The sequence below is a fragment of the Meles meles genome, chromosome 9 (assembly GCF_922984935.1).
Source record: "Meles meles chromosome 9, mMelMel3.1 paternal haplotype, whole genome shotgun sequence".
Lineage (NCBI taxonomy): Eukaryota > Metazoa > Chordata > Mammalia > Carnivora > Mustelidae > Meles > Meles meles.
Window position 1 is genome coordinate 35893952 of NC_060074.1, and position 72089 is coordinate 35966040.

General features: G+C 38.0%; 1 long non-coding RNA gene across 1 annotated transcript; it reads right to left on the reverse strand.

The window, feature by feature from the left end:
- Positions 1-45619: 45619 nt before the first annotated feature.
- Positions 45620-52444, reverse strand: LOC123950951. Its single transcript, XR_006820319.1, has 3 exons — positions 52397-52444; positions 47308-47425; positions 45620-45787 (listed from the first exon to the last, which is right to left on the reverse strand). It is a non-coding gene; the product is annotated as an uncharacterized LOC123950951 (long non-coding RNA).
- Positions 52445-72089: the final 19645 nt, after the last annotated feature.

Here is a 72089-nt window from a genome sequence, read left to right on the forward strand (position 1 = left end):
CGACTGATGTGTCAAGGGAACATAATCCAAAAGAGTAGGTAAGAATGTAAGAGCTATCAATAAGTCTAATCAGTGATCATTTTGCATTGATGTAAATAATTTTTCTACAATTGTAACATTTCATCCATGCAGAATGAGTCAATAATATTTCTTGTTTTAAGATTTCATTATTTATTTATTTAGAGAGAGAGAGCGTGAGCCGGGAGAGGGGTAGGCAGAGGGGGAGAGAGAGAATCTTCAAGCAGACTTCCCACTGAGGGTGGAGCCCAAAGTAGGGCCCAATCTCAAGACCCTGAGATCGTGATCTGAGCTAAAACCAAGAGTCAGACACTCAAATGACTATACCACCCAGTTGCCCCAATATACTATTTCTTAAGTTGTTTCTTCTAGTAACATTGTGAAGGAGCATTGATCTCCCCATTTGTGAGATGATAAGAATGGAGGCATTGAGGTTGCAGAGGTTGAAAATAAAAGGAGGAAATGCCAGAATCAGGATTGAATCCAAAAATCCTTGTTTTTAATATTTTCTTTATAAGTACATATTTCTTTTTACACTATTAAAACTTGTTTGCTGACCATAATTTTTAGCATTGTCTTGAGGTAGTAATGCCCAAATATAAATCTGTACTCCCAAAGAATTTCTAGTTCTTCCAGAGTGGAACCCAACACCTATTTACAATTAACACAGCTTCCATAACTTGCCCAAATCAATCCTTCAGTCACTCTGGATAGAATTTCATTCATAGTAAGAAACTTCACACCCTTGCTCTAAAATCACTTTCCATTTTTGTCCCCACTGGCCACAATTGAGAGCTACCAGCAGGAGAAAGGCCATGAACCATGGATTGCTATTGTAAGCTGTTGTGACTTAAGGGAAAAATGTTTTGAGCAAAACTAGTCCTGAGCAGAACTGTGAAATACAGTGTTTCTTATCATCACCATCAACTCTGTCTCTCTTTTCTGGTTTGTTTTGTTGGGTTTGTTTGTTTTGTTGTTGTGGTTGGGTTAGGTTGATTTGTTGGTGTTCTTAAACCAAAACATTGTTAATACCAACTAGAAAACAAAACACCTGCCATTAGGATGAGCTTGCTCATGAAGCTGTTGCCACACGGAATTTTACTCCAGAGACTCCCATACATGACATTTTTCATCCTCTAGGCTTACTCCTGAAGTTTAACCATACCATTAAAGATATCCAGAAAGAATAAAAAATTCATACAGTCCCCAAAATGGGAGATTTTGATTGATTTCTGTTCTCTAAAGAAATGAGTGTCCAATCTAGATACACATCGCACTTTTAATTCTATGTTCAAGTTTTTAACTTACACATTAAGCACAAATTATGGTTGAAGCATATTTGAAACAACTTGTTAAGATAAAATGGTTCCTTCCATGATGTGAGATGACTGCTCACCTCATTCTCTACCCTTTCCAAGACATATAACTCCATTTACTTTCATTAAAACCCTAAGCAACACACATTTTTAAAATGTATATCTTTAATTTTTTTCCATAGATCATATAACAATTTCTAGGTATAAGCTAAAGTCTTCCTTCCACCACCCCCCCCTTTTTTCTTCATCACAACCACTCCCACTAACCAAGCAACTGCTATTAAAGATTCCTGTGATTCCTTTCAGAACTTCTAAGCCACACAAGCTTTATTTTATACAACTCTTAGCATACTAAACCGAGTACTCTGTATTTCTTTTGCTTAATCTGGGATCATTCTATGTACATACATGAAGCACTCAGTCATTCTCTTATAAGGGCTCAAGGTAACCCATTTTGAGAACTGACTCATGTCCTAACAAGAACCTGAAGGAAAACACTCTCACTTACCATGGTCCATCTTTCTGTTTCTACACTGGGTTCATAGAATTTCCCCCCAGGCACCAGCCAAAGTTGTAGCCCTACTTTTATCACCACCATCCCACCCATCTTACCTACCACCTTATATCTTGGCCATTGTCCATCTTGCTTTTGATGGTTGCTTAAGTATACAGCCCATGAGCCTTCTAATCTATGCCTGGAGTTGACCCTCATGAACTATGGTATTCTCTGAAATTACATGATTTGTTAGCAATCACTGAGTTTGTGTCCCTTCTCTGTCACAGGTTTTTCTTGTCTTCCTAGAATATTAACCTGGTCTATGAACTACATTTCATCACTTCTAATCTCAGTTGTTTATCCCACACCCATCTGCTGCTCCCTTCTGTGATTCTCGAGCAAATGGTAAGATACACAATGTCTTTTTCTTCATGAGCTTAACATCATCAGGTTGCTCCTTTCCTTCTTTTTAAAATACAATTGTTGGCTTTTAAGAGGGATCTCTTCTTCCCTGTAACATACTTAAATGATTCCCAGAGAAGGCTCTCTGCTCAACGATGAAAATGTTGCTCAGAGAGTAATTTCTATGACTGCTTTCTTTTGCAACTTTTTTTTTGACATAATCCTTCTAAAAGCTTTCAGCACCTCTTAGATGTTTTCTGAGATCTTCTGAGACACACACAGAAAAATGTGAAACAAGCAGCAATTTGTTCTAACACCTTGAGTCTACCTCCCTTCTGAAGAATTCTACCTACGTATTCTTTATTCTCTAGGAAAAGAAGGAAGGTGATTTTGATCCTTCCCTTTTTCTTCACTGTAGTATTACTTGTTAATTACAGTTCTGCTTAGTCTCAGAATATAAGCATATGTGTTTTGTTTAAAGGCTACTTAAAACTGGAAAAGAACAGAAGTCATTGTGGCCTCTTCATTGCTATCTCAGTTAATGGCAGCAGCACCATCATACCAATCAACAGGAGATAGGAAGCTGGTATGCAATTTCAATGCCTTTGCATCTCTCTCCTCAACATCAGCATCTTCGATGTCTTTTAACTCAAACCCAGCTCAAATTATCTCTGCTTCTAATGGTTCTCCTCTTTAAGTCACCTTCCAGGGAGATCTCTGAAAAGACAAACAGCTACTTTCCCCTGTGCCTTCTTTTTCTTCCCTGCAAGGAGAGGAATACTCATTTAATAAGTCAAATTTCAGGTATGTGCCTAGACCACATTTACTAATGAGCAAGGTCACTGTGAATTAATGATTGGACCCATGGGTATGGCTCTTTCTTTTGCTTTCTCCTTTTATGGACCTGGAATGGCAAAGTGGTCCAGGACTTCTCCCACATGGGGGAGAATGAGTCATCCAAATGTCCTGATCATCACTTCTCTTTCATATTCATTTCAGTCCACAAATCTCAAAAGTTTCTGTCCTTCCTTAAAGCCAAAAAGAGCACAGTGCCCAGGTTAGTGTCTAGACTTAGGGATAACAAAGAGGCTGCTTTAGCTTCTAGTCTACATAGCCCCTCTAAGCCCATCTTACTAGAGTTTTCACAAGTTGAGGACAAACAGCTCTTTGACCCCCACATGGATATTTCCCTTGGCAACCTTATGAGGGGATAACTGTAGTCCTGTTAATATTTGGATACCAGACCACCAGCCCTAACATTCCACTGAACCATAAAAGGCATGGCTCTATAGTCCATATCCAATCATGCCAGATCTTTTTGGAACTATCTGATGTTCTGCTTGCCTCCACTGTTACAACATAAAATTTAAATCTATAGAGTGTCATGTAATACTATCAAATATCTAGGACTAATCTTACCTTTATAATTTCTTTATTCATTTACTCTAATTCGTGAATTCACATACCATTAACTTCCTAAATGGATGCTTTCCATTCCTCCATTTATGGCTTATCCTGTTTGCCTTTTCAGAATGTTTTCCCAAACCCCTGACCCCTACCTGCCATCTCAGTCACTTCATACTTAACCACTGAGCACCTCTTATGTAGCAGGCACCAAGTCCTGTGGAAGCACAAGGCAAACAAGATGTTCAAGGTCCCTCCACTCCTAGAAATCTTATTATATCTTTCCAGCTGTTAAGAGTATCTCTTTCCTTTGGTGTTCTGATCTTACATTATTTATTGTGCCTTGGACAATAGAAATGTACATATATTCCATATCTCCTTAAAAAGAGGTATATTTATAGATAAATTTTATAAAATTAGTTAATTATTCTGCAGTTACATGGGAAAGTCAAGCTTGGAGTCTGGGGGTGATAGTAAATCTGTAATATTAACCAACATTGTCACTCCACTTATTATGTTCCAAGCAAAGACTGTTCTAAACACCTTGAATACATGAACTCAATTTTCCCTCACAACAGCCCTTTGAGGTATGTGTTTTATTATTTCTATTTATATAGATGAGGACACTGAGATATGTTAAAAAAAAAAAAAAAAACTTGCCACACAGTTGGTGAGTGGAAAAACCAGACGAACAATGCATACAGTGAATAGCTAAGTAGGAATGCCTGCATCAAGGGTACTTTCTGGAAAGCTCTGGCCTGAATATTTTCCTTGTAATTTCCTATAAGGGTGGATATCCAGGATCATTCCAAAGGAATAAGCCACATTGTTAGAAGATGGAACACTTAGGGGAGCGGGGGATGAGTGCATCAAAATTACTGAGCTGTAGTACAAAGAGTCCTTAAATAGCATCCAAAAGACCTGGTTTTCTCTGGCTTTGCCACTTACAAAGTAGGTGATTTTGCATAGGTTACCCTCCAATTCTTTTTCATTGGGAAATGGGTGTAATTATGCCTGTTTTGTAGGGTTGGTGAGAAGATTAAATGAGACACTAAACAAGAAAGCATTTGACATTAGAAGATTACAGAACAAACTGAAGGATGCATTGTTGTTTCAGTCTTTTTTTTTTTAAGATTTTATTTATTTATTTGACAGACAGAGATCACAAATAGGCAGAGAGAGAGGAGGAAACAGGCTCCCTGCTGAGCAGAGAGACCAATGTGGGCCTCCATCCCAGGACCCTGAGATCATGACCTGAGCCAAAGGCAGAGGCTTAACCTACTGAGCCACCCAGGCACCCTGTTGCTTCAGTCTTATGGCAGGACTACTCTGGTTGGCAGGGTAATGGACAAGGAGTCTACAGGGAGTCCCAGGGGCAGTTAGTGGGGAGCAGTTAGTATAAGACCTGTGGGGATTCAGTTTTTGCTGTTGAGATAGAGAAGGAGAGGGTGAACAAGGCCAATTTTAACTCCAAAAATTTTGATTGGAAATTTTGTCCTTATTTTCAGTATTGCTTGAGAACCTGTTCCAGTGAATAAAATGATTTTCATCTAAGTTTAAAATCCAAGTTGATATTTTATTCTTTTTTTAACTTGTAAGACTTGGAAATCACAGGCCAGAGCTGACAACATTCAGCATTCCAAGTAAGGATCTTCCTAGGGGATTCGAAAATCTCCCTAGCAACTTCTTCCAGTTCCTCATATTGAACCCATATCCCTCTAGCTGCAGCCTTGTTCCTCTGGCTTATTTTAGGAGGAAACAGCTGGTCTGCAATCTCCATATAATATCCATTCATGGATTTATTAAATCATAATGCATATTAGCTGTGTTGCGTATTCTGAAAGTAGCAGGCTCGTAGCATTACCAGCAGTCATTTTTCAGTCCTGTGCAAAATATACCCCTGGGAGCTTTTAGCAGATGTTTGGTAAAATTATTGAAAGAAACAAGAAACAAGACATTCCCTGCTTTTAAATCCACGATGAGTAAATCATTCAAAAACAGCCACCAGGCATCACAAAGTCTAAAAATTGGAAAGACACTCTTTTTGTCAATATTCTTATCCAAGCAAACATATCACAAGTTGAATCCCAAATGAAGATACCATCTCACACAGCAGAGAAGGTCCTATCATAGCAGTTATGGCTTATGCACATTAAAGTGCCATTTTTAAAACTCAGATTTTATATATTCTTACCTCTAAAGGAACAAGTAAGATCAAGCTTTATGTAAAAATTTAAATCAGGAAGAAAAAAAAAAGAGCAAGAGAGTAAGAATAAGAACAAGAAAAAAAGGGGGGAAGGGAGCAGGGAAGAGTCAGAGAGACAGGAAAGAAGGAAAGGGGGCAAGGTGGTGGGGGGGGGATCTCTTTTCAGTATGCCTAGAACACATTTGGCTATTTTATGGCATTTTATTTGTTTTCATTTCTTTTCTACATTGCAATGTGTAAAGCTTGTGCTGGGACAAATCTTGGAAGGAGTGGATCAAAATAAAAGGGATATATAGTATCAGATGAAGAAAACAATTTCCCTGGAGAAATACTAAACATTTTAACCTTGCATTGTACTCATCACTGAATGAGTTTCTGTTCACACCAACTCATAATTCCTTTTCTAATTTGGTAGACACATAAAGTAGGATCTTGCCATTCTTGTTTCTCTGGAAGTTGACATTTTCTCCTTCCACACAATGATGTTCAAATTCCTTTCTCATAAATACCTCCCACCCTGGGTATAAGTCAAAATTCATGTCTCAGCAGTTGACAAAGACTGTGGGTCACAAAATTCTCTGCTTTGCTTAGAGCTTACCATGTTTGCTGTTTCTAAGAAGAAAATGAAATTTCCAAATTTCCAAATGCATATTTATGAAAGAAGCATTTTTGTAAGTAAGCATCAAGGAATAACAAAAGAAATGAATTCCTATTGACACCCTACGAAGGAAGAGATTGAGATTTAAATGCTTTGCTCATAATACGTGAATGCTAAAGAAACCCAGGACTGAGATTCTGAGACTAGAACAGAGAATGGCGAGACACTGTACAAATAAACTTCAGATATGCCCATCATTGCATGGCGTTCTGTGCATACAGGATGCTTTCTTCCTCACCCCCTGAAAGGCACCAATGTTGTCACTAAAGACAAATACCGCTTGGATGAAAATACTTTTATTATTACTTCATAATTATAAGTAACACATAGCCAATGTGGACAATTTTCAATCTATAGAAATTATAAAGAAAAAATTAAAATTCCCCTTAACTCTGCTACTTCAAGAAAAACATTGATCACACTTTGATGTATTTTCTTACTGGAATTATTTTTTTCCTTAAACAATGGCAATGTATTATCTTACAGTTCTGGAGGCTAGAAGTCCAAGATCAAAGAGTTGGCATGGTTGATTCCTCCTGGAATTTTTTCACACCCAGAAAGGTTATTCCTTTCTTATAAAATTCTGATAATTCTATAAATACAGTAATTTTCATTTAATTTAATGTCATAAGTATTTTCTAGGTCATTAGATATTTTCAAAACATTGAATTGGTTCATTTTATTCAATAGTATAACCATGATATAATTTGTTTGACCATATTCTGTTATCAAATACTGGGTTCGTTCTAATTTTCCAACATCATAAATAAATATTTTATAGACATCTTTGTACATAAACTTTCTCTGTACAGAAATAATCTCTGATTATTTTCTTAGTATAAAATCCTGAATAGGAAATTACCAAATCAAACGGAAAACAAATATTTTGAGGGTTCTCCTGAAAGCAGGTTAAATTATAGTCCCACCTGTTGAGTGAAAAGTGTCCCTTTCCTGAAGCCATAGAAATTACTTTTAAATTTATCTTTGACAATTTAAGAGTTGTGACATGGCACATCACTGTTAGTTTTATGTGCATTTTCTTAACAATTAACATGATTGAACGTGGTGATTTCTATTGATCAAGTATTCCCTTTTAGTGATAAAGACAAAGTGTTATTAGCTCAGACCTCCTTGGCACTTTCCTTACTCATCTCAGGGACAAATGGAGGAAAAAGGTGTACTTGAATTCTGGATTTGGTTTGTTTCCTCTCCTTGGCAACCCTTTCATTCATAATACCAGCTTCATTGATGAAATCTCATTATCTAACCAGGAAGTGAGATATTTACTTACAATTGTTGACTACAGTGAATCATTGAAGTGTGTGAACATTATAAATAGATTCTGGTGGATACTAAGAAAGATGCTTGTAAGTTTCAAAATATAAAAGAAAGCCTAAGTCAGTCACCTATGAGAATAGGACAGTGAATTCCCATCTGTATGGCTCTTATGGTCAATGTTGAGTTTCAAGAATCTAAGTTCAATATTTATATTTCAAATTAAGCATTTTATTATCTTGTGTGTTGGTTATAGTTAAAATTTCAATAACAAAAAGAACAATTAACAGTCACACACAGAACAGTGTGTTAGATTCTAGATTTACTAAGAAAGAGAGATTGATGCTACCTTAACAAAATTGTGTAGGGCAGGTAGATATTCACTACAATAAAGTCCTAGATGTAGTGATATTATATTTTTTAAATATATGAGCTGACCTTAATAGATATTTAAAAATATTTACTTCTGTATCCTATCTTTTTTTTTTTTTTTTTTTTTTTTTTTTTCTCATTTTATTTATTTTTTCAGCGTAACAGTATTCATTCTTTTTGCACAACACCCAGTGCTCCATGCAAAACGTGCCCTCTCCATTACCCACCACCTGTTCCCCCAACCTCCCACCCCTGACCCTTCAAAACCCTCAGGTTGCCCCAACCTCCCACCCCTGACCCTTCAAAACCCTCAGGTTGTTTTTCAGAGTCCATAGTCTCTTATGGTTCGCTTCCCCTCCCCAATGTCCATAGCCCGCTCCCCCTCCCCCAATCCCACCTCCCCGCAGCAACCCCCAGTTTGTTTTGTGAGATTAAGAGTCATTTATGGTTTGTCTCCCTCCCAATCCCATCTTGTTTCATTTATTCTTCTCCTATCTCCTACCCCCCCATGTTGCTTCTCCATGTCCTCATATCAGGGAGATCATATGATAGTTGTCTTTCTCCGATTGACTTATTTCACTAAGCATGATACGCTCTAGTTCCATCCACATCGTCGCAAATGGCAAGATTTCATTTCTTTTGATGGCTGCATAGTATTCCATTGTGTATATATACCACATCTTCTTGATCCATTCATCTGTTGATGGACATCTAGGTTCTTTCCATAGTCTGGCTATTGTAGACATTGCTGCTATAAACATTCGGGTACACGTGGCCCTTCGGATCACTATGTTTGTATCTTTAGGGTAAATACCCAGTAGTGCAATTGCTGGGTCATAGGGTAGTTCTATTTTCAACATTTTGAGGAACCTCCATGCTGTTTTCCAGAGTGGTTGCACCAGCTTGCATTCCCACCAACAGTGGAGGAGGGTTCCCCTTTCTCCACATCCTCTCCAGCATCTGTCATTTCCTGACTTGTTCATTTTAGCCATTCTGACTGGTGTGAGGTGATATCTCATTGTGGTTTTGATTTGTATTTCCCTGATGGCGAGTGACGTGGAGCACTTTTTCATGTGTCTGTTGGCCATCTGGATGTCTTCTTTGCAGAAATGTCTGTTCATGTCCTCTGCCCATTTCTTGATTGGATTATTTGTTCTTTGGGTGTTGAGTTTGCTAAGTTCCTTATAGATTTTGGATACTAGCCCTTTATCTGATATGTCGTTTGCAAATATCTTCTCCCATTCTGTCAGTTGTCTTTTGGTTTTGTTAACTGTTTCCTTTGCTGTGCAAAAGCTTTTGATCTTGATGAAATCCCAACAGTTCATTTTTGCCCTTGCTTCCCTTGCCTTTGCCGTTGTTCCTAGGAAGATGTTGCTACGGCTGAGGTCGAAGAGGTTGCTGCCTGCATTCTCCTCAAGGATTTTGATGGATTCCTTTCTCACATTGAGGTCCTTCAACCATTTGGAGTCTATTTTTGTGTGTGGTGTAAGGAAGTGGTCCAATTTCATTTTTCTGCATGTGGCTGTCCAATTTTCCCAGCACCATTTATTGAAGAGGCTGTCTTTTTTCCATTGGACATTCTTTCCTGCTTTGTCGAAGATTAGTTGACCATAGAGTTGAGGGTCGATTTCTGGGCTCTCTATTCTGTTCCACTGATCTATGTGTCTGTTTTTGTGCCAGTACCATGCTGTCTTGATGATGACAGCTTTGTAATAGAGCTTGAAGTCCGGAATTGTAATGCCACCAACTTTGGCTTTGTTCTTCAATATTCCTTTGGCTATTCGAGGTCTTTTCTGGTTCCATATAAATTTTAGGATTATTTGTTCCATTTCTTTGAAAAAAATGGATGGTATTTTGATAGGGATTGCATTAAATGTGTAGATTGCTTTAGGTAGCATAGACATTTTCACAATATTTATTCTTCCAATCCAGGAGCATGGAACATTTTTCCATTTTTTTGTGTCTTCCTCAATTTCTTTCATGAGTACTTTATAATTTTCTGTGTATAGATTCTTAGTCTCTTTGGTTAGGTTTATTCCTAGGTATCTTATAGTTTTGGGTACAATTGTAAATGGGATTGACTCCTTAATTTCTCTTTCTTCAGTCTTGTTGTTGGTGTACAGAAATGCAACTGATTTCTGTGCATTGATTTTATATCCTGACACTTTACTGAATTCCTGAACAAGTTCTAGCAGTTTTGGAGTGGAGTCTTTTGGGTTTTCCACATATAGTATCATATCATCTGCGAAGAGTGATAGTTTGACTTCTTCTTTACCAATTTGGATGCCTTTAATTTCTTTTTGTTGTCTGATTGCTGAGGCTAGGACTTCTAGTACTATGTTGAATAGCAGTGGTGATAATGGACATCCCTGCCGTGTTCCTGACCTTAACGGAAAAGCTTTCAGTTTTTCTCCATTGAGAATGATATTTGCGGTGGGTTTTTCATAGATGGCTTTGATAATATTGAGGTATGTGCCCTCTATCCCTACACTTTGAAGAGTTTTGATCAGGAAGGGATGCTGTACTTTGTCAAATGCTTTTTCAGCATCTATTGAGAGTATCATATGGTTCTTGTTCTTTCTTTTATTAATGTGTTCTATCACATTGATTGATTTGCGGATGTTGAACCAACCCTGCAGCCCTGGAATAAATCCCACTTGATCATGGTGAATAATCCTTTTAATGTACTGTTGAATCCTATTGGCTAGTATTTTGGCCAGGAAATTAAAGAAGAATTGAAAAAATTCATGGAAACAAATGATAATGAAAACACAACAGTTCAAAATCTGTGGGACACAGCAAAGGCAGTCCTGAGAGGAAAATATATAGCGGTACAAGCCTTTCTCAAGAAACAAGAAAGGTCTCAAGTACACAACCTAACCCTACACGTAAAGGAGCTGGAGAAAGAACAAGAAAGAAACCCTAAACCCAGCAGGAGAAGAGAAATCATAAAGATCAGAGCAGAAATCAATGAAATAGAAACCAAAAAAACAATAGAAAAAATCAATGAAACTAGGAGCTGGTTCTTTGAAAGAATCAATAAGATTGATAAACCCCTGGCCAGACTCATCAAAAAGAAAAGAGAAAGGACCCAAATCAATAAAATCATGAATGAAAGAGGAGAGATCACAACTAACACCAAAGAAATACAGACAATTATAAGAACATACTATGAGCAACTTTACGCCAACAAATTGGACAATCTGGAAGAAATGGATGCATTCCTAGAGACATATAAACTACCACAACTGAACCAGGAAGAAATAGAAAACCTGAACAGGCCCATAACCAGTAAGGAGATTGAAACAGTCATCAAAAATCTCCAAACAAACAAAAGCCCAGGGCCAGACGGCTTCCCAGGGGAATTCTACCAAACATTTAAAGAAGAACTAATTCCTATTCTCCTGAAACTGTTCCAAAAAATAGAAATGGAAGGAAAACTTCCAAACTCATTTTATGAGGCCAGCATCACCTTGATCCCAAAACCAGACAAGGACCCCACCAAAAAAGAGAACTGTATCCTATCTTTTATTCTTTGTCCAATCCAACCACCTAAGCCTTCTTCATTTATTACCTCAAGGGAGGAGGTCATACAGCCAGACCAAAGCAAAGGTGCTAATGACCATTCACTCTCTTTTCTATTTCAAATGACTCTAAGGGAGTGGAAAGCTCCTGATTTTAATCATTCTGGGAATTTGAGAAGTGAGTTCTTCAACCAAAACCTGTCCCCCAGTAGTTGATATTTTCTCTCTGGATGAGAGAGAACGGGAAGAGAAAGGAAGTGGGAGAAGAGAGAAGTGATTTGATCCTAATCGTAGGGGCCAACTGGCCTCTGAAGAGAGCCCCCAATATTAGGAAACCCAAAAGTAGCACCCAGGGAGCAAAATCAGAGATAAAAAAGAATGAGAATGGATTCACAGTGTGGAGGCTCCTAGGTATACAAAACAAAAGAGTGTTTTATGGGTTGTCATGTTATGGCATGGCACAGAAAAAGCAAAATAATTCTCATGTGCTTTCATAGGACACCCCCAAATATAAGGGACTTGCAGGTGGGAATGAGGGCATATACATAGTCCTATAAAAAAGTGGTAACTAAGAACCAGACAGGATGATAGCTGCCTGTTGATAGATGACATGAAGGATTGAAGGCATTATACATCCTTCACTGCAAGTATTTTTGGCACAGCTAAGGTCAGATTCCTATCCAGCAAGTAGGTAAGAATAGCATCTCCAAATACGGTATAGGGTGGCAAGAGACAAAGTCTACCAAGTATTGTGTTTCTTTCTCGGTGACAGAAGATGCAAGATGCAATACTTCGTCCTTTTCTTTGCAAGGTATTTTACCACATACTCTAGACCATTGGAACCCTACAGTTTCACTGATGTGGCAAGCTCTTGAAATTTGGTATAATTTCTCTCATCCTCTGGAACATGTGCATGTTACAAAGAACTTCAAATATCTGCACTTTATTGCTTTATCAGTCCAATTAACATTATCTCATCAATACAATGGACTAGGTTCTGCAGATGTCCAAATGATTCAGTCACTTTGGACTATATTATAACAAAAGTGGGGAGGATTAAGTAACTCTGAGAAGGGGCGCCTGGGTGGCTCAGTGGGTTAAGCCGCGGCCTTCGGCTTAGGTCATGATCTCAGGGTCCTGGGATCGAGTCCCACATCGGGCTCTCTGCTCAGCAGCGAGCCTGCTTCCCTCTCTCTCTCTCTCTCTGCCTGCCTCTCTGTCTACTTGTGATCTCTCTCTGTCAAATAAATAAATAAAATCTTTAAAAAAAAAAAGTAACTCTGAGAAAAGTAACAAATTTATCCTATTTTTTGTCCCACATAAATGCAAATTGCAACTGAATCTCCTTCCTGATAAGGATGGAAAAAATATTTACCAAATTGATTACTTTATAACATGTACCGAGGCTATGTTAATCTACAGTAGCAAGTAATTGACCTGGCCCAGCAGCCACAATTGGGACTATCACTTGGTTAAGTTTGGAGTACTCCGCTCTTATCCACAGGACCTGTTTTCTGTTGGACCCAACTGATGATAGAATGCACACTTTAAGTCTTTAAAAATAACATTAATATCCTCCATTTCTCTTGGTATGTGACACTGCTTTTTGTTTACCTCTTTGCTTGGGTAGTGGTGTGGAGTAGAGACAGGGATGGTTTCCAAAATTTCTCTTTGGTCTTATATATTATGTACTAAGACAGTTCTATTCCCCACAGGCCAAGGAACAAATCTGAGGATTACAGATCCAGAAACTTGGTGAGGAATCATGACTTTCTTTGGTATAGTTGTCCTCAGCCTCCAGATCATCCACCCATAATTTCTTTTGATTACATAGATTAAGCAATATTGATCATCCATCTATCTCCCTCTAGGATACTATAGTCTATTAACAGCCTAGTTCTCTGCATTTCAGACTCTTCCACTACTACTCAACCCTGACCCTCTTACAAAAATTAAGCCCTCCTTCTTTCAGAGGTTAAGCTTTTTTACTTGGTCTTTATTATTTTGGAATCCTATAATCCCCTTGGCTATTAGGTAGCCAAGATGTGTAACATCTCCTTTCATTAGCCCCAGCATACAGAATACAGACACTGCAGAACTCCCAACAATGTGAATGCACCTCACCATCAAATTTCTTATCACTTTGGTAAATGAGGGGCAATCCAGATCATCCCACAAATGTAGTTAACCTGTGGGCTCTCCAGCCTGCCTTGGAATATCCAAGGTATACCAAGCGTACCTGCTCCTGTAAGCTTCTGATGGATTACTCCATTCCATGGAAATTCTATTATTTGTATTTCATTTTGCATAGGCCATTTCTCTTTCTCAAACTCATAAAAGCCGTCCTAGTAGTATATTAGTGCAATCTCCCAGGATTCTGGTCAGGTGATAAACTCTGTGTCCTGGAAAGTATTCCTATACTGATCAATTTCTCATTGTCCAATTTTATATCCAGTGCTCCCAGGATCATCCCTATATTTACTCTTATGGCTCCTGCAGGTACATATTGACTGGACCTTGTAGCAACATCAGCATAGAGCCTCTTTTCTTCTTTAGCAGGATAACATTTCCTCAGCTGGATTATATTAAAACTTGGTCTTAACTTGGTGACTAGGAAGGGAAATTGAAGTGAACATTATGACAGGTAAGATGCATGTTGTCTTATAAGCTAGAGGTTACTGAAATGTCTTCAAGCAAAAGAGAGCACTATCCTCTAACAGCAATGACAAGGTCAGTTTGGTAGGCACAAAGTTTTACAAGAATCTGAGTTTTAAGGTTCTTGAATGCATCAACTTAGATGACTTCATATCAAGTATCAATGTTTCATGCATTTCTAATCAGGGCCTTGACCTTGACATGGCACATTTGCCAAAGTTGGAAATTAGATCTTACCTAGAACTCTACTACACTTATAATAAAGACCTATACTCATCACCAAGTTTTTCTGACTTCTTCTGAATACAAGAAATGAAAGTCTTATTATATGGAGTCAAGGAGGCACTCTGAGCTTCACACTTCATCTGCAGTTGGTGATGAATCACTGAGGTTTCTGCAATGCATCCACAGCACCCAGCAGCAGCAATCTTCTCCCATGGTCCTTACAAGTAGAATTGTCCCCCTGTACCTCTCAAATGCCTGAGAAATAGTACTAGCCAATGAATGCCCTTCCACAGAGATCACATCTCCATTTCATCCCTAGTGAACATGTGAATACTAGCACAGCCATAGTATGCTAGTGACTGCTTGTGTTCCCATCAGTGACTGAGTCTTTGGTGCAAGGAGTCTAGCTCCCAAATTTCATTTTCAGAGTCTGCTTCCTAGGACAGTTCTTAATATCTACTGCCTTAGGTCAGGTCCTCTGAAAGAGAGAATTGTGTGCTGGAGGTTTGTTTGTTGGGAAATATATTTGGGAACACAGGTAAAAAAGTAAATGAAGCAGATTTGGACAGGGAAGTAGGTGAAGAGCGAGGCCGTGGTAACTGAGATCTTGGACAGTTCTTTAGAGAGCTCTAGGTGGGAAGGGACTCTCAGAATTGTCCTGTATTGCAGCTGGGGGGATGAACATTTGTACTCCCATTTCAATCATATTGGCATGTGTCTTGCCCTCAGGGAAGAGCTATTACCTGAGGTATCTGTTAGCAGCCAAGGTCAAGTCCCAGGGTGGAATGAAGCTGTAAATAGACAACACTCTTGGCAGCTGGGGGAATGGATACCTCCATGCTGAAAAGGGAATCTGGGCAGAGTACCCCAGTGTCCATTTCACTTGGTTAGGGCCTTCAGTTCGCCCCAAACATAGCTATAATGTATATGAAAAGCAGAGGAAAACCTAAATTGACTAATATTGTTTTTCAAATAATATATATAATTATTATTAATAATAATAATAACTATACTGATGTTACCTTAACCTCTTACATATGGCAAAATACAAAAATATTACAAGACTAATTTACATTTATAAATACCCTATTCCCTTATTCAACAATGTTACTGAATGCCTTACCTTCTGTGTCCAAGTTAAATATAGTTCAAAATATAGAGATGCATAACAAAGTCTGACTTCATGGACGTTAATCTTATAAGGGACATTTGGCAATGAGGGTAGAATGAGTACCCAGTGTCTAGTCGGAATTATCTTTTGTTTCTAATCTGAACCATGGCCAGTCTAAGGTTTACGTATGTGACAACTATGTCCAAACCACTTTTTGCCATGGTATGGCATAGTATGGACTCCATAGTATGGACTCCAGGAATTGAAATCTGAACTTCATCACTAAATACTTACAGTGAATTATTTAACATTTATTTAACAATTTATTTAATTTATTTAACAATTAGTTAACATTCCTGGGGTAATTTCTACATGGATCAAATGGCGATTATTACAGTAGACAAATCAGGGGGTTGTTGTGGGGATTAAAATTAGAAAAGTCACACAAAGTACTTAACACTGTGTCTGGCACATAATAATCACTACAGAAATATCAACTGTCATACATTATCTCACCCTTGTAGGATTAAAATCCGGTTCAACTTATTAAAACTCAAGGTACACACACCTTTCTATTATTATATGAAGCATATGAAATGAGGTGCACCTGGCATATACTTGGATTTGAGTGGGATCATGCAAAAATATGAGACAGGGTTAATTTTGATACCACTAACTTTGCCCTTGGTTACTAATTATTAATGTAACTTATAAATCAAATCCATAATTCTTAAGGTAGAACAGTTGCTCAGCTATTCACTGATCTAAATTTCATGTCACTTATAGTAGGTGGATTATCCAGAATTTAGTAATCATGCCTATGGGATGACTTCCCCAATATTTTTTTTTAACCCTAGAAGAACTAACTGCTAACCCATTCCATTATACACACACACACACACACACGCATACATAAACACACACACATTCACACACACACACCCCTGCATGGGCTTTACAAGTTTTTATATCCAGAATATCTATCACTATGTTTTTCCTACCATGAAATTCAACAGTTATATGAAAAAAGGAAACCTATACAAAGAAAAGGGAAATTGCTTTTGTTCATCATGGAAAAGAGAAACGATCCCTGCCATATCCTCCAGGACCTCTTGGCCACAAAGCAATAACGCACCACCCCAGCGGGGCTTCCAGCTTCTTTTGATACTACTGGGATTGGCTTAGCAGGGAAAACAAAGCGGAAGCAGAGCCATCAACTGTTCACATTAAAGTGATAGTCTTGCTACCTGCAAGACCGATGGGGGAGGCTTTGGTGTGAGCGCTGCAGTCAGCCTCCTGGCTTCCCAAACAATGCCATGATGCCTATCACACACCTACCGGGCACACGCAGCTTGCCGAGGCGCTAACTCACTGCAGCAGATGCTTAGCACCTGGCTGTGCTGTGAGCTGGCAGGGGCACTCACTATATTCGATGCTGCAAAATCACAGGAAACGCTGTTTATAAACCTGCGAAAGGAGGAAGCTTCTTTAAAAGGAAAAGGCTTTAGAGGAAATCCAGCTGCCTGGCACATAATCTATTTTCCCTGCCTTCATCTTCCCAGGAACCTTGAAGTAAGGAAGGCACAAATGACCATTATATTTTAGAAAACATCACGGAGAGTTCTTAGGACCTGAGGCAGTATAGGCCATTTACCAGAAGCTTCATCTGGGAGACAGTAGGTGCATTTCATCCTAAATTGCTGAATATCTAGATTTTACGTGAAAGTGATCAGATGAATATCTTTGACCCCATTTTGCCTGCAGTCCTTTGGGCACTCAGCAGGTATTTCGGTGCTTAATAAAACATGTCAATAAAGCAAAAGAAAGGACTGTGCTGAATTCTAAGAAGCTCAAAGTCAAACATTCCCTGCAAACTCAGATGGATAATACAGAGCTCAATCACAGTTCCAAATCACAGCCATCAGACACTTTGTTGATTTCATGCAATTTCCCAGAATGAAAAAGATCTGCCACGTTGCAGTGTAACTCCTCTGCATACAGAAAATCTAATGAAACCACTGGGGAAATTAGTTTTAATCATAGTGCCTAACTGTAAGTCTTTTTATGGCTGGTCACAATTTTAATCTTTGGCTAAGCTCTGGTTTTTGGCTTTTCCATTGTTTTTCCTCACAAAGCTTAGGGTGTATTTGAATCATTGCCAAAAATGATCATGGTTTAAAACATATCCTCTCTCTCTTGCTCTCTTTTGCTCTTTCTCTCTCTGTCACATATACACACATGCACACACACACACACACACACACAATTCATTAGAAGCAAACACCAACAATTAGATTTTACTCCAAGAAACCAAATAGAATGAAAAAGAGAGAAAGAGAGGCAGAGAGAAAGAGTACAAGAGTCCCTTATGACACTCTGTGTACAGATACATTTCTCTCCAGCTCCCTCCTTGTGAAAGTGTTAAGAATATTATTTTAGAATGCTTTTGCAGGACTCCAAAGATTATCACCACCGTATTTCAGAATCACACATAGAATTATAATTTCCATTTCCAGCCACGTGCCAGCCTGAGCCCCAGAAAATGCCTTGTTCTTGCCCCCTCCCACACTGAAGAAATTCCTAATGTGGAAGTCAACAGAAGTTTGAGAGGACCAAAAACAAAGCCACAGTGCTTTTCTCCTCCTAAATCCCTCCCTCAGAGTCACCTGTAGCCAGCTGGTTCTACCTACCTCAGCCTCCTCCAGGGATAGCTTGCTTAATCCCAACGTAGAATATTGAACATTCCTGACTCCCAGGTTCCACTGACCCTCTAATCCTTCAAATCACTTCCCCACTCTCCTTTTCTACATTCCTTGGATTTATCAAACTTTTGTAATTCAGGATTAGTTTGCTTATTTACTTTGGGTCGCTCTGGGATACACAAAACTATTTGAGGATTCAGTGATTTTGCTGAACCCCCAGGAACTTAAAGGTAGGTGACCTATAAATCCTTGTACTAAGACACTAACACGTTTTCTAAATGCTGAACTGAACATGTCAGATTTAGCAAATAAAAATGGAAGGTATCTGATTAAGTCTGAATTTCAGATAAACAATATCTTTTGTAAGAGTGTGTCCTTTGCAATAGTCAGAGCATACCTAAAACCAAAATGTATTTTTTGTTTAGCTGACCTTCAGGTTTGCTCAACATCCAGTGTTTTATCTGACAACCTTAGCTGAGTCTGGACATGGGGAGGAGGAAGTCAAAGCTCAATTAACAAATATTATCCCAGAAGCATATCTCAACAAAGTGACAGATGATCCATTCCCTGCCTCAGAGTCTAAGAGAGCCTGTAACAAGAAGGGCAAATCAAGGCATACAACTGATCTTCCATTGCCCAATGCCCATGGTCAATATCTTGATCCATCAAGATACCCCTTTCTGGTTTCAGTATGGCCTCTTGGGCATCTACTACAAATCAGATTTTACTTGTGAGATGCAACCTTTTAGTAATCCTTGGCCTTGACAAGACTAAGGAAGTGAAAATATGTAGAATCACTCATACTTCGTTTCCAGGCAAATCTCAGTGCATTTTCCCATATTCTCTGAAAAACAGGGGGAAAAAAACCAATTACCTTAAAAAGCTATAAAATTCTAGAGTTGTCATTAGATAGCTCAGCGGGGACCTTGATAATAAATGATTCTCTGGTAGTGGCTCTGGAAATATGGATTGTAATCTACATTAGGTCTCCTGATAACATACATTCTTTGGTTCTTACAACTAAATGGTGCATAATTCATATGCTGTCATTTTTATATACATTCAGTGGCCACATATTGGCCACCTATTAAATGAGTTAAATTTACTAAAATGAATTAAATTTACTAAATGAGTTAAAGTTACTAAAATAGTGTATCTGCAAAATTAAATTCTTGTTTGAGTAGAGCTTACTGATGACTCTAATCTAGGGTCCTAGATCAGCATGTAATGCTAGAAGATTACACAACTCTGAGTATGACTTGTAGAATTCCTGCAGATTGTAGGAAGCATACTTGGTTATTGATGTAGTCTTCACATGGCCATGGTTTCCACATGCCTTCTACTTATGAATTACTTTTGGCTTAGCTTCTTCATTCACATTGGACTTTGTTGTGGATTATTTGGTTAACCCCAGAGTGTATAGTGACATATGCTTCTATCAATGGTACTTGAGGACCATAATCTTGCAATCACTAAACTTTAAGTCATATATACATTATGATTCAAATACAAGTCATCTCTACCACTCTGGTAAGGCAAACCACAAAAATTTGCTTATACAGTGACACATTCCCTCTTATTACTTTATTCTTTTTCCTCTGTAGGGTGGGAATGGATAGAATAAGTGGGCTACCCTGCCCAATCACATGATGGTAAAAAATCATTTGAAAAATTCTTTTCTAGAATAGTGATTGTCAACTGTAATCAGGTGATAATAAATACTAATACAAAAACTATATCATTAGGTGAAATTCTTCATTCAAGAAAAATGTCACAACAAGAAATATTAATTTTATGATAATAAAATTTCAATCAAAATCACATCTCTATTTTTTAATTAGACTAAGCATGCTTGAGTCATTCCAGTTCTTTTCTCATGAATATTTATTTGATTCCTCTTCCTTTATTCTTTATTATATTTACTGACAGTTGATAACAATCAAGTAACAGCAAAAGCCATATCTTTTTTAAAAAGTGTTTAGGAAAAAAATCTCTTGGAATAGAAAACTGTTTTCCATTTAATTTACTTTATTTCTGAAACCTGGGAAAGTACTTCCTGTATTCTATTTCAGGGCTAGGCCACTTTCGTTCCTTTAGGAGCACAAAACAAATGTGTCACAAACTATTAGTGACTTACGAAATCAGTGTAGTAAGTGTTGACCAGCAATTTGTTTTGTTTTGTTTTGTTTTGTTAGAACAGGACAGAATAGGATAAAATAGAATAGCATAGACCACATATATTTCTCCTCCTGAAAATTTGTCTTCAGGTTCAAGTGCATGAGCATACATCTTCTAGAACACACACACAAAAATGAATGCCTTGCCACGTGGAAGGGTTTGGGTTTAAAAACTTTGAAAAACATTTTCTGAGACTAATGCCCCTCATTATTTAATGCATAAAAATTACCTGAGAATCCTGTTAAAATGTAGTTTCTGATTCGATCTATGGCAGGGTATTAAACTTTGCATTTCCAGAAAACTCTGAAGTCATTCTGATGTTGCTGACGCAGGGGATCACAATTTGAATCACAACACCCTAGAGGAAGAGCCACAAGTCCTATGCAGAGGAAGACTAGCCCTCTACAGGAATGGCAAAGGAAACCCTATATTCCCATGTTTCCCACTCCAGATATCGAAGTAGCATGAGGGACCTCCCACCATAGGAACTGACTAAAGTAGTTCTTTCTACCAGAGTCTAAGCCTGCTTTCTTCCCTTTTTCTCTTGTCTCCTCCTCTCCCCTAGCATGTGTCATCAAAAAGTGTGAAACAATTATTGGCCATAAGTCACTGACATGAAACAGTTCAGGAACGAGAGAGACACAGTTGATGAGAACTCTGAGCTAGAGTTACCCCAGTATCTGTCTTCCATCCTGTCATTTGAGTGATCTATCCAAAATACAGATCTGCTTGTCCCACTTTGGTGGTATCTCATTGTGTGTGGGTTAAGTCCCACCTCAACTTTTATGGACTTCAGGCAGGCTCTGGTCCCTCCAGCTTTATTTTTCTCCACTTTAGTTCCCAAAACCCAGCTGCCTTTTCCAATCATGTATGTGTTCTTACAGCATCTAGGGTGAATTCTCCATCTGTGTGACTCCTATTCATCCTTGAAAATTACCCTTTGAAAATTTTCCTAACTACTTCCTTTCTCTACACGTGTATGTGCACGCACATGGGGGCACACGCGCACGCGTGCACACACCACACACACACACACACACACACATATATATATACCTGGTTAGGTTAGAGCATTGGTTGCCAATCCTGGCTGCATATTGCAATGTCAATGTGACTTTTAAAAAATTGTATGCCTGGTCCTACACTTGGAGATTTAACTGGACCTAACCTCGGGGTGTGTGTGTGTGTGTGTGTGTGTGTGTGTGTGTCTGTGTGTGTGTGGGTGTGTGTGTATATGTCCCTGGTAAAAAAAGAATTCCAAGTTCCCACATTAATCATTAATGACCTTGACAGTGTTTACCACCTGTTCTGGTACTCTAAATACACTTGTTAGTCCAGGATTTTCAGTTGACATCAAGTTTCCATCAACTGTATTTCCACTATATTTTTTCCATCTTAGGACACATTTGTTCTTCAAAAAGTTTTCCAGCTAAACATCCCTGCCTCCTCAGTAAATTATTGATTTGCCTTGAGTAGAAGTATTATAAGTCCTCTTTAACTGCTGTTCTGAAAATGTTTGGACTCTGCATATAATGCTTTTGGTATTCCTAAAGTCATCCCCAAGCTCTTGGCTATTTCTGGGTCAAGTGCAAAGGCAGTCTAAAAATGGAACTATTCTTATAGATAGTATTCAGGATTAACTGAAGAATGATTATAAAGGCAACATGGTATGACCAGCATCAAAGCATATTTTCTTTAATAATATAGTCTACTCAAGCTTTCCAATTGTATTCTTATACCCTGTTTATCTGTTATTATTAGGAAATTATGTATTCTACATAAATAATCTTAAATTAAAACACCCTTATGTGTGTTTCATTAAGTAGATGTTCAAAACTTTTTTTGGAAAGGGTATGATATTTCAATCTTAATCATTTTACATTAAGTATTTCCAAACCATATGACACTCTTGTTTGCTTTATTAAATACAAAATTCTAAACTTAATCTACTCTTTCTGGATTATTAGCATTATGCCTACCAATCTATAATAAAAATTTAGACTTGTTTTTGTTGTTGTTGGTTTATCTTCTTTTTTCAGTCTTCCCTTCCTTTATCAGCTCTTTCCAGTGTATTTTAGCTTTGAGCAAAATGACCAAATCCTTAGAATTATAAGAAAAGAGTACAAGCCAGGAGGGGCTGGAAGTCAGATAGCCCAAGCTCTAGTCCTAATTAATTCTTAACGAATGATATGAGGCTGGGCAACCCCTCTGCTCCAGCTTCAGTTACCTGATTTGAAAGGTATATGAGTGACAAGATCTTGAAGTTCCCCGCCAGTTCTAGAAGTTCCCTTCTCACTCCTCCCTGTGAATAGCCATCCTGCCAATCATTCCCCACACTCCCAATCTTCACACTCACACTTCAGCCTGGAAAGTGCTTCTTCCACCAGGACACTCAATACCTTGCCCCAACTTCTTACTGTTTCTCTGGTCCCAAGGAGACATCACCACTTCCGGGGCACCTTCTTTGAAGCTCTAAATCTTGGATGATATGCCTCCCCTGGAGATTCCAATAACATACCTACCACTTTGTATGTGCTATGTGTAATTGTCTATCTTGCTTCACCAAACGGGGTACAGCTGGTCAGAAGAGGCTTATCTTCATTGTCCCACAGCCCTAGCATGGGTCCTGGAATGTAAGGGTATGGGTCAGGGGACTTAATGAAAAACAGTTTATTCATTCAGGAAATCAATAAGCCCAAATGACCATGAAACTCCCTAAAAAAAGATGATGCAAGATTTCAGAACACTAGCTTTCTTTGTTTTCTTCTATAGGGACTGAAACAGCAAGAAATATCCCCTGGATAAGCATCTTTCCTGTATAAGTTACTCTAGATAAGTTTTTTTCTATGCATGTAGGAAACTCTCATCTTGTTGAAAAACCTTCCAAAAACATAGGTTGAAATTTATATATTTCTGTCCTTTCACAACTTTCACAACCTCTTAAAGTAAGGTGTTCTAATTCAAGGGAGGTGAGAACAGAAGTGACCTCACCATGGGCTGGATCAATCTTAACCCTAATATCTCTGTTAGATCCTGCCTTGACCCATGCAAAAAGCTCATTTCTGCTCCTTCTCTCTTTAAAAATTAAAGACAAGAAGAACACCAAAAAAAGCTTCTTTGTATTGGAACTCTGTCAATAACTACAGGGCACTGGATTGATCACTGTGGCATTTTATGAGAATTTCTCATTTTGCATCTACACCTTTTGAAGATGTAGAAAAAACCGTGGATTCATCTGCAAAGAATGAGTTGCATCCAAATAAATTTCACAGCATGGAAGACAAGTAAATTTTTATATTTTGTTACTTGACAGAAATTATTTTTCTGGAGTTTGATAGGTAAATACTATTGATTTATCTTTGCTTAAAGAGCTTAGAGGTGGCTAAATGTTAACTGAGTATTATTAAGAGATGCTTACTTTAATTAATTGACATTTTTATGATATGCCACCTGAAATCTCCCTTCTAGTAAAAGCCGTGATATTTGTACATGTCACCCTTGTCTACTAAGTATTTTTTTTTTCTTTTTCTTGGATTCTTCTTAGTTGACCAACTCCAAAATATTTTGCCTTAGGTTGAGCAAAACTGTCAAGTAAAATCTTCCTGTTTTTAAGTCAAAGCTACATCTAGTTAGATGATAAAAATCCCATCAGTTTCCCTTATTATTCTAGAAATATATATGAGAGAGTTTGACTTCGTCAAATTCTCAGTAATCATAGAACAAGATTTGTCCTAAATACTAAAAATTGCTTAGGGAAGATTTCTCAGAGACCCACTAAGTCTTTGTTGGCACCACTGAGTTCCCCACAAAGAGAGTTAAAAGGAATAGCAATTGAGTAGAGAGAAAAAGAGGTTATAAAAAAAATTTTTTAAAGCTCTTCAAATTGCACAATTAAGACATATCTGGAATAACAAACATTGGATAGATGGCATTGCAGTATTTTTTCTGCAGAATAAAACTCTAAGAACTGGTTTGTTTACTATCGGGTTTTCACTGCTGTTGTCATTCTTTTATAAATAATGTTTTCACATATATGGAGGCAAGAAGCTTCCTGTATTAAAATTGTACAATTGTTCCCTGGCTCTAAAAGTTTCATTGTCTACATATAAATGCTAATACATGTAGCTTAGAATTCCTATTAATGTTTGATTTATATACCTACCCCCAGGAAATATTTACTCCCCTTTCTTTCTGACACTCAATTGCATATTTGTCCTTGTGTCACATGGGAGAAATTCCAGAGGAATTTAGGACTTTTGCCAAATTCTCCAAATTCTTGAATTCTAACAGTTTAAGAACGATGAAACAGGAAATCTAAAGGGTACTCTCTGAGCAGGAAAACACCTCCTCATCAAAGGAAGACAGGAAAACAGTCCTTATTTCAGGGAACTTGACTGGATTGTGAGAAGGGTGACATGCCGGATTGTTACAGAAAATTCCTTCACAAAGCAACCTGAGTCAACTCTGAGTATCAGTCTCCATCACGTGCCTCAGCCAGGATGCTTGTTTGTCCAGAGAGTAGAGAGTAGAACCAAGATGTCCTTCCATCAAGGGACCTAGGTCAGTGCTATTTACAGTTTTCTCCAGAGACTGGTGCTGGTCTTCAAACTGTTTATTACCTGTCCATAGTGCTATAAGCACGGAAAATGGATTTAGAAACTTTTTAGTCAGTTGACTTGCCTAATCAACAGACTTGTGTTTGTAGGCCTTGGAAATAAAACTTAAAACTTTGTCCTCCACCATGTATAGTGTGAAAAGCCATGAAGTAGGGGTTCCTTGAGGCACTTCTAGATTGCAGTTTTCAAGGGTGTCATTGGTAATGGATGGGCATAGCTGTGGAAAGAGCCATAGAAAAGGGCTGCCTTGGGTATCCCCTCCACCGCTATTTGAAATATTCCCAGGGCAAGTCACCCTGGGAAGGAAGGGTACCACCACTATTGTCCAACCAAATATCAGGGGAAATGTTGGAGGTTTATTATTATTGTTGTTGTTGTTGTTGTTGTTGTTGTTGTTGTTATACCTTCAAGAAAAAAAGAAAAAAATAATAATTTCTCACTAAGAAATTGTACTTGAGCCTGTTCCCCCTTCAATTAGATAGGGGCTCAAAATAGTTTGCAACAAATTCTAAACGGGTAACTGGCCCACAGAGTTTTAGCTAGTATATAAAGTAGCATAGTAAAAGACTCTTAGCTCTGCAGGTTGATTGTCCAGAAGAATTTTAAATAAAATTAACAACACAGTATCAGTTATCCCACCAAAAAGTTAGATGAACTTAAACTATCAAAGAAGTTTCACACTCGCCCTTAAAGGATCTGGGGATGATCATAAAAGAGTTACTACTATTCTCTTCTTGATGACATAAAAGTCAAAACAGAATATGTATATACCGGAAGCATCCAAGCCTACTAACCAAGGCAAGCCATTTCAGTATGGTCTGTGATTGACAGAGTCTGGACTGCTTATTGAGAGACAAGCAGTTTTCAGTATTAATCTATCAGTGAATATTGTATATGAATATTGTCAGAGAAAGATTTCCATTTGGCCTCATAAGGCATTTTCCAAGTTAGAATGGCACACCAAGTGACTTTGAGTACATCTTATATCTATTAAAGTGCATCTTACATCAATTTATTTTGATTTGCAAAACAAACTGGTAATGCCCAAAGGTAAATATTTTAAAGCCTGACGTTCTCCATGATATCCTTAAGGATCTAAAAAGGAATGGATGCTGATTGTCATATCTACTTAGACTCATTGGCCCTAGTTTCCTGGAGATTTCAAAACAAATCAAAGGAGGAAAGATCTAGAAGTCTGATGGGCACCGACTTTTTATTTTTCAAAGTAGAACATCAATAAATGAGCTGTATTCTAATAATTTTATTTGAATGTATATTCAAGGATTCCATGAACATATTGCTCATATCTATGAGAAAAAATTGTTGCATATTTTGTAACTTCCCACCCAGGTGAGACTTAAAAGGCTACTAAGAAACACTGAGATTCACCATTCACAATGGATGATCTTTAGAACAATTGAATAGCACTACATGAAATTTACCAGAAACACACCTATACCACCCTCCAAAATAACATTTCAGAATTTTTGATGTTTGACTGAGAGCCTAGACTGAGCACTGATATATGTTCTAGCATGAGTTCTAAAGGTTGGGATGGTTGAGTTTCTAGTTAATGTGCCAGGAGGCTAAAAAAATAAAATCCTACCCCTCTTGCTTGTCTATGTCTATAAACATAGCCAATGCTGAATAGAAAGAGTCACAAAATGAAATAAGTGCACATTGTCCAGAATGTCAAAAAGATACTTGTTAGCTTCATAAAGTGGACACATTCATAAAGCAGACACATTCATAAAGCCTAAAATAAAAAATAACTGGAAAGCTACTCCTAGCCAAGTGATAGGAGAGAAATTTAAAATCCCTGCTGAACAATTTAAGATAACTTTCACCAATCAGGAAACTTGTAAGACAAATAACAAAAACCTATCTAGTTTTATAGGTAGGTCAACAATTTAATTCCCCTTATCATAAATTCAAAACCTCAGCATTTCCTTGTAGAGCAAGGTCACCAAAGAAAAAGAAGTCATCTGTAAATTAGATTACCTTGCCACCAATCCATTAATATTGGAGATACCTCTCATTAACATGTTTACCTGTTATTTAAATGCAGTTATGGTTGAACCTGTGTTCAAATATTTGAAGTGTTTTCTTATCATAGAAGAAAAAATAATAATAGAAATAAAGACATGTTGAGATGTTTCAATTTTGCCAAGAGACATGTTTATCTTTAGCAATTATTTAGGAGAAATCATATTTTTCTCCTCCTTTTAGTCCTTCTCCTCCTTCTCTAGCTCGTCTTCTCCTCCTCTTCCTTCTTCTCCTTATGCTTTTTCTTGTCCTCCTTCTGTATCATTTCCACCTTAGAAAGATGTCAGAGTCAACAACAGCAGCCTTAGAGCCTTCCTGGGGGAAGTGATGTCATCTGGGGATAATTCTACCTTTAAAATATAAAAGTGAATATTCAGCATTAGTTGTGAATTGTTCCCTCTCCAACCCCAAGCTGCCACAGTACCTCTGCTGGGCCACCAGTGAGAATTGCTGGTTCCTGGGAAAGTCTTCTCAATCCCCTTCCCTTCCAGTGACTTTGCAAACACTGTAGTGATTGGTAGCAGACCCAGGACAAGATTTTTCCCTTCTTCTCCTGATGACTCTTTCCAATAACAAAATCTACCAGAAAGAGAAAAAAAAATAGGCAAAAATTGTACTTTAATGCCATTTCCTTCTAGATATGGAAGATGTGTAAATGTCAGAGAATGCATTTGACCCCAGAGAAGGCCAAGAAGAAGGGGCAGGAAGTGGAAAGCGGTAAGGCTTATGTTCTAAATATGAATACCAGTTTCGAAAAGCTCTCTGTTTCCAAACTTGAATAAGTTCATTTAACCTCCCTGCTTGCATTTTACCACCCAGATTGGAGGGACTAATTCAAAACAGAACTAATCTGAGCACCCCACTGAGGTTAGTGTTTTTAAAATGCTTCACACTGTATAAAAGGGGATCTAGGTGCCAAATGCTATTACTGTCCACTCTTGCCATGTTTGAAATTGACCTCTAACTTTTGATACAATGGACTGTGAAACCAGCTTTAAAATCTATGGAATACCAAACTGGCTGCAAGGGAAAATAGAAAAAGTAAGCCTGGCTGAATAAGCTCTGTCATACCACAATTTCACAGTTGAACCAAAAGTAGTACAAATTCAAATTGTAGGGTATAGAGAGCCTAAAACTTTGAAGTCAATGCCTTGGAAAATGGAAGGGAGAGCTCGCTTATGTCTGCAAGTTAACCCTTAGGCAGGACAAGATCAGGAAACAGAACGACAGCTACGGCTATAAGCACATCTCTCAAGTTATTGAGCTCAACTAACTGTAATAATATTAATAATGATAACAGTTGCAGCTCCATCTTAATTATCCCTACTATGTACCCTGAGTTGTGCTAAATGTTTGCCCTGTGTTACCTCACACACGCATCAAAAGTCCACAATAAGGGAGAGTATCTGATTACTCCTATATCACACAGAAGGTAGACAGAGACTACCTACATTGCTTGGAGTCACTTGGAGAATAATCAGGGAAGCTAGGATTCAAACTGAGGCCACCCAACTTCATGGAGCCAAACTATGACAAAACATGTATTCTGAGGCAGGAATCTCTAGTTGGGAAGCAACAGATGGGCGGTAGAGGCTGTACTACAGTACTTCCTTCAACACTTGCCTGACTCTGAAACCATTCACCTTTCAACATCCTGCAACTCCTGAAGCTATAGTCTACAGGTTTTTGCAGGAATCTGCAGGCTGCAAATGAATCTCTGGCCCTTGTCATATGTTCTCCTTAAAATTCTCATTTAAGTCTTTCATATGCTCAGTCAGATCCCTTTTATGTTATGAAGAGTTTCTTTAAAGAATTTTATGACCTATGAGGCTCCAAGGCCACATGCCCACTGTCCTCTCTCCTGTTTGTTCTTGTCTTATAGCTAAAGGAAGAAGGAGGATTTTTTTCCCCCCTGAGAAGAAAGACTGGCATCAGGATACCTTTGGCCATTGAGCTACCATCCCACCCTGAACAGCCATGGCATGCCTCATTGCACTCTCAAAGATACAGTTGCCTTACTCCCTCTGTATCCCCAGACTGCTGCAAACACTCTTGACAGTTTGGAAAATATCCCACAGAAACACAACACTCTGCCTTAACTTTTCTTTTGGCATTCAGCTACTTTTCTCCTTTTCTTGGATCCTTCATCTTATTTCCAAAAGGTCCTGGAGAAAACTACCTCGGAGTAATTAGAAGTTTGAGAAAGGTTTCCAACTAAAAGCTAAAAACAATTTTTTAATTAAAAAAAAAAACAATAACTTGTCAGTTTAAAGGGAGACTTTTTTTTTCCTTTTAAATACAGTGACTCCAATTTCTTTGGCCAAAATCTTCTTTCTTGATCATGACAGTCTCCCTATTCAGGGGAAAGTATTTGAGACTCTCTTCCTTTCCACAACTGTGCTCTAGCTGTGACAGACACAAAAATAAGAGAGAGTGACTCCCTATACTCCCATTCCTTATAAAATTTTGCTGAGAAATTATGTGCAGTGTGTTCTATCAGAAGGTGCCTTGTTTCCCTATTAAAGCATCTTCTTCTACATTAATGAGCCTCACTATTGTCTAAATATCTAGTCATAGTTATAGGAAATCAGCAAGGGAAATATTAGAAAGGACTGAGATAAAACCTGGCAAGGTCAGTGATACCCTGCAGAGAGTTCTGCATGTCTTAGGAGGTGTAAGAGTGAAGATAGAAAAGGGGAGAGGTAAGAAGAGAGGAGTAAGAAAACACTATTGAAAATCCAATTTGGAGTGACTGACCCAATCAAACATAATAAAGCTAAAAGAGCTGAGTTCAGGAGCCAAGTCCAGAAGTCCAGGCTGGGCAAAGGGGCAGAGATCAAATCTAAAACCTATCTACACAGCTAAAAATCTGGAATTCAAATGATAAAGGAAAAACTTGCACATTTCAAAAGACTTGAAGGGGGCGCCTGGGTGGCTCAGTGGTTTAGGCCTCTGCCTTCGGCTCAGGTCATGATCTCAGGGTCCTGAGATTGAGCCCATATCGGGCTCTCTGCTCAGTGGGGAGCCTGTTTCTCCCTCTCTCTGCCTGCCTCTCTGCCTACTTGTGACCTCTCTCTCTCTGTCAAATAAAATAAATAAAATATTTAAAAAAAAAAAAAAAAGACTTGAAGGTACATCCAGCAACTGAAGTGGAAAGGTTGAACCAAGACAGCCTGGTCTGAAACACCACCTTAAACCATCCAGCAGGGGCTAATGGGAGGTGCCCTTCCCACAGATGGAAATGGCTTGGTGAGTAACTGAACATCTCAGAGAGTACACTGTCTTCTCAAAGGCAAATCTGTATAAAGAAGAATAATATGTTTATTGTCTAGAACCAAAGAGGGTATAGTCAGTAAATGCGAATTCCCTCTTTGTTAGCACTACTATACTCACATTAGAAAAGACCAGTGTTTGTTTATGACACTCTTCTGGGAAACCTCTAGACTGAACCTCTTGGTTCTGACCTGATTCAGCAGAGTGTGACCATGAAGTCATGCAGAGCTACTCTGAAGGATGATGGTCAGGCTTAGGTTAAGACTCCTCATCATTTATCCAAGTAGTATTTTGTTCACTTCTGCCAAGATCAGCTAACCTTTGCTAATCCAGTTCAAGGACTCAACCTCAGCCCCTTCTTAATGAAATCTGAGGGGAGAAGAGGTATGGTAGACAGAATAATGGCCCACCAAAGATGTCCACACCCTAATCCCTAGTACTCAGGAATTTGTTATATTACACCGGCAAGGGAGAATAAAAGTTGCAGATGGAATGAGATTGGCTAATCAGCTAACCTTAAATGGAGAGATTACACCGGATTATCTGGGTGGGCCTAATCTAATCACAAGGTTTTTGTTTTTTGTTTTTAAGTAGAAGAAGGAGGCGGAAGAGAAGGAGATGTGATGATGAAGGCTGAGGTTGGAGTCATACCCATGAGTGGGACCCAACACCCCATTGCTGGTTTCAAAAGTGGGAGGGAGCCCTGGGACATGAAATGTCAGCAGCCTCTAAAAGCTGGAAAAGGCAAGGAAGCAGATTCTCCCCTACAACTTTCAGAAAAGAACATGCGCCTGCCGATACTTTCATTTCAGCCTAGTGAGACCCACAACAGACTTCTGGCCTACAAAACTGGTAAGATAACAAATTTATGGTGTCGTAAACCACAAATCTATGGTGATTTTTAAAGCTTCCATTGAAAACATAATTTCCAAAATGTACCAAATGGTTCTGATCCATGAATTAAACATTAACATGCAAGACAGCAGAGGTCTACTTAGTAGAGAAAAGTTCCCACATTAAAGAGAAAGATTGCAATTGTTGTCTTCCCACATGTAGAAGGTGACTAGGCCACAAATGCCTTGTGGGTACAAGGAATGTGTTGCTATGCAATATAATGGTGAAGAATCAAGGTTGAGAAGTCAGACAAAACTAGTTAACAAGCGTTGCTAACATATAATTATACAGAAATGACTATATATATACTGTTTATTCTGGGGTGTGTATTGTTTGAGGAATGTAACTTTTCTACCCCCTCCCCCTCCTTCTTGTTCTTCGCCTCTCAGTCATAAGAAAGGGAAATAGACCAATTTTTTTTTTCCAATTCAGGTTCACACTTCTAAGACTGTCAAGAAGCAAAGGGTGCTAGATGATCACATTGTTTATTGCTCCTAAAATTCACTCATGGCTTTAGTCAAAGGGTCAGGCATTCCAAACCTTGAAAACAGAGAAAAAAGGCGTAATTCCCAATCCGTCTAGAACATGTCTATTAAATGTTACTTTTAATATTGGAAAGTACTATTTCTCAAGCCATGTATAATGAACACAGTTTTCCAAAGATAGCATCATTTCATTTGTCACTTTTCCTGATGGAAATGAAAAAAGAGTTCATTTCAAGTGAGGTATAATGGAGCCCACTACTCCTTATGCTTCCAATCAGTGAGATAAACACATTTGGAAGAGAGTCTTTCTAAATGAACATTGACCAATTCTCCCAAACAAAATTTCTCTTTATATCATTTAATTAAACTCTTTCTTTCCAAGAAATATACATCAAAAGAGGTAGAAATGCATTTCATAAGAAAGCTGAGAAAATAGGAGAATATTGATAGAGAGGAGGGTTCATGTGTCACAAAAGTTGCATAAGGCCCTTTTGTACCCCAGAGGCATCTGGGGAAGCCACATATGTATGTTGCAATGGAATTGTGTCATCATTTCCCTGAATCTGAAGGGAGGGTTTGGTCTATATAAATTGTGGTCACAGAAGCTAACTGAGCTCACTTCTGTTACATTTGTGGCCCAGAGAAGAATTGCACGTAATTATGCGTATTTGTTGGCCATGTATGGAAACAAATCCCGGAAATGAAACCAACTATTCTATCAAGTTCTCCAAGCACATATCCATCAAATTGACCAGACCTCAAGACCTCAAGAGTGTGAATTTGGAAACTCAAGAGTGGAACTTCCCCTGAAATGATTCCCCAAGGTGTGTAGGTCAACAGAGGATGGAATCCTTCACAGTGTGACGTGGAGCCAGGAGAGAGTATCTGGGTTTAATATTGTAATTGAAGGACTGCTTCAGTCACCTAATACATTTGCAACAGTTGTTTTGGCACCCAGTTATTGAACACACAAAGACTTATTTAATAGTGCGAATACACAACGTAGTGTATCTCTGTGTGTTTTTAATGACCTACACACAGGCTACTATTTTATAGTGGCTTCCACCAGAAAGAGGAAAAAACAAGATTCAACTATAGAAGCTGTCTACATTTAATATTTCTGTTAGTTTTCTGTCTGCCAGTCTGGCAGATTGGCCCAATTGGAAAAACAACATTTATGATTGCTGAAACAGTTCCTGGCTACATTTGGCACCCTTAATCACAGTACGACACAGAAATCCCTGTCTACAAATCGAAGGCAAAAGAGGCCAGCCTTTGTGTATCACCAAGACTTATCTGTTCTTCTTTATTTCAAAGTCCAAATTCTAATGTCATTCCTCAATTCAATAGCATAGTAGTCCACCACATTTCACAAAAACGATGCAAATTCGATGCAAATCCTTGGGTTAATTGGATATCATCAGTCCCATGTCACTATAAAAAAATAAATCTGTCTCCTGTTTTCTGCTTTGTTTTGTTTTTCTAGGCCAGGAAAAAAAAATACAAATTTTACTCATTTCACTCAAACTCTATTTTTTTAACAGGAATAGAATAAAAATGATTTTTTTATATATTGATACACAAAGAAAAAAATACAATTAACATCATGTGCTTTTGAGTACCGTTTGGCCAACAAAATTATTAAAAGTGGTGCATTTTTTTTTTTAAAGTACTGAACCTGAAATTGAAAGTGCCAAGTCTGAAACTTGATCCTAACTCTTAGTAGCTGGGAGAGATTTGACAACTCACTCAACCCTCTGAATCACCCAGCCTCACATTATTGGAGCATCAAATAGGATTCCATGTCTGGTAAAAGACAAAGTCCCATTCAAATGTAACTTGATATACTAGAAAATTTAAGAGAGAACACATTTGTCTGTAGGTAATATTTAAATCAAAGCTTACCATCAAATAAATCTATAATTCTTAAAAAGAAAAAAGGCTGAAAACCCTATTCCCAACCTTCATCAGTGTTCATCTGTGTTCTTGTTGAGTGAAGAAACTGTAATATTTGGTCCCACATCTAATTAGGTCCTGGAAATTCAGCAGGATGTGAATGGAAGTTTTGTTTCTATGCAAGAAATCCTGGCAACTAGAGCATCTTTTTTTTTTTTTCTTCTCAGCACATCAACATTCCATACCACAAATTACTGGCATAGACTGCAGGCAGAATCAGCTACCTTACCCTTAACCCTTTGCCTGCCAATGGATGGGAAGTACACATTATCAGCAGAGATAGAATGGCTCAAGGGACAGTCACAAGGGAAAACTGAGAATATCTTGAGTGAGGCTTTGAACTGATTAGATAAATAAAGCATGAGCTTTAAAGCCAGACTGTGGTCATTCCAGTCTTGATTATACCATTTTTTTCCCCATCTGTAGACTGGCATAATAATAATCCATAGGATAATACAGTTGTTGTGAAGTTTAATAAGAAAATTGCAGGTGAGTGCCCTAATGGCCAACACACAGAAAACACTCAACAAAGGGTTGTTCTTAACCTTTTTTTTTTTTGCTATTATTCTTATTATCAACTGTGAGCTAATGTTTTAGAATGCTTGAATGCCCACCCAAATTTTTTATGTCTGAAAAATTGTTATGAAACAAGTGAAAAATACATTACCTAAATAATAGCCTATTTGTTTATGTTGTTTTAGAATAAGCATATTTTTCCAATGGGAAAGAGCCCCACTCTTCCCCCCTCACACACACAAATTAGCTCAAGTTGGAAAACTAAATTTATTCTAAATTTTTTCTCAAATCAGGTTTCAAATCCTGTCGATCTAATCTCTAAAACCTTTCCTCAGAGTCCCCATCCCTGCTCTTGTCCCTGCCCCTGCTCTGCCCCGACACTCACCACTACCCTCTCCGACAGCTTGGTCTCTTAGTCTCCATGCCTCCAATCTTGTTCTTCAACCCATGCTCTACATGACCACCCATTTCTGGATTACCCCTGGGCACCACGGGCACCATAAAGAATAATCTTCCAATAAGATCTCATTAACCAAAATATTCAAATTCCTGACTGTGATGAACTGATCCCATGTAACCTTTCAGTCACAGCTGGGCAGTCCCATGGCACCGCCATTTGCACCTAAGTATATATGGTGGGGTGTTTCAGTGGGAACTGATGCTGACTTCACTTCAGCAGACACCAGATGCCAAAGGGCGTGGCTGAGGTGTGTTTGCAGAGGTAGGCAAAGGAAGTAAGGACCCTGAGTGTCTTCACCACTCCCCAACCTCATTTAGGATAAATATGGGCCTGAGTGTGGTGGGAGGGGATTTTATGGAATACTTCCACTAAAGAGGCTGTTGTCATGCAGACTTTTTGGAGAGGCTTGTGGGAATCCTACCTTCTAAACTGTCCCATCAAGAAAAGCTTTCAGTTTTCAGCCTGCAGGGACTCCCTCATGTGAAGAAAAAAGGAAGATCCTGTCCTACCAGGGTGGCCCACATCCAATGAAGAATCCAGTGTTAGGTGAGGCTGCGCTATTTTTAGCCCATCAAGTCAATTCTAAATGACCATTTTAGCACCAGAACGTCACCTCAGGCCTCTTGTATAGCTCAACGAATCCTCTGCTCAATTCTACAGCATGGCTTTTCCTTCAACAGGTATTGATCCCATGGTCTTTCCCAATAAACGTTTTACACGTTAAATTTCCTCTCAGAGTGAGCTTCCATGGGAATCAAATTTGCAATAATATGTTCAAGTGGCATACTTTCACATACATCTGCCTCCCAGGCTGTAAGTCCCTTGAGGGCGGAGATGGATCTTCATGCACCTTTGCATTATTGAGAGCCAGCATGTGGGAAGGGCCACAGCATTTTCATTTAACATAAGGCATCAAAATCAGGATGAGAAATGCAAGATTTCAAATCAGCACAGGAAGACTTTTCTATGCAAGGGATTATATATGTGTGTGTGTGTGTGTGTGTGTGTGTGTGTATTTGAAAGAGAGCCAGTGAGAGCACGAGAGTGGGGAGGGGCAGAGGAAAAGAATCCCCCAGCAGATTCTACCCTGAATGCAGACCTTGACATGGAGCTCAATCCCATTAGCCATGAGATAATGACCTAAGCCAAAACCAAGAGTCCAGCACTTAACCTATTGAGCCACCCAAGTGCCCCATCTATGCAAGGGTTCTTTAACATGGAGAATTTCTCACTGTGCAAGAGACATAGTTTTGTTTTTTTTGTTTGTCTGTTTGTTTTAACTATTGTCATTTCTATGAGAAGAGATTTTCCCAAAACATTCCTGGCTTATGGCTCCAACCTCGTTTTTACCAATAGAAGTGAATTAACTTACCCCATCACTAGATTACCTTGTGACTTAAGGACACTCATCCATTTGTATTTGCATATGTAGAGAGACATATTTGGAATAACACTCCTGACTTTTCTCAACCTTCAGTTTTTCCCAGTGGAGGAGAAACTGACTTATTAGCAGGTAAGTTTGGTAAAAGGAGCTGATCCTTCCTCTTCCTCAGTTGATCTTTAAAAAAAAAAAAAAGCATATTGTCTTCTCCACTTCTGCAAGTTATGCAGAGGAGCCCCCAAGGATGAAGTATGTAGCTGCAGAGAGCAGGTATATTTGCTTACTTCGGGGGTAGATTAGCAAGTCCACTTGGTAAGCACACTTGTGTTAGTTGTTTATTGCTCAGGAAATTGTTGCTCAAAACTTCACGGTTCAAAAAAACCTATTATCTCACAATTTCTGTGGGTCAGGAATCTTAACATGGCTTAGCTGTGTCCTCTGATTCAGGGTTCCTCATAATCCTGCAATCAAGGTGTCAGCCAGAGCTGAGATCTCATCTGAGGTTTCAACTGGAGAAATAACTGCTTCCACACTCACATAACTGTTGACAGGATCATTTTCTTACATGACATTGAACTGAGGCCCTCAGTTCCTCATAGGCTGCTGTCCAGAGGCTTCCCTCAGTTTCTTGCCTCTTGAATTCCCCATCTTGCTTCATCAAAGCCAGTAAGGGAGAGGGTTAATAGACAGTCTACTAGCAAAATGGAAGTTACAATCATATAGACAGGCATCTCTGTCACCATTGTATTGATTAAAGCAAGTTACTAGGTCTTAAGGGGAAGAGACCACACACAGATGTGACTATCAGGGGGTGGGTGTCATTGGAGGTCATGTCAGAAGCTGCCTTCTACAAACCTTAAGGGCCACTGTCTGGCAGCTGTATAAAAAATCATAAATATGATGTCTATATTCCCATAAGTCTGATTCCAATGTCCATTTCTCCATTGGTTCCAATCTTAGGAGGGGAAGAAGAATGCCATTTATAGGGCCTCCTCAAGTCACCAATACCCATCGCTGAGATGATTTAGTTCGTAGCTAAACAACCTCTCAGTGGCAAGAAAGGTTGATCTCTAGTCCCTTTCTCGACAATGAACACTTATCTCAATTTAAGGCAGAATCTTGCTGAGAATATTAACCTTAACCTGTAGCAAATATGCTATAGGTTAAGGTTAAAGTAAGTTTCTCCTTATAGAAACTTGAAGGAATTTACCCAATACACTTCCCCAGGCCAATGATCTCACATATCCACATGCTGAGGCCAAATGTATACGTGTCTTGCCAGCCCTCAGGAGACAGAAATACTAAAGACTCATGTGACTCTGGAGGAATGGCACCGGAGGGTATGTGATGCCAAAATCCAAACCATGTCTCAGTCACAGAGAAGCGTTGAGAAGTGTGTCATGTACTTATCACCACAAAGTTCTTGTCCATATTGAAGCAAATCCAGAGGATAAGATTGACTGAATTACATAAGTCCTCCTGTGCTCAGGAAGCCTTCTCAAGTGCCATGTGTAAGACAGTGACATTTATACACTGGAAAAGGGTGTCAGAGCTAAATTGGAAGCAGCCAAGCATTGCTTGGGCATTTGTATATCTTGCTTCTCTAAGACATTGAAATTAATAGACTCTAGTAAAACAGAACTAACTGTGTGTAAAGTTAAAACTATATAAGCTCACCATGAGAGCAGAGGCTGGGTTATTCCCTTTATCACCAGGACCTCTATATGGCAATATTTTATAGATATGTGCTTATAGAATGTTTTATAGGTGTGTGTTTAACTGTTCGATTGCTAAGTTTCTCTTGTTTGTTGTTTGGCCACTAACAGCCTATCTAATTCTTGTTTCTTACCTGCATTACAATATATGGGGTTTACTCTACAGTTTTTAAATTATTTGATCAAAAATATATCAAGAGTACCAAGATGTGAACCACAGCCAACAACAGAAACACAGGACTAAATTAGATGTATGTGTCTTGACAAGGTGGGAAACAGGTGCAGGGTATCTCGTGTTCAAATAGGAAAAGAAAGTCTCAAGAGAAATCTCACATAGCTTAGATTTCACCATGGCCTAGTAAATGCTAGACATTTTGGTTAGGTAACTTCTGAAGATACAGACAATTTCTCTGGGAAATGGTACTAACTTGACATTTCGAGAAGAAGCTATGCCCTGTTTACAATATTGTACTCATTCCAGAGTTGGACTATCCATCTTCTAGAGCAAGGATGTCCAACAGATACTTCTAAGATAATGGAAATCTTCTATTCTTTGCTGCCTGATACCTCAGACAATAGCATGACAGACTACCGTGCACTTAAAATGTGACTAAGACGACTGAGGATAAATAAATTTTTTAAATTAAATTTAAATATGAATAGCCACCCATGTCTAGCAGTTACTATATCAGACAGTGCAGAACTAGAGATTTACTACACAAAGTATGATTTGGGGACCCAAAACCTTAGCATCCCCTGTTCACAGAAGTCCAAAGAGAATCTGCATTTTACCAGGAATCCCAGGTGACATGCATACACATCAGAATTTACTAAATGCTTCTCTAAAACATTTCTTTATAGAGCTGACTCTCTAAGGGAATAAAAACTCAGAGTTGTTTTTTTGAACAGAGAAACTAGAGAATGCAATATTACTCTAGAAACCCTTCCTAGAGAGATACCAAGGCAAAGGGATGACTCCGGAATGAAATCTTCTGGAGTCCTGTAAATTGTGATCTGTATTCAACCTTGTTCAACCAAGATACTCTTCCTTTTCCATTAGGGCTGACCTCACATTTGGGAAAATATTTTCACTGACCCTAGAAAATGGCCTCTGTACTGCACCTAAAAACTCCACTGAATGTCTTGCCTTTGAGATTAATTTGCCAAAAAGATCTAGACTCAAAAGTGTATGTCCTAAAAAACTGATATGAAATTTGCACTAAACTAGGAGAAACCACGGTATTAGTTATCTGAGCACTAAATGTAATAAGGAAGGGGTGAGGAAGGACACTCTTCCAGAAACTTAAAGTGAAAAGGAAGGAAAAGGGGCGCCTGGGTGGCTCAGTGGGTTAAAGCCTCTGCCTTTCTCTCAGGTCATGATCCCAGGGTCCTGGGATCGAGCCCTGCATCGGGCTCTCTGCTTGGCAGGGAGCCTGCTTCCTCCTCTCTCTCTCTCTCTCTCTCTGCCTGCCTCTCTCCCTACTTGTGATCTCTATCTGTCAAATAAATGAATAAAAAAAATCTTAAAAAAAAAAAGAAAAGAAAAGGAAGGAAAATAGTAGATGTGAAGGAAGAGAGAAGAAAGAATGGCTGATGTCTCACAGAGCATGCAATGCAGAGATGATTCTGGACTGAGAACACCCTTGTGGTCCAGAACCATGGTCTACAGAGAGTGGCAGAAGCCACTCTGGGAAGCTAAATTCTGGAAACGTGAGGTGCCTACATTGGAAAGGTCAGAGTGCCTCCAGGGGCACTTGTCCTTAATCATTCTTGGGCATGGCCATTTATACCACAGCCGGAATTGTTATTGTCAGAAATACTAACATGTCCCTTCTATAGTGGACATTGTTGTACATTGTTTTCAGGCTCCGCATGCATGTCTTCTTTTTCCAATATTCACTCCATAATGTTATTTCAGGATTTACCTTCCAGTTACTCTTAGCCAAGTGTATCACCACTTGACTCAAAAGCAGGAAATATGGCAAACTCAAACTACCAGCCAGGTGATGGTGATTAATCCCAAGAAGTGCACCTAAATCAATCAACACGGAACAGAAGCGTGGACTGTGGCTGGAACTTCCAGAAAAAAAAAACGCTTGTCTGTTCTAGTTGGACTTGAAACTGTAAAGCATTAGGTTAAGCAGCCATTTTGATGGGACAAGGAGAGAAACTGTACGACTCTCAAGACTGAAAAGAAAGATGCCATTTTTTTTTTTAGGATCTGATTCAAGCCTCACCCAAAGTCAGCCCTACAAGTTGTAGACTGCGTGAATCAATAAATTGCTTCTTTTCCCCTCAAAAAGCCTGGGTTTAAGTACATGTTTCTTAGAACCAAATAAGTCCTCACAGATAAATCTATTCTCGTGAGAAAATCTAAGAGGAAAAAGAAAAAGTTGCCTGAAAGTACAGTGAGGTAAAGAACAAGGGACAAATGCAGTGTTTCAAATAATACATGGCTAAGGGTGCTCTGGTGAACAGTAAGCCTTCCTACTGTCTTCCTTCTCTACTGGGTAGAGTTTTCTGTAAGTAAATCTATAGCCCAGAAATAAATTTACAGAACAAGCTCCTTAGTCAGCATTAGAATACTGGGCACCTGGGTGGCTCAGTTGGTTAAGCATCTGCCTTTGGCTCAGGTTATGATTCCAGAATTCTGGGATGAGGAGCCCCACATTGGGCTCCCTGCTCAGCAGGGAACCTGCCTTTCCCTCTCCCTCTGCTGGCCACTCCCCCTGCTTGTGCTCTGTCTCTCTGTCAAATAAATAAATAAAATCTTTTTTAAAAGAACATTAAAACATTAATGTGTGATGATAAAACTCCCAGTTGTTCCCATTCATTTTTGATAGAAATAACATCACCCTTCACTTGGGTGAGAAGTCATAAGATTTCCAAATGTATAGTTTAACTACTTAATATCTCTACTTCACAGACAGCAAAATTTAATTTTAATACACAAAGAACAATAGAAGTGTGGGTACATACTCTCTGCTATCTCCTTCTATTATGAAAAATTTAACTTCTATAGAGAAAGCTATGAAGAAATAAGGGAAGAAATAAGGGAAAATACTGAAATGGAGTTCCCTAAAATGTTGGAAAATATGTAGTTACTGTGAATACAATTACTGTATGGCACATGTTAATATGTCTGGGTTGTTTCTTATTAATGAAACAATGTTTGGAACGGAGTTAAGAGTCTATTTCTTATAAGATATTAAATGGTGTAAAACACATAAGCAGCAATAATAAATCAGTGTCAAGGTTTCTGACAGTGCATAATGTAATACCAGGCATAGAGTGGCATTCTATCTTGAGCCACTTGAACCACTTACACTGCTAAAGGAAATGCCAGTCACGTGTCCTAAATAACAAGTTTCCACAACACCAGAGACTTCCAGCATGCCATTGCTTTTTTGGAGACTATGTGCAAAAATGTATCTGAACATGCATTCATTTTAATATGAATCATTTTTAAAGGGAGCTAAGCATTCTGTGTCAAATCAGGAATGAGAGTTGTAGCCAATGAAGATGGAAAAAAAAAAAAAAAGATAGCTTATCCTCACTGCTGGCAAAGCCAATTAGGCGTATCTTTGTTTCATGACAGCTATATAAAGAGTTGGGAGTTGGGAGTGTGGGCATTTGATATGGATGTGCAAACTAATTCTTTCTGTTGGCTCACATAAACAACATTTAGTGGAATATCCAGTAGATGTTTTTTGGCCTCACTTCCCCAAACCATGTAAGGCAACGCAATTTAATACCTGCAGTGGCTTTTTGTCTCTTACCCAAAAAAATTACAAGAGCTTCTTCAAATAGAATGTTTAAGATGTGCTGAAATATCAGTCTTGATTCATTAGAATATTCAATTTGAAATGAAGATCAAGCTCACATTTGCAATATGTGCTTGATGACCTTGACTTTCTGCATTTCTGCCATGTACTAGCAATACAATAACTGTTCAGTATACAAATTCAGCACCAACATGAATTCTGTAATTGTAATTGAATTTATTTTAGTATGTTTAAACCTTTGATTTCTTTATTGGCCTGTCTCTTCTGCTAGAGTGTGAGCTTCTAAAAAATAAAAGCTTCACTTGGGTCTACTCTACCCACACTACACACACACTGGGAACTCAACTAGTTGTGAAATAAATTTAGTATTGGTTTCTACAGAGAAGTATATTAAACATTGTGTTTAATATTTTATTAAGGAAGTCCCACAGGTAAGGTTAAATAAGATTCTTCTGGCCAGCACTCATTTTTATCCTACAAACACATAATTTTTGAAGTTCTCTTAAGCACCAAACCTATGGCAATAGCAGCTGGTATTTCCTGACTTAGGAGTCCAGTAAAGTCCCTTATTTCTCCTCTCTTCACAACTGCCTTCTATGGTAATGAAATTACTACCTAAATATTATAAATAAGAAAGCTAAATTTCCTTAATAATTAGAGGTGTTAACTATATTCTGGAATTCATACAACTTGAAACTTGCATCCCATTCTTAACTATCCTACTATGCTCCAATCTTTAGGTTCTGTATTTTGATGACCATGAGAAGTCATGGGGAATCCCAAGTCTGTAAAAACAGGCAAATGGGTAATTAACTTTACTATCAACTCTAATCTCTCTTCCTTTTTGTTTCTTAGTTTCAGAAACGAGATCAACCACGTATATGCATTCAATCTCAAGGGTATCTATGGAAATAGATCATAGCAGATTTTATTTATTTTGTTTTTTTTAAGATTTTATTCATATATTTGACAGGGAAAGACACAGCGAGAGAGGGAACATGTGCAGGAGGAGTGGAATAGGGAGAAGCAGGCTTCCTGCTGAGCAAGGAGCCCGATGAGGGGCTCAGTCCCAGGACTTTGGGATCATGGCCTGAGCTGAAGACAGATGTCCAACAAATGAGCCACCCAGGTGTCCCCAAAACAGATTTTAAATCAGGAACTCATTTGGTTCAAGCAAGTTGGCAAAAACCAACACCACTGCAAAGCCCAGTCTGCACTGTGCTCAACAATGTAGTAGATGCACAGAGGAAGCAATGAATCATGCTGCTGCTGGGATTGCTAGGTCTGAAAAGTTAGTTTATCATGGGGTATCAGCATTTCCTGCTGTGTCAGTTGCTACTCCTGTCTCAGGACAGGTGGGACAAAAAGGGGAAAAAATTTTGAGCATTTTCTACCACAACTGGAGATGCTTGGCTAAACAGCCATCACCTTAAACAGGCAAATAGCTAATAGTGATTAATATGCATTCAGAAACAAAATGCTACTTGATATTTTCAGATAAATGTTACAATAGCATTATCAACACTAAAGCATATTTTTGTCATATAAAATGAGAAAAATGATTCCTCTAAACTAACACTAGGGGAAAAAACACTATTTACATAAGATTTAAGTTCATTTTGTTTCTTTTACAAAGAATCTATTTTGAATTCAAGAGCTAGCAAATAATGTGTGAGACCAATTAGGGGACTACAAGGATGGCTACATTATTGAATATTCTAGAAATCACAATCTATTTTCTGAGCCCTTTTCAATAGATCTAAAAAGGAAAAATGGATATATGAAACCACTTGTCAGAGCCAAGAGAAAATTAAGGTGAGTTTTCAAAAAGCCAAGAGTAGGAGAAACCTTATCAAAAAGAACTCAGGACTTGATGGGAAAAAGTATTCTCTTCTTCAGTCACTTCTACTTCTCCAAACATTTTCCCTGTCAAAGCCCACCATCAAAAGTAAGAGAATAGTCATCTTGGAAAACACTGGTTCTGAGATATGAAGAAATTTCAACCCATTTCTGAGATTTTGCATCCACAACATCCATAACATATCTCCAAATATAATGCCTGATAACAATTGGTGAGACAGTCCACGGACACCTAAACAGAATCAATCAGGGCCACAGATCCAATAATCTGAAGAGAGCTGAATAATAAGTATCCAGACAGTCAGGGCTGTGGCTTCTTCTGTATCATGGTCTATCATCGTATAAACCATATTTATATCCAATGATTTATAATTCTTTTGATCATTGCAATGTCTTTGTAGGGTATGCAAACCTTTTCCTTGTGCTACAGATGAAGAAACTGAAACTTAGAAAGTTTCAGGTATTGCCATTGTCATACAGATAATACACGGGAGAGCCACAATTTCAACCTTTTCCTGACTTTTCACTAAACTTGTCAATTTCTCAAACATGTGAACAGAATGGATGCTCAGACATTTCTAAATTCTTTGGAATGTTTATTTGCTGTGGATATATTATTTTTCCTTGTATAATCAACCTGTACAGATAATGATTCTACTTATACTATCAAAATATTCTGGTACCATTACATATAATCAGGCAATTTTAAATCAGAACATGGTATGTTTTCAGTCTGGCCAAAATATTGAAATTAGTAAATACATTTAAGATATAAATATATTACAGGGGCGCCTGGGTGGCTCAGTGGATTAAGATATAAATATATTACAGAACATGCACCAACCATTGGCAGCACTGGACACGGAATCCAAATATCATAGTTTTTTGTGGGTTTTTTAAAGGTTTTATTTATTTAACAGAGAGAGGGTATAAGCAGGGAGAGAGTCAGAGGGAGAGGGAGAAGCAGGCTCCCTGGAAGTCCAATATGGGAATTGATCCCAGCGCATTGGGATCATGACAGAGCTGAAGGCAGTGGCTTAACCTATTGAGCCACCCAGGCACCCCATGGGATTTTAAATAGAATGAATTTCAAACTAAGTGGTCCTGGGCAAATCTTTTTAGCTCTACGGAAGTTTTTCCCACTTATGAAAAGGGAAGCTGATTGGTCCATGCTGAATCAGCTTGAAAATCTCATTTATTTCTTGTTGTTTTTACTGTTGTTTAGTTGGGTTTTTCAAAGTAATGTAGACATCCACAAAATACTAAAAATCAAAGAGCAAAGAAGGGTTTTGATGAAGGTATATCAGGAAGCTTGAGCTGCTGTAACAAAATATCATTGACTGGGTGGATTAAATGACAGAAAAGTATCTTTTCACAGTTCTGGAGTCTAGGAGTCCAGGATCAGATTGCCAGCATGGATGGGTTCTGTAAGAGCCTTCTTCCTGGCTTGCAGATGACCATCTTCTTACTGTGTCTTCACATAGCCAAGATAGAATTGGTGGAGGTGGGGGGGCCGGTAGGTCATGTAGTAGGTGGGACTCTCCCTCTTATTATAGGCCACCATCTTACCAGATTAGGGATCCACCCTATGACCTCATTACCCTTAATCATCTGTTCAAGATGCGATATCTAGATACAATCACATTGGGGTTTAGATCTTCAACATATGAATTTGAGGTAGGGACACAATTCAGTTCATTGTTGAAATAATAGTTCCTTCTGGATATTTAATCCATTTACAATAGTCAACCACTTTTACTTTTTTATTTTATTTTACTTTATTTCATTTTATTTTATTTTTTCAGTGTTCCAAGATTCATTGTTTATGCACCACACCCAGTGCTCCATGCAGTATGTGCCTTCCTTAATACCCACCACCAGGCTCACCCATCCACCCACCCCTCTCCGCTCCAAAACCCTCAGTTTATTTCTCAGAGTCCATAGTCTCTCATGGTTCATCTCCCCCTCTGATTTCCCCCAATTCACTTTTCCCTTCCTTCTACTAATGTCCTCCATGCTATTCCTTATCCTCCACAAGTAAGTGAAATCATATGATAATTGATTCTCTCTGCTTGACTTATTTCACTCAGCATAACATGTTTTTTTTAATTCCTGTGATGATATCTTCATGTCTTTTCCATGTGTATTGTGGGGCTCTTGGACTTGCAGGCTCTTCACATCTTTGAGGCAGGGGCTCTCCATTCTGAGGGCTTAGGTGACAAAGTGTGGAAGTTTTGAGGCATCATCTCTCCCCACACCTGCCATAAAGTTGATTCGATTTCTTTAATAAAAACTAGACTTTGGGAGAGTGAATTGCACAGTTGGAAAAAAAAAATATTTTTCCCTTTGGAAAGGGGTTTGGATAGAACTGATTCATCTATATACAGATTTTAAATTATTCCCTACATTCCCACTACCTTCTCATTCCCATGTCTCTTCATCCCTGCAGCCTCTGACAGCTGCATTCCTTGCTGGCTGCATCTTTCTCTGAGAGTGTTTGAGTCTATGGCTGTTCTGAAATATGTAACATAAGCTACATGTTCTATATTTCATCATCCAAGAATTTTCTTTGAAATATCTTGTTTGCTTCAGTTTGCCCCAGCAAGTTTTTTTTCTAGAATAATGCTTGATTTTTATCCTTTTATTATCATTTGTATTAAGTCTCCAGAGGCAGAAAAATTAATCCAAGTACACAGTTCACCATTTTCAATGGGTAATCTGTTTATACATAATAATTAAAATTTTACTTCATTAGCCATTCGTTCTATATTCAACAAACATTTGTTGAATATTTCTAACTAACCAATGTTGTCCTAAAAGCCTAATAAATATATTGTGCATTCATTTAATATTGTTTTCAATCAAGGATCTTCTATGTGCCAGGCATTGTGAAGAACTTCATAGTTTAGTGTCCCAGGGTACCAAAGTAAGGAACTGAGAAGAGCTCTAAATTATCTGCTCTCAGAAAACTAAAAATTAAGAGAGGTATTTATTTCTCTCAGAAGTCTGAATGTAACAGCATCTAGGGCCCTTTCAACTCAAGAATTCTGAAAAAAGCAATCTATGGGGAGGCCCAATGATTTGGATGACCATCTTAGATTGTGAGGTAAGGATCACTGTCTCACTTAATCAGCTCACTTCTTTCTCATGATAATAGTTACTTCCTTTAATTTTGACTAGAATCATGGGAACCTTCTCAAGACTTTTTCAGCTTCCTTTGCAATGGAATATGAGTGAGACTCACCTGTGTACAAATTCCGAATTATTTATTTGAAAGCAAATGCCATGCCCAAGTCCTCTTCTCTTTCCCATTATTATGAGCTATAAATATAGATAAATCAATGCCCAACTTCAATCACATAGAAAAGGACTGTGACCCAGTGTATGGAAAAATAAAATGGATGGAGTCCCTTAATGACTTCAGGGAGCACGGTTTCTCAACCAGACTAAACTAGACAGATGGTTACATGGGGAATTGAAAACTTTTTTCTCTTTTCAAGTCACTATAATTTGACAGTGTCTTTATTAGAATATCTTAAACTTTGCCCTAATAACCTCATTTCACTGAATAATTGTCAACTCATGATCAGTTTTCACACATATATTAAAATTGTAAAAGAATGATTCCAGTCATAGTGTCTAAGTGTTCAGATTATACTCAAATAAAATTCTAGGTGCTACATTTCTAAATAATAATTCAGTGGACTGAGGCAATAAGGTAGCAGTAACTCTAACCATGGGTGAAGAGAAAAAAAGAGCAGTGGATGAATTGTACAACCTCCTGTTGTTTCTCCTCCCATCGTTCACTTCCATCCACATTTCATTAGCTTATGCAACCCAGTAAAAAGCCTGACTCAGTAGGAAGGGGAGGCATAGCATACAGGACACTGTGGTTCCTACAACAAAGGATAAGAATATACAATCTTATAAAGAGGGCAACAATTACTAGGAGCAGTACTACAATCTCTACCATAACCAAACAGAACAAATTCTACATAAATTTCAGCTACTAGCCAAATAATTTAAATGGGCTTCAATTTTATTCATATAACATCATATTCTTTGTGCTAAGTGGAATCTCATAACTGGAAGAAAATGCACTGTATTTAGACCTCAGAGAGACTTTTAAAAATAATGTTCTGGTCTTATCAACTTCTATGGTCAGATAGTCATTACCTTATTTCCTAATATTCTTACCTCCTCATCTCTAAACTCTGCACAACAAATAAAAACATTTTTGCTATGGAAAGGATTCTTATCATTTTATACAAGACTTACTTTTTGCTCAGTTAATGCAACTTGAATCAATTTGAAAATTCCACTGATTAGAATTTAAAATGACAATTTCAATTCTATAATAAAGTAGGGTTTAACTCTAAGGATTTAGAAAATATTCTTTCACCATTCTAAGAAATTTTGTCTTTTCTCCTCTTTAATTTTCACTAACTTGTTATTATTATAGCTTTTACTCAGAATTTTCCCAACATGAAAGAAGAAAACAACTGTCCTTTTTCTTTTTAATTTCCAGTAAATGTTGGTGGATGACTATATAAGCCATATATTATCTTTTCTCTTTTTTCAACATTTAATATATGAGCAAAGTAGCATAAAATAAATGGATAAATTTATCAGTTTATTAATAATTGAAATCCTATGTCTATATTAACCAATCACTTATTCTTTAAAAGGTACAAATAAAATTTTTATTTAAAGTGCAGGAGAATAAAAGGAAGCCCTATGTGAATGAACATAGAGCTTATATCTTTTTTTTTTTTAAGATTTTATTTATTTATTTGACAGAGAGAAAGATCACAAGTAGGCAGAGAGATAGGCAGAGAGAGGGGGGAAGCAGGCTCCCCGCTGAGCAGAGAGCCCAATGCAGGGCTTGATCCCAGGACCCTGAGATCATGACCTGAGCTGAAGGCAGAGGTTTAACTCACTGAGACACCCAGGCACCCCTAGAGCTTATATCTTTAAAAATCATTCAAATGTATAGTACTTAAAAATAGGTAATTCAGGGGGCACCTGGGTGGCTCAGTCGGTTAAGTGTCTAACTCTTGATTTCTTTTCTTATTACGTTATATTAGTCACCATACAGTACATCATTAGTTTTTGATGTAGTGTTCCATGATTCGTTGTTTATACATAACACACAGTGCTCCATGCAATCTGTGCCTCCTTAATACCCAGCACCAGGCTCACCCATTCCCCCCACCCCCTCCCTTCTAAAACCCTGTTTGTTTCCTGGAGTCCATAGTCTCTCATGGTTCATCTCCCACTCCAATTCCCCCCCTTCATTTTTCTCTTCCTTCTCCTAATATCCTCCACACTATTCCAGACACTTCTTCAAGGAAGACATACAAATGGCTCACAGACGCATGAAAAAATGTTCATCATCATTAGCCATCAGGGAAATTCAAATCAAAACCACATTGAGATACCACCTTACACCAGTTAGAATGGCAAAAATTAATGAGGTAAAAAACCACAAATTTGGAGAGGATGTGGAGAAAGTAAAACCCTCTTACATTGTTGGTGAGAATGCAAGTCGGTGCAGCTACTTTGGAAAACAGTGTGGGGGTTCCTCAAAAAATTAAAAATAGAGCTACCCTATGACCCTGCAATTACACTACTGGGTATATATCCCAAAGATACGGACGTAGTGAAAAGAAACACTAAATGCACCCCAATGTCCATAACAATAATGTCGACAATAGCTAAACTGTGGAAAGAGCTGAGATGCCCTTCAACAGACAAATGGATAAAGAAGATGTGGTCCATATATACAATGGAATATTACGCAGCCATCAGAAACGATGAATACCCAACTTTTGGATCAACATGGATGGGACTGGAGGAGATTTTGCTGAGTGAAATAAGTCAAGAAGAGAAAGTCAATTATCATACAGTTTCACTTATTTGTGGTACATAAGAAATAGCATGGAGGACATTATGAGAAGGAAGGGAAAAACAAAGGGGAGAAATCAGAGGGGGAGATGAACCATGAGAGACTGTGGACTCTGAAAAACAAACTGAGGGTTTTAGAGAAGAGAGGTGTGGGGAGATGGGTTGGCTCAGTGATGGGTATTAAGGAGAACACATATTGCATGGAGCACTGGGTGTTATATGTAAACAATGAATCATAGGACACTACATCAAAAAAAAATGGCATACTGTATGGTGACAAACATAACATAATAAAAAACAATAAAAAATAAATAAAATCCTCAACATCAAAAGCAACCACTACTTAACTATGATAATCATTTCTTAAATTTGCTCATTGTGGACCACATCTTAGATGAATTCTGTAGCATCATTCACACAGAGAGACTCCTAACTAAGTACCATTAGATAATAAAACCACCAGAAAAGAACATTATGCCTAGATTTAGATTTTTATACACAAAGAAAATTTCTCTCCATCATGATTTCTGAATGTGAAATTTTAAAAAGAAATAAAAGATTCTAACAAGAAAAAAAAGATGTCTTAGATTTAACCAAAAGCATAATCTACAAAACTATCAACTGATAAATTGGGCCTCAACATCAATGTTTCTGGATACCTAGGTGGCTCAGTCAGTTAAGCAGCTGCCTTCAGCTCAAGTCATGATCCCAGGGTCCTAGGATCGAGTGCCACATGGGTCTCCCTGCTCAGCAGAGAACCTGCTTCTCCCTCTCCCTCTGCCTGCCTCTCTGCCTACTTGTGCTATCTCTGTGTCAAATAAATAAATGAAAATCTTTTAAAAAAATGATATTTCTGTTCTTCAAACAACAGTGTAAAGGGAATTAAAAGACAAGTCATACACTAGGAAGAAAAATTTATAAATCATATATCTGAAAAAGGACTTGTATTAAGAATATGAAAATAGGGGCGCCTGGGTGGCTCAGTGGTTTAAGCCTCTGCCTTCGGCTCAGGTCATGATCTCAGGGTCCTGGGATCGAGCCCCGCATCGGGCTCTCTGTTCAGTGGGGAGCCTGTTTCTCCCTCTCTCTCTGCCTGCCTCTCTGCCTACTTGTGACCTCACTCGCTGTCAAATAAATAAATAAAATATTTTTTTAAAAAAAAAGAATATGAAAATAATTCTCAAGACTCAATAATAAGAAAATAACTAACCCAGTTTCAAAAATGAGTAAAAGATTTGAACAGACACTTCACAGATAAGGACATGAAAAGATAGTGAACATTATTATTCATTAAGAAAATGAAAATTTGGGCGCCTGGGTGGCTCAGTGGGTTAAAGCCGCTGCCTTCGGCTCAGGTCATGATCTCAGGGTCCTGGGATCGAGCCCCACATCGGGCTCTCTGTTCGGCAGGGAGCCTGCTTCCCTCTCTCTCTCTCTGCCTGCCTCTCTGCCTACTTGTGATCTCTCTCTCTCTCGCTGTCAAATAAATAAATAAAATCTTTAAGAAAAAAAAAATGAAAATTTAAGACCACAATGAGCTACCACCACAAATCAATTAGAATAGCTAAAATTTAAAATACTAACCATACCAAATGTTGGCAAGGATGTAGAGAAACTGAAACTCACAAATACTGCTCTTCTGAGAATGTAAAATTGTTCAGCCACTTAAGAAAATGGTCTCATAGTTTCTTAATAGATTAACTGTAGAACTAATGTATCATCCAGCCATTCTTGAATTCTGGATCTAAGAAAAGTTGAGTATTGTGTCCATGCCAAGATTTATACATGAATATTAATAACCATTTTATTTATGAGCCCAAATGTGAAAACAACCAAAATGCCCATAAACATATAAATGGATAAACAAGCTGTGATCTATCCATACCATGGAATATTATTTAGTAAAAAAAGGAAATGAATTATTAATACAATTATTAATACAATAATTAATACAAGGAAATTAATATTAATATGAATTAATAATACAGGCACAGCATGAATGAATCTTAAAACCATTATACATAGATTAAATCCTAAACATTACATAGAGGAAAAAAAGACACAAACATTCTCATGCAGTCACACACACACACACACACACACAGCAAAATACATATCCATGGTCATCTCTATTTGACTTTCAAAAATAGACAAAGTTCTTGTATAAATTAAAATTCAGGAAGTAGTGCCATTCAGACAAGGTAGGTGGATATTGGTCATAAAGAGGTACAATTGGATTTTCTGTGGTGATGAAAATCTTTTCGGTAATTATTATTTCTTCATATACAATTGTCAAAATCCCTCAGCATGAGCACTTAAGATCCATGCACTGTATTGTATGTATTTATACCTCAATAGTATTTTTTAAGAAGAACCATGAAAAGTAAATTACTCTTTTTATCACCATTCACACATAATCTTTGCAATTATTTACGCATTGCTGTTGCAGAATGGGCATATTTCCATCTTCATAAAAACATGCTCCAAACATAATTAAGATATCTCAAATACTCTAAGGAAAATATTAAGACACATAATTTTTCTTTAAGAACCTCAAATACAATACCAGGACAAAAACAAAAAACAAGAAAACAAAAATAAAGCAAGAGGCAAACTTAAACCTAAAGTGATTCTCTTAAATAAAAACCTTTTCTAAGCTTAGTTTAAACCCAATTGCTTTCTTCATGCTCTGATCCTTTTTTTTTTAATTTCAGCTCATCTGAGGAAATTACACATTAATTTGGATCTTCATGGCCATCTGAAAATAATTGCAGTGCACCTGTGTTCTGAGGGCATTATCCACCCAGCCCATTGAAACTCTCCTTGTAAAGTCACTTCTTTGTTTTGTTGTTAGCTGGTACTAAAATATAAGCCTGAAAGTAAAGGCAGGATTTTTAAATTCCAAAAATTAAACTTTCATTTTACTTGCCAATTCTAGGCTATCATCAGATACTACTTACATACTTGGGAGAACCAGATCCTCCAGCAGGTAATACCATGCCCATGGAAAGAAGCAAACTCACTGGGGACTTTGGACCCACACTGGACACATGTAACCTCAGCAAAGGGATGGACCCATCCTATCCTGCATGCTTGCTCAACTTCTCTTGTCCTCTATCAGAGTGATCCAGAAAATCAGTAAGAGTTGGGCATTTGTCAATTTGATTTAATGGATGATGATGTTTGGCCAAAAGAGATTAGATAGATGATAGATAGATAGATAGATGATAGATAGATAGATAGATAGATAGATAGATAGATAGAGCGAGCCTGTCTGGCTTAGTGGGTAGAGCATGCGACTCTTGATCTTGAGGTTGTGAGTTCGAGCCCCAAGTTGAATGTAAGGATTACTTAAAAAGATACACATACAATCAGCAGGAAAAAAATACTAAAGGGAAGAAAAGGACATGCTGGAAGAACGAATGAAGAAAGCAGGGACAGGGCAGCAGACTTAATACTTCTGAGCTGCTATGACCCCTGCCTCACAGGACCATGAAACAGACTTTGTTTACATTAATAGCAAATATCAAAATATCTCTTTCTTTTGTTTAATTTTTTATTGGGAGATATTTATGATATTCTTTGAACTTTGAGGACCTTACTTTAATGACTTTGGATGTCAGAACTAATTCCCTTTTGGGCACAGGGATGAATGTGTATAGGGAAGGCTATACGTGATTATTGTGGGGTTTTTTTCCTGCATTGGTTACCCCAAGGAAAAGATTTTTAAGACCCTCACAATTTTAAACAGGCCCAAACATCTTCTTTTGAGGCAGAAATTATATCTAGCCCCTATAGCTGGAATCTAAGAAGACTCTTAAGAAGTTTATTTTTTTCATGTTTTTCATCGAAGTTGACAGGCAGACCATTCTTGTTGATAGGCAGACCATTCTTATCCCCAGGATCATGATGTAGATGGCACTCCTACAGATGTACAGGGCACAACCTGCCCAACCTTTTATAGAGCACTCCAGCCTTCACTCTCCCTTCATTAAAACATCCAAATTTGAATTTCTTGTTGTCAGACTTTACCACCAAACTCCCCTCCCTATGGCAGCCATTTTCTTCATTTCCCAATGCTTCAGCTCCTGGACCTCCTGTTCCTTCTCTTGGACATTTCCTATATCCAAATAGATGATTCTTCCTACATTCTGACTTCTGAGATTCTTGAGCCCATGTATTTTAATGATAATGTTCTTCAACTTATCTCAGTCGTTCATTTATTGCACTCATACACCAGAGCAGTGATTTTCAAAGCTCAGCCTCATGATCACCTGGGAACTTGTTAGAAATAAAAATTCTCAGACCTCACATTGACCTATTGAATCAGGAAACATGAGGTGAGGCCCAGAAATTCCTGTTTAATAACTCTCCATGTGATTCTGGTACTTGCTCAAATTTGACCTCACTGTTATCAAAAAATGCAACACCTTTATAATCCAATCCCAAGAATGCCACACTCTGACCTCAATTTAACTATAGTGCCTTCACTGTAATGGCCCTTTGACCCTCCCAGGATCTCATCTCTCTCTTGAACATACCTTCAATATGATGGGTATTTCAAATCACTTATTCATATTTTTGTTATTTTACTCATCGGAAAACAACAACAACAACAACTCAACCCTAGTTAAAACCAAAAATTGACCCATTTCTGGTCTACAGTAGAAAAGCTAAATGTGGCTAAAGAAAATCTAGTATCACTTTAGATTTGCAGCTACTGTCTTCAGGAGACGTTTCTTGCCACAAGGCAATCCCAGTAGATTTCCCTTTTCTCTCCATCCTCCCACCCCCTGGGTGACTATGGTGAAACTTCACATTTCTTCTTCAGTCTTCACTCTTCCCTGATGACATTGCTTCTGACGTTACTGAGAATAGCAACAACCAGAACAGAACTTCCATCCCTTCTATTCACCGACCCACTTCTGCACCCTTACCCTCTGCGTTCCCTCTAGTGTCCCCAGATTTTGTACACTTCTAGGTAAAATCAACCTCTTCAACTGTGCACCCAATTTCATGCCCTCTTGCCTACTCAAGGATGTTGTTCTAGTAACTATCCACTCTCTTCTGCTTCACCAGCTTCTCCCTCTCTACTTGATCATTCCATCTACAGAAAGCATACTCTTATTCCAGCCATACTAAACAACCACAACACTGCACCAAAGTGTTTCAGTAAATGTCACCACTGACGTTTGTTTTCCACTTATTTAACCTGTCAACCATACTTGACACTACACACTTTTCTTCCCTGCCAACCATTCTTTCCTCTTGGCTCTCCCCATGTTCCTACCCCTTGGCCAATCAATCCCTCCTTCTCTATCGCCCTTCTTACCTCCCTGCCTACTATACACTGGAATCAGTCACTTCTCAGTCCTAACTCCTATATCCTTCTCTTTCTTCATTCACTCCCTTAGTGATTTCATCAGTCTCAAGGCTTCAAATACCCTCTATCCTATAAACTCTATTTTTTACCTGTGGCCCAGGCCATGAACAAAGTCCATGCTGATATATTCAACTGCAGAGTCACCATCTTCACTGGCCAGCAGACATAGAAAACTCAGTAAGTTCAACACTGAACTACTTTTCTAGTATACCCTCTATCCTATAAACTCTATTTTTTACCTATGGCCCAGGCCATGAACAAAGTCCATGCTGATATATTCAACTGCAGAGTCACCATCTTCACTGGCCAGCAGACATAGAAAACTCAGTAAGTTCAACACTGAACTACTCTTCTTCCTCAGCAAACCAGCTCTGACCACAGCCTGCCTATCTTTGTGAAGGGTGACCACATGCTTCTAGATGCAAGATCAAAAACTTTCCAAATCATCCTTGGCTTCTTTTTTTCAATCTCCCACATTTCACAGTCACTCCATCAGCAACCCTGTTAGCCTTAAAATATATCACAAATTTGACCACTTTTCACTGATAACACAGAGCTTTTACTGTATCATCTCTCACTTGGGTTATTGAGACAGTTTCTCAACATTATCACTTCACCTTTTAGTCAACCACTCAGAGTAATCTTTTAAAAACATCTATCAGTTCTCTCCTCTCTTCTGAGCTCTACAAGGTCTTCTAGTAAAAAATCCATCAAGTTGAAAATCTAGTCAAAAAACCAAAGTCTTTATAGTGAACTACAACATCCTATATGATCTCACCTGCTCCCCATTATATCACCAACTCACTGATGATTATTAGGCCCTTCAATAGTCCTGCCCCAGTCATGTTTGTCTCCTTGCTGTTTGTTGTACATGCCAGATGTGCTCTTACCTCAGGGCCTTTGCACTTACTGAAATAGATGACTCACTTCCTCATTTCCCGCAGGTCTTAACAAAAATGTCATCTTACCACCCTTTTCCCCAGTAGGGTTTATCCCCCACTCCTTGCCTTATGCCTCTCCATATTCTTATGTATTCAAAAACACTATGTGATTTATAAGATTAGGCCCCCCCAAAGAAAGAATGACCTGCCTTCTTTGTTCCTTGCTTGTTGTGTTGTGGAATCTCAATTATGTGGAAGAGGTGCTGGAACAGAATAGTCATTTAGTAAATAGCTTTTGAATGAATGAATGATCCAGATCCTTACAGGTGCTCAATAAGACAGACATGATCCTTGCTCTAAACCAGAATAGGTGACAAAATCTCATGCCATTGTGCATCCTGACTCATGCCTTTTCCAGAAGATTTTTAAGCAAATTAAAACCAATTATTGTCACTCTTGCATGGGGAAAAAAATGAAAATAGAAAAAGCTAGTGGAGAAAGTTGAGAGAAAACAGTAAAGCAAAATCTCAAAAAAGTTGAGAAAGGAACTTGTATAATTTTATTTTATTTTTTTAAAGATTTTATTTATTTATTTGACAGACAGAGATCACAAGTAGGCAGAGAAAGAGAGAGAGAGAGAGAGAGAGAGAGAGAGGAGGAAGCAGGCTCTCCATGGAGCAGAGAGCCCGATACGGGGGCTCGATCCCAGGACCCCGGGATCATGACCTGAGCCAAAGGCAGAGGCTTTAACCCACTGAGCCACTCAGTGCCCCAAACTCGTGTAATTTTAATTTTGGAAGACAAAAGACACATTTTTAATTAAAATAGAAGGAAAGACATGTTGAAACAAAGATCAGGGAAAATGTAGTTTTTCACATCCAAGTATAAGTGAAGAAATCAATGGCTGACTAATAGACACAGAGGTTGAAAATTTGAGAGTGTGAAAGGCACTTGAAATGTCTCTTGTGAAAAATTCAACACGGTCCCCAAACAGCTCAATCAGAGGACAACTCAGAGCCCAGCTGGGACCAGGTGGCATGGATTTATAATGGACCCAAGCAGTTACCCTATTCTGACTCCTGAAAACAAGCTAATTATAAATCAATTATCTATTCATTAAGTAAATTGCTCTTGTGACTCATTAATCCACTTCAGCTATTATAACTCAGAAGTTACAACCCATATCCCTTCATAAAATATTCAATAGGTCTGACTTATCACTAATTCAGAATGGTCTTCTCATCAGTCGGTCCAAGTCTTTAATACTTACTATATTTTCTCCATTCTAAGACACAGAATTGTTTCAGATATTATCATCACAGAAATTATCATCACAGAAATCAGGTTATACCTTACCCTTAACTATAATATTGAGTATATTTTTCCCAAGTAGTAGATAAAATAATGATGTATCTTAGATCATCTTAGATCAGATGAACAAAATTATTTACTTTGCCTTCAATTAACCTGACCACTTCCAAGACAAGGAAAGGCTAGACCCTTAACCTCAACACTACTAAAGGGTTCTATGGCTCCTACCTAACACATTTCCACATGTGCTGTTTTGTACTCATGCCAAACATATGAGATAGGTGTTTATTATCACTTCTTTTCACAGACCGGGAATCAAGCGTCCAGAGACTTTAACTCCACCACACAAGGTCACTAACTCAGAGCCAGGAGCCAAATGCACGTTTTGGGCACCAGCTCTATTTCTACTACCCTTCTATGAGTACCTCTAAGTTTGTGCTTTGAATAAAAGTCCTACTATCCTACACTGTAACCAAGGTCTATCAACTACGTACAACTTCGGTTATAACTGACATCCTCTCACTCATCAGTGTAGAGGAAAGTCATTTGCTCTAAGAATCTCACCCAGTATCATTCTGTATTCATGAATAAAACAGGCAAAGAAACTGGCTGTGAAATCACTTCCTATCATTTGAATTCTTTTTTTTTTTAAAGATTTTATTTATTTATTTGACAGAGAGAGATCACAAGTAGGCAGAGAGGCAGGCAGAGGGAGAGGAGGAAGCAGGCTCCCCACGGAGCAGAGAGCCTGATGTGGGGCTCGATCCCAGGACCCTGAGATCATGACCTGAGCCGAAGGCAGCGGCCTAATCCACTGAGCCACCCAGGCGCCCCTGAATTCTTTTAATTTCATAGGCCACAGTCATCAAAATTCCAGGGTCTTCATGCTGATAGACAGAAGCCTTCTTGTATGTAGGAAAAGATATTTAAAAAAAAAAAAAAAAGATTGCACACCAGCTCTGCAGGATCAGGGCAATACTTTGAGCTGACGAAATAAATAAATATAGTCAATGTCATTACACAGTCAGTGGAAAAACAATCCTCAACTCCAGATTTATTTGAAGAGGACCAGAAAGAGTAAAACAACATGAAACTGACACAAAAGTCTTTTACTTACAGGGAATTCAATTAAATACATCAATTAGCCAATAAAACTGCAATAATCAACCCTTCTTTTCAGCATCACAAGATACTGTTTACCTTTCATTACCCGCAAAATAGTCTGCTTGCAGAGGATGGTGAGCTACCCTCAGATTACCAGGCGGCCACGCCAGTTTGGATGTTCATGCAAACAAAATAGTCAAACTTCTAAATTACCAGTCTGGCTGAAGAGCCAGATTTATTTTGAGAGTTTAGTGACTAAAATAAATAGACTTAAAGCCAGAGGATGGGCAGGGTCTACTTGTGTTGAAGACCAGACTGCAGCCAAACGTGGGGGGGAAAGGCGGGGGTAGGGATGGGGGCAAGATACTAGAGAGAAGATAGTAAGTGAATTTCTGAATCAACTCTGTCACAGGAGGATTTAGCCAAGTGCTATTGCAAACTCGGCTTTTAGACAGTAAAATGCATTGTCAAGGGGCAGTAAATAAAACAGAGTGGAACTGCATGGAGAATAGAGTCAACAAAGACAGATTATGGTAATTTAACCAAACCAGGGCAGGAGGGATGGTGGTTTAGTAAATAATTTGTGAACAAAAGGCCAACAGTTTGGAAACATGGCAAAACTGGATTATTACTTCTTTAGTTAAAACAAATTTCAGATGAGTCAGAAATCAAGATGTAAAAAAAAAAAACCAACTAACTAAAAAATATTTGTATAATCTTGGAAAAAAAGACTTTCTAATAATCTCAAAAATCAAAAACAAAGTAAACATCCATAAAGGAAAAAAGAGAAGCACATTTAACTCCATAAAACTGTGAAGTTCTACACTGCAATATTTCTCCAAAACCAGACTGAAGGATAAAGGACAACCTTAAAAAACAAAAACAAAACAGAACCATTTTCAAGCCTATTCCCCTAAAAATTTTAAAAAATAAAATATCCATTTAAGTTTTAGCAAACTGATATTTAATGACATAGAAAGCAGGAGATTTTAAAAGCCACTTCACAAAAGAAAAACCAAACAAATGACTGTGTGAGGGATCTTATTTGGGTGAAGAAATGTTCTAAAACTGATTTTGTGGTGATGGTTGCACAATTTGGTAAATTTACTAAAAAAGAAAAAAAGCAAATCACTGAATTGTGCACTTGAAATGGGTGAATTATATGATATGTTAAATATGCCTCAATAAAGTTATTAATAAAAGGACCAATAAACATTAGAAGAGATGTTTTCTTTGTTAATATTCAAAGAAATGCTAACAAAACAACACGTCCTGCAATGATCTCCTCCCTGAACTTCCACAAGATCATATTACCCTGATTTTCCTCATTCTTCTGTCTCCCTTATTCATTCCCCTGCTTCTAGAGGTGGTCATTCCCTAGGGTTCTCTGCTGAACTCCCTTCCCATTTTACCACATTCCCTCCCTAGGAATTGCCCTTGCAATTGACTCTGTACCACCAATAACAACAATGTAAAATAACATGGCAGACCTCTTCTCTAAGCTCAGGAATGAGCTTAGACACCAACTTTCTGCTTGGTGTCTCCCCTTGGTTGAATGGTGAACATGTCAACTCAGACTCACAGTTTTCTTCCTCAAGTGCTCTCCTCCTCCATATGTGGTTTCTCCATCCTCTTGCTTGGTTAGGCCAAAACTCGGAGATTCATCCTTGATATCTTTATCCTCCTTACTTCCCTCATCCAATTCACCCCCTATTCCTATAGGATCTGTGTCAAAAACATTTTGACACCATTTACTTCTTTGAGATCCTACAGTTTCCCCTAGAGTTCAAACCATCATCATCTCCCACTGAAAAACTCCAAGAGCACTTAACTTGTTTCCCATTCCTACTCTTTTCCATCTTTAATTCATTCTCCCCAAATTACCATGCTTCAGTGCATCCAGAAAGTGAGACTGATGTCAATCCCTTTAGGGTGGCCATGGCTGCAAAGAACAGCCTTGCCCCAGGTCACATCCCAACCCGGGGAAGCCCATATCCAGTAATGAATCAGGGTGGAAGAATAAATGCCCAAACATCTCAGTATCACTGGGACCACTACGGAGGACAACTGCTCCCAGACCCAAACCCCAAGTCACCTTCTCTTACTGCCCCTTTCTTCTTTTAGCCCTTTTCCTGCAGATGCTAATCCCAAGAGCACCCCTTAATAAGTATCCTTTCCACTCAAGTCTGCCTCAGTTTGCATCCTTGGAAAACAATCTGTAGCTGTCTTTTGCTTCCCTGCTTGAAACCCCACAATGATATTTTGGGAGTTCTACTGAAAATGACAGATTTCTCTCCAGCCACTCTCCTTCTCCAGTCCTGCTGAGTCTCTGTCTTCAAATGCAGCAAACTCTGACAGGCATTTTTGCAAACTCCTCAGGATTTGTGCACTGGAGGATCCAAAATAAAGTTTCATCATGTTAATGGTATCCAAACCACTATAGACTGTGGGATACAGATCATTCATAGATAACACATTTCATCACTTTATAAGCTTCTTATAGGAATGGCTCTGTCTTAGAGCCACTCAACATCCTGTATAGCACCTGGCACAGAGCTTTGCTCACAGCAGATGCCCAATAAACAAAATGTGTATGGAATTGAGTTATGTGTCTTGGCAACAAATTCTAAATTGCGGGACCAAGTCACTATCAGTGAGGGAATCCTTAAACAGCTTTCTATTACACTAAAGCCAAACTCCAATGGAGAAAGGGGATGGAGAGACATGAGAAAATTGATACATAAAAAGTATAACTGTCTTTAAAAAGTTGGAATCAGAAAGTCTTTAAAGGCAAGTTAAACACAACCTCAGCAATGACTCATACACAAGATATTTAAAGAAGTAGCAAGTATACTGGGCTATCTTTTCTCAACTTCTGATTATCGCATCTCAGAAATTCCCTTTCAGGTAAAATTTCTTCTAGATTAATTCATGCTTGATTAATTCTAGTCCATTAAGCCCTTCCTCTTCCCTCATTGAATCTTGTGCAAGTGGATCCAAAGCAAAGAATTACTTTATTCTCACTATTCATGGTACATGCATTCTCTTCAATTCCAAGACCCTTTATTTATTTAATGAATTTCTTCTTCTATTCAAGATGCTTATCAACAAACGCCTATCATTTTGGTTTATATATAAGTGCACACAACTAAGTAAGATGAACTATACATTCTTAAAGCTAACAACTGTGGCCCCTTTGTAAAGTACCTCCTTCTTAGAAGGCATTAGAAAAGTAAACACAGTTAACATTTGAGCAGCATAGGGGTTAGGAGCACTGACCCCCTACACAGTCTAAAATCTACAAATAACTTTAAATCCCCCAGAATTCAGCTACTAATACCCTGTTGTTGACCACAAGCTATACCAATAACATAGTCAATTAACATATATTGTGTGTGCTATATGTATTACATGTTGTATTCTTAAAGTAAGCTAGAGAAAAGAAAACGCTATTAAGAAAATTATAAGAAAAAACATATTTAAAGGACTATACTGTATTTATCAAAAAAAAGAAAAAGGAAGAAAAAACCGTTTATAAGTGGACCTGCACCGTTCAAACCCTTATTGGTTAAGGGTCAACTGTATAATGATTTAAATAACTGAAAGGGTCTGGAAAAATAACCCATTTGCTTTCAAAAGATCTCCAGTAGAAGACATCCATGACTTAATTGGCAGGATAATGTCTCCTTAATCATGAATGACATATTTGTTTGGGGTTTTAAATTTGATAGGTAAACAATGGCTTATATTTTAAAAATCATTATAAAACAGCTCCTTAAAGATGTGAGGAACCTGGACAAACAACAGGTAATAGAAGTTGGTGGAAGAAAAGGAATGACAAATCACCCCTAAACAAGCCAGAAACTTAATTATCACCTTTACTGAAATCCAAACACCCGGGTTCTTGTTTCAAGGAGACCTACTCACAGAATATTTTCATGACTAACCTTATGTTTGCAACTAAAGATTAAAAACTAAATATTATTTGACAAGTTTTTATATGATGACATACAGAGTGGCTGGAGCCTGGCTGTTGACTCAGACATTTCTGCCAACCTCCTTTGCCTGCCAAAATATAGCTTCAATAAGCACACATAAATTTTATTTTTAATAAATAACCACAAAACGGTTTCATAAACAGACTAAACTGTGGATAATTGTAGCTTACAATGAATATGTGTTACAGTTTCAGTAAATAGAAGTTACACAGTCTGAAACTGGCACACCCTATCTCCATCTTATGGATTGATGGCAAACCAGCTCATGTTGGAACAGCCCTGTGATTTTTCTTGGTAAGAGGCCTACATCCTAACTACTTAGGCTCCTGCCTTCTTGCAGTAGCCCTCCTGTTTGTCTCTGCAGACATTAGGTTTTAGAGTCTTGAGAATTTAAAAGGATAGCTGAGGTCTCCACTTGGTATCCCAAAGGGTCTTTGTGGTAAGAAAAGTTCTTTATGCCCTGAACCAACATGTAGACACCTAGGATGGTTCAAATGAATAAATAAAGGCCATTTGGGGGACATAAATACTGATGTGATGAGAGGGAACCAGTGAGAATAAACTGTTCTTTCTAACTAACTTTTCTTGGAATTTACGTGTTCCTTTTAGTCAAAGGATCTTTTTGGAAGAGTGCATTGACTTTTCCTCTGTTGGCAGCTTTCCTTTCTTTTCTTTTCTTTGCTTTCCTTTTCTTTCTTTCTTTGTAAGTAAATCGACTGATTTCTTAAGAAAGAAAAAAGTAGTTTATTGAAAGCTTAATTAATTCAACTTTTTCTCCTTTACAAATCAGTTTTATTTTTAAGCTTCCTTGACCACACAGGTACTTTGATGAACTTCCCTCCCACTCATGGAAGAGTTCCACATTCCTGACATTTCCAGCTCTGAGTCTCCAAATTCACCTTCACTTCACATCAACCCTAAAAAACATAGAGGGAGAAAAAAAGTCAAAGGAGGGGAAAGATGGGGAACTTTTGGTTATTTGTTTTTTGGGTTTTTTGTTTGTTTTTTAACAGTTTGAGCTTCCTTTTAAAGAGGAGGAAGGGGGGTTGTCTCTAGTAAAAACGGGCCCTTTGTGGAAAAAAGAAGTGATGATTAATCAAACAGTATTCCAGAATCTAGGCATGCCAAGATGTTGCTAGGTTAAATGGTAGAGATGACCCAAAGACCCTGTGCTTTTTGGAAAGAAATGAAATGACTGGCAACACGCTCCACATTCCTATTTGTACTTGATAATAGTACATGTTTTACATTCTACATTTCACTAGCTAACAGTGGGACTTGAGTAGCCACAGTTTACAGAAAACCTCCTTCCTGGATATCTGAAACTGGTACCTAGGACGGATAGGGCAGAGAGAGAGAGAGCAGATAGAGTAAGATGGTGGCATTGACACCAGGAAGTGCCCAGCCTGGGAACACGGAACACAGCAGAGCTATGGATTAAGTGCGCTGAGCACAGGGAGAGAATGACTCATGCTGCCTGAGGTTGATCTCCATCAGGAGGAATGCCTTGTGGTGTTTTGTGACCTATGAAGCGTTGGCAGCCCGCAGTGCCGCCTCACAATTCTGTTATGCTCTTCAGCACTGCCAAGGTTAGATTTCTGGTCTTAACCTCAGCCTTCCTCCTGTCTGCATCCTTTAAAACCCTACACAATCCTCTGTGACATTTCTCTAAGCAAAAGCTCACTCGATTCCAGTTAACCAGCTTTTCTCTTCCTCACTCCAAATTAAATGGAAATGGCCCTCTCTATTTCTTGTTAAGCAGTCTTGTGGAGAAAGCTGTGGAGGATACTGAGATTCGGGGTCCCTTTTCCTTCAGAAAGTTTGTACCCTAGTGGAAGATTTAGACACGGAAACATTTAATTGGAAAAAGATGCAGAGGTGAAAATAAAATATGGCAAGTGTCAGTCTGATGAGATCATAGAAGTTTCCACAATGGTTCTGGCAGGTAAATAGAACCAACAAGCAAAGACACCTTTCCTGGAATTCCAAGGAAATGTGCAAAGACTCATGGGTAGGCGGCTAAGCATGTCACCAGTGCAGCATCTACATAGAGGAATTGAATAAAAGGCTGTTGACTGGGACCAGCTTGGATCCAAACCAAGAAGAATAAAAAGTTAGTCTGTGGAGAATGGGAAGCATGTGAGTTTTTTAAGGATAAAAACAATGACTTACACGGACCTCTGATTTAGAAATAGTAACTCTGGAAGCAGTGAGAAAGACAGATTAAAGACACTCAAGTCAGATGCTAAAATGGATCCATTTCAGTAACCCATTACAGTGGGGACAGAAGATTGTAAGAAAGCAGGCCCATAGAGGCTGGTGTCAATGTTTTTCCAGTATGGACTAGGTTTCCCTATCTCAACTTCCCTCACCCTTCCTTTCCAACAGTCAAACAAGTGACCAAAGAAATTGGATGTTAATTGAATAAAATGTTCTCTATCAAGAACAGAGCTGTCCAATAGAAACTTCTGCAGTAATGGATATTGGTCACATGAAATGTGACCACTATGACTCCATGATTGGATTTTTAAATTTTATTTGATATTGATTAATTTTAATTTACATAACCCCATGTAGCTAAGTGCCACCATATTGAACAGTGCTGCTCTAGAAAATAACATTCCTGAAAATTTTGTGTTATTTTTCTACCAATTATCAGACTACAGTGGCTTTGCTGGATTTCAAAATGATATCTACCTACCTATCAAAAGCCCCACATTAATAAATAAGGTGTTTATATTTAGCTCAAGCATAAGAAAATTTCACAAATATTTTCACTTCCAAAAGGGATTCATTTGAGTTATTCAGAAGTATTTTCTAATCTCCTCGTCTGCTTTTGTAGTCTTTAAGTGGTGGATAATATTATGGAAGTCAGTAAGAAGTTGGCTAATTTCCTCTGACTTCACAGAAAGAAGGATCTGTCTCCTGACTATACATTTTCCACTAAAAGTTGCCCAGTGAGTCATTGCCCCATTGTAACTGAAGCACAGCCCAATGACCATGGTGTGTAGTTAAGTGTTTTTGTAAGTTGATTTGTGGTCTTCATTTTCTGGATCATAGAAATGATTTTGTTCAATATTTTTTCCTCTGTGGGTTTGGAGTCAAGAATTATGATCAGTTCCTAAGACTTTCACTTTGAGTTTTCCATTCAGTTATTTCAAGAACATCCTTTTGCAATTTTCTTAGAAACTGATTCCTTGTTACATGAATTTAGATACAGTGTGTCATGGCTACCAGTCAGCTATCAGGACACATGACCATTTTAATCACTCCTTAGGACCTCTTATGGGACACTGTAACAGACTAAGTAAAATTGGAATTAGATAACTTTTCACTTGCTAATAATTTCTGTGTTAAAATATAAGACAGAAGCATTGGGAAAAAATAGTAATAGGAAGATTTTGGAACATTTTCTTTATACATTGGTGTCTCCAGTGGACCAAGGGCGTAGAAGGTAGCTATAATAATGTGAATCTCTGGTAACCTTTAAAACAAAACAGATTGCCTTGAAATGAAAATGAAAGAAATAGATATGCCTAAAGCCACAAAGATGGGCACTTCTTAAACTGTGGGTTGCAACCAAGAAGGTCAGGAAATCCTATTTGTGGATTAGAACTAAATTTAAAAATGAATAGAATGGAATGGAATGGATCAATGTATATCACATATACTGAGGTAGAGAAATGCTGTAGCATACAACTCTGTCAATTGTGTTTGTGTATGTTCTGAGTTGTGATGAAAATAAGTATTTTTTACCAAGTATTACTGTAAAGAAAGCTTGAAAGCCACTCATTACAGATGACAGGATTTGGTTTCCAGGCTGAATATATTGTTCCATGTGACTCAGCATGTATTCTATGCCTGATAATGGATTGGGTTCTTAGAACAGAAAACCCAATACATGGTTACTTCCCTCAAATATTTTACACTTTAAAGTATACACACAAATCATTATAATAAAATGAATACTGCAATGGATGGATCAAGAGGTATCTTGGGGACATGGCAAAGGGAACCTCTACTCCTACATGTGACAGAAAGCAGACAGAAGGCATGGAAAAATCTTCACAGAGTGGCATTTTATTTGTCATTGATAAATAGGTGATTTGGAAAAACACAGAGAAGGGCATTCCAAGAAGACAGACTGTCTTACATAAAGGTTGAGATGTGGAATCTCTTGAACCTACGATCTGGGGTAGTACTTGAATTTTATTGCACAGGTTGGTCATTTAAAAGTCTTCAAACCCAAAGGTGCAGTGAAAGTTAAGATTTTTTATTTTGGTTGCTTTTGACTTGTTCATAATGTGATAGTGTTTGATTTGTATCTTAAAACTCTCTCTCAAGAGCAAAGTTTTTCAGAAGGAAAAGTTCATCTCAAATGGGTCAAATGTTATACTTCCCAGGAAAGAAAACAAATGTGATTTGCCTACAACCAGATTTAGAAAATAGTATGTAGCTCAAATTTCTTTCTTTTGTTTGAACGAAACAAATATTTATTAGAAAGTAGAATAGTACATAATAAGAAATCAAGAAAATTAGGTCATGCTTTTGCATAGTTATAACTCTTATAGGATGTACAACATTTAACTTAATTTCACACTTATAAAATTTACATTATATTGGGGATTGGGTAGAAATTGAGGTCCAGAACCAGGCATGTGTGTCACAAACAATCACAAAAGGTGTTTGGAGCCAATTTAGACAGCATGTGTGTGCTTTATAAGCATGAAATTATAGAGAGTTGGAGGCACTACTTCAAAATAAAACTTTTCATTAATTTTTTTTTCTTGGTATCATTTACATTTGAGTATATTTGGTATTTATTTCAAATTTATTTCCTTTTCCTTTCTTTTTTCTGTGGTATCTTATGGAGAGTTTTTCAAACAGCATTTCAATTCACAAGCACCAAATGATGCAGCAGAATCTAACAGAACTTTACTTGCTAATCAAGACAATTTCTAAAAGAGATAATCAATAAATTGTGTCAGACTAGGTAAATCATCTTAATCACTCTAAATGTAATATATGTGTGTGTGTGTATTTTTCTTAAGATAGAAAAAAAACCCTTTCAGTTACTTTTCAAATAATCTCAAAAAATGAACCTTGTATTTTTTAAATTTTTTGACATTACATATTCATTATTTTACTATGTACATCATCATTAGACTCTACAGTTATACTTAGTCTGAAACATAAATTTGGATTGATTTTTTTCCAACTGATAAATGTAGGCTATTTCAGTGGGTTACAAAATCTTTAGCTCTTTAAATCACTCTTTTTTCAAATCATTATAGCATTTTTAATGAAAATTATTTTGCATTAAAATTAATAAGAAAAATAAACCATTATTCTGGATCCGAATCATGACGATGATGGGCACAGTTACTATTGCTGTTGCTGTTGAAGTATAGTTGACACACAATGTGATATTAGATTCAGGGATACAACACAGTGATTGGACAACTTTATAGGTTATGCTATGCTTACCACACGTGTGGCTCCCGTCTGTCACCATACAATACTAGCATAGTATCATCGACTATATGCCGTATGCTGTACCTTTTATCCCTGTGACTTATCGACTGCATAAATGGAAGCCTGTATTTCCCACTCCCTCTCACACATTTTGCCCATTGTCCATCCTTATGGCAACCATCAGTATTTATGGGTCTTTTTCTGCTTTGTTTGTTCATCTGTTTCATTTTTTAGATTCCACATATAAGTGAAATCATATAGTATTTGTCTTTTGATGTCTCACTTATTTCACTTAGACCTTCTAGGTCCAACTATATGTGTATATATATATATATATATATGTATATATATATACCCACAAATGGCAAGATCTCATTCTTATTATAGTTTAGTAATATTTGTGTGTGTGTGTGTGTGTGTGTGTGTGTGTTTAAATCACATCTTCTTTATCCATTCACCTATCAATGGGCTCCCGGGTTGCTTCCATAGCTTGGCTACCATAAATAATGCTGCAAAATATATCTTTTCTTATTAGTGTTTTCATTTTCTTTAGGTAAATACCCAGTGGTGGAATTACTGGATGATATGTTATTTGCTTATTTCTTTTTAGGAACTTCCATACTGTTTTCCACAGTGGCTGCATCAATTTACATTCCCATCGACAGTGCACAAGTGTTCCCTTTCCTCTACATCCTCACTAACGCTTGTTATTTCTTATCTTGTTGATAAATCTTGTAGGCTAGATCTTGTACTTTCAATGGGAGCTGCCATTGTAAAGACTTAGACATGGCCTTGCACTTATAATTTAGTCCCCCCAAAGTGACCTTTTTATAATCTGATTTGAAATGAGAAAATAAACAAAAACATTTCCAAGCTTTATCATAGCACAGATTTAAAACAAAAATGAAACCTCCCTGCTCAGATACCTATTAAACTTTTCAGGTTTTGGAAGGGAGAAGCACAGTAATGATAATTGCAGTCTCTACCTAAGACTTGAGAGTCAAATGAACCCAAAAGAATCATAACTTTTCAAAGCAGTTCCTAAGGGTTTTCCAGACTAGGAAAAGTGATTATAAGTTGGCTTGTGTTTGGGTTTGGTTTTCATCCTGCAGGAATGAATATCAAACAGAAAAAAATTATATAGATAGATAGATGACAGATGATGATAGATGATAGATGATATAGATAGATAGATGATAGATAGATAGATAGATAGATAGATAGATAGATAGATAGATAATGGAGAGGAAGCTGCTGCTTCTTTCCCCAACTGTCTGAATGTTATGTCAGATTTTTCAAATTCTTCTCAACCTTGGAGGAATCAGATATTTCCTGGGGCACCAAGATGGATGCCTTTCATTTCAGCAAGATTTCAATTGTCTACCTGTTTACACAGAAGAGACTCTGTAATTTAATCTCCACCACCAACGACAATCATTATGATTAAATCGGGCACTGGTTTAACAGGGTACACCTAATAGGCACTTGTCCTCATCAGGTCTTGCACAAACAACATTCTTTCATTGTGCAACATGTAAAATAACTCCACTTTTGTGTCCTGTTGCTGCCTCGGACACCCGGCTCAACGTGCTCTTGACTGACTTTTCACTGGAAAGCAGAAGAGACTACGCTCAACCCCAGAGCCCATGACCTCAGTATAGCCTATATGAAAGCAGGAAAAGAGACATATTTTCCACTGTTTGCACTCACTGTGGGTTTTTGGTGTACCACATGCCTGAGAACATGTCTTTCAAAGCACATGGCAAACAGAATGTGCCTCAGAGAACACAACATTTTCCAAATTCAGTTGGTTTCCCCAATTTTTAAATTTCCTCTCCCTCACACTCTTTATTCAAATAGATAAATACACACACACACACACACACACACACACACACACACACACAATTTGAAGAAAGCAAAGTAAAACTAGACAGGAAGACAAAGCTTTAAAAACAAAAAGAAAAATACATGTTAAAAGGGTAGAAAACCCAGGATAAGAAAAAAAAAACTAAAGGAAGGGAAAACAAAATATTTTCAGCTCTGTAAAAATGAAAATATTTCAAAAGAGCAAAAGAACACCCAACAGATTTGCAGTTCATGTGTGGATTTATGAACTATCATTTCCTTTGGAGACCAGAGGTAAAAAAAAAAATGTGGGTCAACTTCTCCTATCTCTGCCCAGTGTCTTGGTTGTTTCTAAGTTTTTGTCAACATATCTCACATTTTCCTTCCTTTCTCTTTCTTCCTCTTCTTCCCCCTCCTCCCTCCCCTCCTCTTCCTCCTCCTCACCCTCTCACCCCCTTCTCCTTCTCCTCCTCCTCCTCCTTCTTCTATACCCCTCCTTCGCAGAAAGGGAATAGAAGGTAGTCATCCACAAATGACTATTATACTTCTGGGAATATAGAAGAATAATGTCAAGAATTCTAAGCCATTCAAGCAGCATTCATCTTAGAGCTATCGTTTAGGAGGGAAAGTAAGTGATTCTGGACACCAGAATTATGGAGCTAATGTCCTAGAAATCATTGAAATGTATATTTCCCATGTGGGGACAACTCACAGTCAAAGAACAAACTGATAAAGTCACAAAAACACAATAAGGGCTTGTAGTTTGGAGAACTTGTTTGGTAAATTCCTTCCATCCACATCAGGCTTTGAGACAAGAGAAATAGCTTCTTCCAGAGTGCTTTCAGGTCTGCCTTCCACAGCAAGTGTCACAGCTACATACACCTTAGATTATACTATGTATGCAAGCAGTCGCTCACATATAACTACATTTCTCCCCAAGAGAGATTTTGCTGTCACTTCTACACTTGATCTTAGCCAAAAGGCCAAGTAGCGATTTGCTCTCACTTCTAGAATAGAAAAAAAATTATGTATAAAGATACGAAAAAAGATCTCCAAAATACATATGTATATTAGAAAACACAAATATATATATACACACACACTCACACACACAGATGATAGATGATAGACAGTTAATTTCAAAGTAAGTTAAGGTAGATACAGGTAGATGATAGATCTGTTTTTAAAATTTTTTTTAAAGATTTATTTATTTGAGAGAGAGAAAGCAAAAGTGAGAACACAAGTTGGAGGGGCAAAGGGAGAAGGAGAGAGAATCTCAAGTGGAGTCCATGCTGAATGCATAGTTCCATGCATGGCTCGATCTCAAGACCAAGAGACCATGACTTGAGCTGAAACCGAGGCTTAACCACTTAACTCACCGCACCATCTAGGAGCCACTAAAGATAGATCTTCTTAACTTATTTCCCCATCTTACCTGTGTTCCCCATCTTACCTTACTGTTTTTGCATGCATGTATCTTTTCATATAAAGGTAATATTTATGACTATACATCAATAAATTTCTGGGGGTGATCATTGATAATTAAATCATGATCATATTTTGGCCTGGTCCTCTAGGACCACATCTAGGAAGTCACTCACCCAAGAGAAACAAATACATCTTAACGTCTTTTACATGTGGTCCCTAATTTCCAGAGATTATGAACACTAACATGAAATCTGTTATCCCTTCCTTAAATCCCAGGTTCCTCCTCTGGCCTAGTTATCAGAATAGCTGTCTTTCAGAGATGATGCTGATGCTGATATTAATAAAGGTGTGGATGAAGATGATAGTGATGGGAAAGATGATAGCTAACAGCTATTGAGAGTTACTGTCTGGTAGGCATTGACCTCAGCATTTCTCATAGATTGTCTTGTCCAATCTTTACAACACTCTAAGGTAAGACTCATCCCCATTTACCAAGCAAGAAAACTGGACCACAGAAGTATTAGGCAAATATCTTACTCAAGACCACACACCAGTGACAGAAACTGAGCTTGAAGCCAGAAAATCCAATTTCAGAATTTGGTTCATTAATCCCCACTCTCTCCTGCTTCCCATGAAGTCCATGTAGGTCCTGAGCCACTGAAAGTCTGGGTCCACCTATAAGATGCTCAGGTCAGACACTGCGAGGGTGGGTGTGCAAGTGCCTAAGTGTACATATGTATTCAACTGGATTCATTTGGGCACATTTAGAGCCAATTACTACACAGTTGATTGGGCTATGAAATGATCCAAAAATAAAAGGGGCCAAAACAAGCAAACTGTTTCACAGTCTGGCTATTCCTTTCATACCGACAAAGCCAGAATCTCTGTCAGCAAGGCCTGTCTATGGCAATGTGGAGAACACAGTCACCTGCCTTGTATGTTCTTCACCACCTTCCCCACTGATAGATCCACAGTATATACTATCACGGATATCCATTCGTGTTCTGATACTCCACCTGAGACCTGAAATAAAACGTAAGTACAATATACAAACCCATGGTTACACAAAGAACTGAGGATAACAGTGGAAATATTTTGATATTAAAGAGATCTAGAAAGATCTGAGGCTCACAGTGCCCCAACTCTCCCCACTGCTGCCACACACACACACAATTTGGCAAGCAAAAACAGAGAGCAGTAGGCAAAATTAGAATGAAGTGCTTCA